Genomic DNA, 71,179 nt, shown 5'->3' with positions numbered 1-71,179 from the left:
GCATGTGCCACCACCACCTGGCTAACCAAGGCAACTCATAAAAGAAAGCATTTAACTGGGGGCTTGCTTTCAGTTAATCCATGATCATCATGTCAGGAAGCAGACAGGCATGGTGCTGGGGCAATAGTTTAAAGCTTTATATCCTGATCTGGAGAGAGAGAGAGAGAGAGAGAGAGAGAGAGAGAGAGAGAGAGAGAGAGACTGGGCCTGATGTGGGCTTTTGAAACCTCCAACAAGGCCACACCTCTTAATCCTTCACAAACAGTTTCATTAACTGGGGACCAAGCATTCAAACATATGAACCTATGGAGGCTATTCTCTTTCAAACTACCACACTGTACTCATCCCCAAATAATACATCAAATATGCCATTCTGTGAGACAATGCTCAGCTATTACCTCACAGGAACCTGGCAGTGAGCATTAAAGAAGTCTGTAAACTCGGTGGCGCATGCCTTTAATCCCAGCACTTGCAAGGCAGAGGCAGGTGGATCTCTTGAGTTTGAGGCCACCCTAGTCTACAGAGTGAGTTCCAGGACAGTCAGGCCTACAAAGAAAGACCCTCTCTGGAAAAACCAAAGTAAATAAACAAAAATTCATAAGCCAGGGCTGGTGATATGACTCAGCAGTAAAGGTGCTTTCTGCCAAACCTCATGACATAAATTTGAACCCCAGAACCCATATAAAGATGGGAGAGGAGGACTGAATCCACCAGCTGTCCTCCAATTTTTACACATACGTGCCCCCACCACAAATGATAATAATAAGTAAAGTTAAAAAAGAGAGAACCATAAGGCACTTTACATAAAACCTGTGTATAGCCGGGTGGTGGTGGCACACGCCTTTAATCCCAGCACTCGGGAGGCAGAGCTAGGCGGATCTCTGTGAGTTTGAAGCCAGCCTGGACTACCAAGTGAGTTCCAGGAAAGGCGCAAAGCTACACAGAGAAACCCTGTCTCGAACCCCCCCCCCCCCCCCCCCCCCCCCCGAAAAAAAAAAAAAACCCTGTGTATAATATAATATGGGTTGTATGTTAGCAAACTTTGTTAAAGATCAGTTAATTGAACAATTCCTTTTTAAAAACGATGTTGCTAACATTGTAGAGATTGATACAATGTGTTCTTGCTCCTCAATGTTTGGAAGTCGAAAACATGCCAAATCTGTGGGTAGCACAAGGCTTACAGGGAAATTGCTAGATAATGACCAAACCCATCTCCTGAATTTAATAGCCTGAAACTGTGGGTTCAGGCCCATTTCTAACCTCCATACTCTTGTGGTGTGTGTGTATGCATATATATATATATATATATATATATATATATATATATATATATATATATATATACATATCACACACACATACATATACACATACATGTAAAATAAAATGTCTGCCAAAGTAATTTCCAGGTTTGCATTAAGGTTCTTTATTTATTTTCACAGGGTCTGCTGTAGCCCAAGCTATCTGTAAGTTCCTATATAGCCAAGGATGATCTGATCCTCCTGCCTCTGCTTCCAAGGTGCTAGGGTCGCAGGCTGTGCCATCAGGCCAGGTTTATGAGGTGCTGGTGGTGAGATCAAATCAGATTGTGTATGTTAGGCAAGCACTCTACCAATTGAGCCAGATCCTCAGTCCTGCACTGAGATTTGGCAATGGAGGGACATTGTGGTGGTTTGAAAGAAAATAACCCTAAAGGGAGTGGCACTAATAGGAGGTGAGGCTTTGCTGGAGGAAGTAGGTCATTGTGGGGGCAGGCTTCGAGGTCTTTTTCTCTAGCTTCCCTCAGTGTGACAGTCAGTGGATTTCCTGTTGCCTCTGAGTCAAGATGTAGCACTCTCAGCTCCAGCACCACATCTGCCTGCATGCTGACATGCTTCCCTTCATGATCATAATGGACTGAACCTCTGAAAATGTAAGCCACCTCTGGGCTGGACAGAAGGCTCAGTGGTTAAGAGCATTGGCTGCTCTTCCAGAGGTCCTGAGTTCAATTCCCAGCAACCACATGGTGGCTCACAACTATCTATTATGGGATCTGATTCCCTCTTCTGGTGTGCATGAAGACAGGTCACTCATATACATAAAATAAATAGATATTTTGCCAGGCAGTGGTGGAGCATGCCTTTAATCCCAGCACTTGGGAGGCAGAGGCAGGTGGATCTCTGTGAGTTCGAGGCCAGCCTGGTCTACAGAGAGAGTTCCAGGACAGGCTCCAAAGATACACAGAGAAACCCTGTCTCGAAAAAAAAAAATGTAAGCCACCTCAAATGTTTTTATTTATAGGAGATGCAGTGGTCATGGTGTCTCTTCACAGCGATAGAAACCCTAATTAAGACAGACATCTTGGTAATTTCTGTGAAAGAGCATTGGAGAGCCAAAGAGACCACAGTGTGTCGAGTTGGTTAAAGTTGCCTCCAGCCCTGTCCTGTTTTCCTGGGACACCAAGTAGATCACCATCCATCACAGTTCAAGAAAGTTAGTTTCCTCTCTGCTCTCCCTGAGCCAATTGTATCTGAAGATCCAGGAACAGTGCCCAGCCCAAGGACACTGTGGGCCAGAAGAACAGGGAGGGACCCCGAAGTACCTCACTCTAAGCATGCTAAATTTCAATGTTTAATGCATAGGGATGCTTTTAGTGTTTTTTTTTATTTAAAAAACAACAAATACTGATGTCACATCCCTTTATTCTCAGCACTCTAGAGGGAGAGATGGACAGAAAATCTCTGTGAATTCCAAGGTATGCTGGTCTAGTTCCAAGTCAGCAAGGGCTATATAGTAAGACCTTGTCTGAAACAACAACAAACAGAACAAAACAAAAAACAACAACAAATGCACAGAATATAAGGAAATATCCTGACACCCTGTGGGGGGGTAGTTTCTGCTGTGGAGAGGGTAAGACTGAGCTTAGGGCTGGTTTGGCTCTGAAACGGTTCCCTTTTCACCAGAGAGAGGGACTTCATTTAATGGTCCCGTAGCCTACCTCTGACGTTCAAAGAAAATGGCTTGCTAATAGATACATCTGTCTCCAGCCAGAGGACAGCAAAAGGCTTCACCGTCCTGAAGAGTGCAGGGTGTTTGGCGCTGCTCCAGAATGAGAAAGACAGGATGGGCTCACCAGGTGAGTGACAGCTGGCAAACCAAGTAACCGCTGCTCCACCTCCGCTCCGGGTCAGGTACCAAGCACTCTGCTGTGGCGGCGTCACTTGTCCGTGCCGGTCAGCATGACCCACGAGAGAGATAGATCATCACAGCCCACCATAGCCCCAGCCTTTCTAATCTGTCAGAAAGCTCTCTATTCTGAGGCAAATGCTGCCTCTCCTCCCCTCCCCGCGTCTGAACCTCTTTTATGGATGTGTGCTTCCATTTTAAGATGACAAATGAGCTCCACAGATAGAGGAAAGATCTAATGGATTGTCTCCTACAAAGCTTCCGAAGCAGATCCAGGGCGCAGCACACAGCAATGAGTGTTTATTAGCCTAGTATAGTGACTCATGCTTGTAACTCAGAACCTGGGAGGCAGTGGAAGGGGCAGGAGGATTACCAGAAGTTTCAGACTAGACTGGACGACACAGTGAGATCTTGTCTCGTGAAGAAGAAGAAGAAGGAGAAGAAGAAGAAGAAGAAGAAGAAGAAGAAGAAGAAGAAGAAGAAGAAGAAGAAGAAGAAGAAGAAGAAGAAGAAGAAGAAGAAGAAGAAGGGGAGGCAGGGGAGGAGCTAGGGAGATGTCTCAGAAATTAAGAGTGAATACTGCTTTTGCAAAGGATTGGAGTACAGTTCCCAGTGCTCACATCAGGCTAATCACAACTGATTGTTAACTCCAGGGAATTCAACACCCTTTTCCATGGGCAACTGCACTTACATGTGTATGCCCTCACAACACACACACACACACACACACACACACACACACACACACACACACATTTAAATATACATTTTTAAAAAAATTTTAAATATGTTTTTTGTTGTTGTTTTTCGAGACAGGGTTTCTCTTTGTTGTTTTGGTGTCTGTCCTGGATCTCGCTCTATAGACCAGGCTGGCCTCGAACTCACAGAGATCCGCCTGGCTCTGCCTCCCGAGTGTTAGCAATTATTCTTTAGGAGTGGTTGTAAAGATAGATCTCCCCTTGGGCAAGGTTAAAATCCTTATCTAAAATCTAAAACATTTTTAGATTTTATTTGAATATACATATACATATATGTGTATATATACATATAAATACAGATGTAGCAGGGCCCCAGACTTTAGGACTGACTCCATGATGGACGTACCATTCAGGCTGTGAAACTTAGCACGTAGACAGCAGTAACACCTGCCAAAACTAAAACAAAGGCCTAATCCATCAAAGTCCATAGTTCTGGGAAAGTCTCAAAACATACTAACCTTGCCTTTTGGCTTCTGTAGTTCTGCTTCTGGATAACTGTTCTTGTTAACTGAAGTATGTCAACCCAGAACATGTTTTTTTGTACTTTAAAGCTCAGCCTAAGACTCGGTGCTGCACTGGGATCCCGGACACCTGGTACAGTTGCCAGCCAACTAGTAAAGACTTTCTATTGGCTTAAACCCATGTCCCAGCAGTCTTCTCTGATGAATACCGACAACATAATCACACATGTACAGACACACATATATGGAGAGGAGAGGTGAGGATATATAGATATAGACAGACAGACAGACAGATAATCTGTCTTAGGAAGCCTCAAACTGGATATGTGAGGATGACCCTGAATTTCCTATTCTTTCTGCCTCTTCTTCCCAAGAGAGAAGTATGTCACCATACCGGGGTTTATGTGGTGCTGGGGATCAACCAGGGCTTTGTGCATGCAAGCAATCTATCAACGAGAACTACGTTCCCAGCCCCAAGGTAGACTTTTTCTTTTCTTTCTTCTCCCTCTTTCTTTTTTCTTTTTCTTTTTCTTTTTTGAGACAGGGTTTCTCTGTAGCCATGGCTATCTTGGAACTCGCTCTGTAGCCCAGGCTAGCCTCAAACTCAGAGATCTGCCTGTCTCTGCCTCCCAAGTGCTGGGATTAAAGGCATGCACCACCACTGCCTGGAAGCATCCATTTTTTAAATTAATTTATTTATTTTTATTTTATGGATGTTTTGCCTGTATATATGTCTGTGTGCCACATGCATGCCTGATGCCCCCAGAAGCCAGAAGAGACATTCAGTCCTTTGGAACTAACAGAAAGCTGTTAGCTGACATGCAGGTACTGGGTCCTTTGGAAGAGGATTCAGCCAGTGCTCTTAGCCACTGAGTCACCTCAGCAGCCCCTATTTTTATTTTTACTGGTGGAAGGTGATGGGATGGCTCCTAAGCTCTTGGGCATGCTAGGCAAGTGCTCTGTCACTGAGCTACACTCCCAGCCACTTCTTTCTCTGATAAATATTTTTGTTTGACCCAATAAAACCCCAGTTTTCTGTTAGACTATTCATTTGTTAAAAATAAATATAGGTCAAAGATTTATTTAACTCATGAGTGCATGGGCCAGCATTTGGAAAGAGATGTACTCTTAGATTCTTGCGGAAATTTTGTACTGGTGAAATCTTCAGTTGAAAAACCATGATGAGGGCTTGGAGACATGGCTCAGCAGTTAAGAACATTTGGCTTTCTTCCAGAGGTCCTGAGTTCAATTCCCAGCAGACAGAGAGCAGCAGCTCAATGCCCTCTTCTGGTTTGTAGGCAGACATGCAGGCAAAGCACTTGCATACATCAAACAAACAAACAAACAAACAAACAAATAGAAAGAAGGAAAAAAAGAAAAAGAAACACCACGATGAAGTTCAATGTCATCTTTAGCTACACAGTGAGTGTGGTGATATTTTATTTGTGCTTTAATAAATAAAGCTTACCTGGAGATCAGAGGAAAAAGCAAGCCATTTTAAGTAAATAAAGAAGTCGGGCAATGTAGCACCTGCCCTTAACCCTATCACTTGGCAGGCAGGATCTCTGTGAGTTCGAGGCCACACTGGAAACAGAGCCAGGTGTGGTGGCACATGCCTTAAATACCAAAACTAGTTAACTCTGGAGGTCTGGAGGTCTGTACAGACAGACAGGAAGTGACAGAGCTGGGTAGGAAGAGGAAGTTATGTAGCTGAATGGAGACAGCAAATCAGATGGCAGAACAGCAAAGCATATAGACATGGGTAGACAGGAAGTAACTGGCATTTGGAAGCTGCAGAGTTGGTGAGGTAAGGTTGGCCGGTGGCTCTCCCTATTTCCCTGATCTCTCTTAGGCTTTCATCCCTATATTTGGCTCCATGTTTTTTATTTAATAAGACCATTTAGAAATTCATCTACAAGTAAGTTTGAGGACCTGTCTTTGAAAAAAAAAAAAAAAAAAGAGCCCGCACGCACGGGCGGGCACACGCGCACGCGCGCACGCACACACACACACACTCACTCACGAAACAAAAACAGTTGTGATTGATTCTTGGGGTGGAAGTGGGAGGGGCACATTGATCTTGAGTGTCCCAGTATTCAAAGCAGAGTTTGCTTCCTCTGAGAGGTAGAAAGGAAGTCAGTTTACTAATCAAGGATGAAGATAAATGTCTTCTAAGATCTTCACAAAGGGAACCATGGGCCAAGAGTGATGGTTGCTTGTGGACTACTTTTGGGGAGCCCAGGCTCCAAACCAAGTACAATTCAGCAGAGCAGCGCCATGAAGGGCTGGAACATTTGGAAAACCCACAGCACCACAGCAGTGTTTATTAGCAATCTTTGAAAATTATTCTCTGGCTCCAGGTAGATCTAGAGGCTCAACCTTCCAGGGGGCAGAGGAGCTGGGGTGAAGATACACTGAGCTGTGGGCAGTGGGATGGTCAGTCTCTCGTGGAAAAAGATGAGAAATCAGATCCGCACAATAACGGGTAGATGGAGTAACTTCCTCAGACATGCAAGGAAGCAATCCATTTTCTCCAATGGACTGTCACAGGGTATGTCAACCACATTTTAGGGTGGGCCCTGTGCCCAGGAGTAGTTGCCAACAAAAAACTAACTCAGTGGCATTTTTTGTGGACTTTTTGTTTCATTTGCTTTGACTTTTTTGTCTTATTATTCTTATATTCATATCTTCAATATGTTGCATAAAAACAGTTTTAAAAAATATAATTTAAAAGATATGAAAGGAAGCAGGAGCCCCAAGCTAAGCATCACCACCAGCATCATTAGCATCAATACTAGTACCAGTGATATCAGCTAATTTAACATTAGCATCAGTACCAGTATCTTCAGCATCAGTACCAGCATCATCACTTTCATTATCATATCATCATCATCATCATCATCATCATCATCATCATCATCGTCAGCAGCAGCAGCAGCCTACATTATAGAAGAAAGCAGGGAAATTCGATCTGGGCACATTCTCAAAGCAGGTGTTTCCAATGCAGCCAAATGAGGCTGCACATAGAATTTTGTGTTCTGACAAATTGCCATGGTAATCACACTGTTCTTCTTCATTTGACAGCTTATTATCCAGCAGTCAAAGTAATTGGGGAAATTCTTGTTTCTGTGTTACATGGCTCTAACAGTGGGAATATCAGGGAAAGGGATGGAGGGAGACAGAGGCATCATGCTTCAAGGCTTGGAAGAGGAAGAGGCAAAGAGAGAGTTAGAGACAGAGAGGAAGAGGGAAAGAGGGAGGGAGGGGCTGAGTGAAGGGAGGGCAGGCACAAGGGAGGGAGGAGGCAGAGCAGAAGAGAAAAAGTGGAAGACAGAGTCCAGCTGATGCTAACAGGAAAAGATTGGAGGATGCAGAAAGGCGGAGGCTTTGGGTCCCCGAGGGCATCAGCCCCAATTGAGAGGCAGCTGGGCAGAGTCTAATCAGGGCCTGTGGTTGGCAGGTTCCCCAGAGAACATCTGTGTCTTTCCTCAATAAGATAAGGTTGCAGGCAGTTTCCCTTTGAGCCTCAGAAGCCCCTACAGGGAGCAGCTGAGTGTCGAGACAGCACACAGACACTGTCCTCTGATCTGTGGCTGTTGCACATCCAGGGTACCCAGGTCATCTACTGGAGATTCCTAGTCTGACTCAAGCTACCTGCTTCCATTTCAAAGCACATCGTTGACTTTTCCTAGAGAAATAAGGATATGGCCATCAGGACAACCAAGAGCAGCGGACACTTTTATGAACTTCACTTTCTGTATGATGATCCCACTGTGCCTGCGGTAGATGGTCAAGACGGGGCCAGTAAATCGTTACTGATTTGTCACTGAGGACTTGATTCACTTATTTTATGTGTATGAGTGTTTTGTCTGCATGTATGTATGTGCACTTCATGCATGCCTGATGCTTGAGGTCAGGAGAGGGTATTGGATCCCTGGGGACTGGAGTTACAGACAGCTGTGGGCTGCTGGGTGCTGGGAATCTAACCATGGGGCCTCTGCAAGAGCAACAAGTAAGCGTTTTTAATTGCTGAGCTAACTGCAGCTCCATGGACTTGTAAGGATCTTTGCTCCCATTCAGCTGCCTAGGTCCATCTGAGAACTCTGCCAGCTCCTCCAAAGGACCTCAGGTATGGGGACTAAGACACCGAGAGTGTAATAGCTCAGTTAGGCTCAACCTGGTTGCAAAGCTTTTCTAAGATCTGCAGGACCAAGAAGGCTTGAGGTTTGTGGACTATGCCCCAACTTGGCTCATCAGCCCCAGCCAAGGTGATAATGGAGGGAAGGGGGGTTGATGATGGGACATTGTCTTTAGATAGGATTGCCCTGCCAGTGTGTGAAGCGAGTCCATTTACACAGAGTGGAGAGCAGAGCCCTTGACAAAGAAACAGAGAGCCCAAAGCAGGAGGAAACGAGTCCCAGTGACATTGACTAAAATCCTGGGTTGACCTCTGTCTGAACCAGAAAGCATTTGTTTGGATTTGAGGTCCCCCAAAGGCCCGTGTGCTGAAGGCTTGGGCTGCCATATGGCAGTGCAGTGTTGAGAGGTGGAGTTCTGGGAGGCGAGTGAATCCCATGCACTCTGGGTTTATTCACAGATGGATTCATATATAGTTTTAGGAGTTAATGAGAGGTGATGGAAACAGGGAGATGGAGTGTGGTTGGAGGAGGCTGGTCACTGGAGCTGTGACCTTAAAGAGGGTCCTTGCTAGTGGTCTACCATGAGGTGAACATCTTTGTCATGGTCTGTCTTGCCACACACCCAGAAACAATGGAGCCAATCATCCATGGACTGAAACTTCTGAACCTGTGGGCCCAAAGAAATGCTTCTTCCTTTGTGTTGGTTCTCCCTCTCCCTCTCTCTCTTTCAGTGATAGGGTGGCTAAGTGGTTAAGAGTACTGGCTGCTCCAGGTTCTCGCTCTCTCTTGTTGCTCCAGTTTCAGGAGATCCACTGTCCACTTCTGGACTCTGCAGGCACCAGACAGGCATGTGTGCATACATACAGGCAATACCTATGCACATTAAACTTTTTAATATTTTTTTGTTAGACAGAGTCTCTCTACATACCCCTGGCTGTCTTGAAACTCACTATGTAGAACAAGTTAGCCTCAAATTCACAGAGATCTATGTGCTGGGATTTAAAGATATGTGACACCACACCAGGCTTTAATTTTTTTTAATTAAAAATATTTGAATGAGAACTAGGGATGCAGCTTGGGTACTAAGGTGCTTGCCTAGCATGTATGAGGCCATAGGATTGATTCTTAGCAACACACAAACCAGATGTGTATTGTATGCATGCCTATAATTCTATCACTGAGGAAACAGGATTGCCTACCAGTCTGAGGCCAGCCTTGTCTATACAAGTGAGTCCCCAGCCAGACCAGGAACTGTTTCAAAAAACCAAACCAATCAGAGAAATAATGAAAACCATACTTTTTGTTGCTAATGCTTTGAGATAGGGTATTACTGGGTAGCTCAAGCTGGGTTCAAATGCATGGCCCCCCGGCCCCCCCCGCCCCCCCAGGGCTGACAGCAACACATTTTTTTTTTTTTTTTTTTTTTTTTGGTTTTTCGAGACAGGGTTTCTCTGTGTAGCTTTGCGCCTTTCCTGGAACTCACTTGGTAGCCCAGGCTGGCCTCGAACTCACAGAGATCCGCCTGGCTCTGCCTCCCGAGTGCTGGGATTAAAGGCGTGCGCCACCACCGCCCGGCAGCAACACATCTTAAGGATGGAAAACAGACACAAGATTAGGAACCATTATTCTGATTTTTATTTACATAAAATTTGATACTAAAACTTAAGAGTCCTCTTGTGGGAGTGCATACATGTTTAGTGCAGACTATAACACTCACCAGCAGGGTACGGTCCTTTCCAGTGTGTCAGTCTGCTAGAGGTGGGCTTTTTCTCCCTTGAGACTTCACATGGGGGTTTGTTTGGACATTAGAATGTAGGAGAACATGTGTCTGACTTTTAGAGCCCAGTCTAGCCCACTAGACATGACAAAGGCAGCCAAATTTCTCTGGACCAGCCCAGCCTCCTCCACAGGACGCTGGGCTTCAGGGACTGCCCAGCTCACCTCTGTGTGGCCATCCAAAGAAGTCATACCGGTTGCTTTAAATCACTTTGTTGCCATTATTTCACTTTCCTTTTCGGTGATGGAACTCAGGCCTTGTACACGCTAGGCAAGTGCTCTCTCATGATACTGCATCTCCAGTCTTTCATTTTTATTTTTTTTTTTTTTTAAGACAGGGCCTCAGGTCTCAGTATCTAACTCAGACTGGCTTGAAGCTCACTCTCTTCCTGCCTCTGCCTTCCCAGAGAGCTGGGTTATAGGCAGGCATCACAGGTGACCCCATCCACTAAATTTTACAATCAGGAAGCAAAAGCTGAGACACCCTAACCCTGATTTCTCATGGCACAGCACATCATTTCTTCCACATTCTTAAAAAATCATTTAGCTGGTTTTTGAGCCAAGGTCTCACGCAGCCTCAGATCAAGTGCTAGGGTAACCGATGTGCCACCATGCCTAGTGATGAAATATTTATAAGCTTCCTTTGGTTGCTGACCCCGGAGATCAACCCAGTCAGCTTAAATAAAAAGGGAATACAGTGAGAAGGTTCCTGGGGCTTGGTGAGGGGTAGGGAGAGAAGTCTGGCCTCTTGCTCTTAGTGGCAGCTTCCTTAATTCCTGTTTCCTACCGGAAAATGGCTCTGGACAGTTCCACGATACTAATAATCAGTTCAGGTTCTCAGGACAGCCCCCTAGGCTGTCCTTTGAACCATCCTGCAGGCTTAGTGTCTTAGAGTCAGGACTTTAAACTAAGAAAGTATCCAGGCAGGACTAGACACATGGGAATAGTTCATCTGAATTGCAGAAATCTCAAGAGTTAATCTTCTAACTAGAAATGGTTACACATCCTGGCTCGGGCCTGTATTTTGAACTATATTATCTTTCCTGAATGCCTTTCCTTTCAAACCCTCCCTGCGGCTACTGACCGCCATCAAGGCTTCTTACAAAAGCAATCTGTAGATCAGGATTGCAACAGTAACAATCCTGTAACACTGTACATTTTGACAGAGCCCAAGCCAATGACCGCCATCAAGGCTTCTTACAAAAGCAATCTGTAGATCAGGATTGCAACAGTAACAATCCTGTAACACTGTACATTTTGACAGAGCCCAAGCCAATCATTTGCACCAGGTCCCTGGCTTGGGGTGTTATTTGTTTTTTTTTTTTTTTTTTTTTTTAACAAAAGTTGGCCTGTAGATGAATAAGGACAAGGGCAGGTGAGGTGGCTTACACCTGTGATTCCAGCACTCGTGAGGTTGAAGCAGAAGAATCAAGAGTTCAAGACCAGCTTGGACTACAAAATGAGTTCTAGGCCAACCTTCGATACTTGAGATTTGTCTCAAAAAGGGGGCGGGGAGAGGAATGTATTAAAATAAAAAACAAAACCAAAAAAACCCCTAAAGGCCTGAGTATCCTAGCGTTGTGAACAAAAAGGAAGAGTGACACATGATTTGGGTCTGGCCCAGGTGCCGGCTGCTCACAAGCGCAGGTTGCACCTTCAGCTGAAGCCTGTTCCCAAGGGCGCCAGTAGCGAGTGGGCGAGCGAGCTGGGGGTTCACAGCAGCGCCCCAGGAGCGGGCGGGGGCCCAGCGGGCGCGCGGGGAGGTGCAGGCTTTAGGCTGGGGCGGCGCCTTCGCCTCCGGCTGCCGTAGGACCGCCGGGCCGCCGCTCCATCGGCGACATCTTGGTGGAGGACGCGCTGGGGGAAACGCTGGTCACCTAGTAGCAGCTGCGCCACGATCTCTGCTGACCTCCGGAGCGCGCAGGATCGAACGCGCAGGCGGTAAGGCTGCTGCTCCTGGAGTCCCCACTCCCCGCTCGGGAGGGTGCCTGGGGACCCAGATACCCGGCCTTGCCACCCTGAGTCCGGTAGTCTCCACCTCTAGCCGGTGGAGCGGACCCCAGCCCTACCACCTAAGAGTACCTCTCATCGTAGCTAGATCGAGTCTCCTGGAAGCCCTCCTGGAACCCCGCCCCCGCTGCTACCTGAACCACAGGGCCCTCCTGGCCCGAGACTCCGCCCCCCAAGGACTCCGCCCCTCTCCCGGAATCACTCCGTCACAGACCCGCCTCCTCCCCGCCCCTCTTTGCCCCAGCCTCCGCCCTCCGGTCCGGGCGGGGCTCCGAGTTTGAACCGCGCGGCGGGCCGGGCTTCTGAGCCGGGTCGGGCCCATAGGCGGCGGCGCCGAACAGGCAGTCTGCGGCGTGCGGCACCATGTCCCCGGGCAGTGGGGTGAAGAGCGAGTACATGAAGCGCTACCGGGAGCCGCGCTGGGACGAGTATGCGCCATGCTACCGCGAGCTGCTGCGTTACCGCCTGGGCCGCCGGCTGCTGGAGCAGGCCCACGCGCCCTGGCTCTGGGACGCTTGGGGCCCGGACAGCCCCTCAGACAGCTCGGCTTCCCCCAGTCCGGCGCCCAGGGGCGCGTTAGGGGAGCCCTCGGCACCTTCCGCGCGGGAGGAGGAGCAGACGGTGGGGGAGCGCGGATCGGAGCTGCGGGGCGCGGAGGTTGGGGACGCGGAGGAGCACGACACAGTGCTACCAGGTACGGGCACGGCGGGTCGCTCGGACGACTGAGCTGCGCGTTTCTCCCCTCTCCCGGCATGGCTTCCTGTTTTGTTTTGGTTGAGGTTGACAGAATCCGCTTGCTGAACTAAGAGGGGAAGGTGCTGCCCTCGTCTCCGCTCTCCCTCCCCGGATTTCCCTAATTTGGTGACTCTTGGCGGAGCCCTTTATGACCTTAAGTGCCCACCCTCCTCACCCCATCCCCGGGTCAGGGGTCCTTGGTCGCAAGGCAGTGGCCGGCTCAGTGAGCCCTCGATCCACCGGGATGGCGGATCTGCTTGTTTCTGCGCATCCCTCTTTGCTATAGAGGAGCTTTTCATCCCCAAGATGACCCGCGAAGTTAAGAACCCCTGAGCTGTCATAATGGGGTCATGGTTGTTTGTGTGAACTCCTTGGCCTGGCCGCGTTGTTTCTGAAGAATGGTGTGCGTGTGTTTGTGGATGAACCCTCTTTGTTTACGCGGGTGCCAGCCGCGCACCCTGGTTAGGCTGTGAGCCACTTTTCCCGCTGTTGCGGAGTGGGTCTGTCCGCAGAGAGGCCTGGAGGGTGCTTGGGCTCAGGGCGGTGCTAAACTGGAGATCACTATGGTTGCCAGCCACCTCCTCGAGATCTTATGAGAATCGCGTGATAAAAAAGTTATTAGTCAGCCACTGGTCTAGAAATACGTATTTTCTCATCAGACCTTCAGATAGTTTATAAGATGGGGCCTTTGTTTTTAATCTCAGTTTTGTAAACAAAGACCTGGGAGCTTGGGATCCATGGTCAGAGTCTGAAAGGATCTGGTTGCTTTTGCTCTTGGTTACCCTGTTTGCCTATTCTCGGTTCCTGCATGGCCGGGCTGCGTCCTGTCATCCGGTCGCTTGTGACGACCACTCCTGATGCTTCGGTGGTGTGTTTAGAAATTAGAGTGTCAGAAGGTGATGTGTGTGTGGGGTGCGGCTAGGAGCATGTCTCCCAGTTATCCGGTGCTAACTGAACCCCTGCGAACGATGAGGTTTATTTTATCCGGATGAATACACAGGCTTTTCTTTTTCCCTCCGAGGTTTGATGAGGTTACCCCCTAGCTGTGTGTGCTATATGAAAACTGTTGACAGTATTTTAGTGTGCCTGGTGCCCGTGTTTGACTACTTAGGAATGCCCTAGTTCATGAGTATTTGGGTTTCCATGGAGATACTCAGTCCTTCCCAAAGATTCACTAAATCCCTGCTAAAATTTTTGGTGTGTAGGCATTAGGGAATATAGATGTGTCCTGCTTTGGATTCTCCATCGCCAGCTCTTTTGCATGGCTCCTGCGGGCCAGCGTCACTATGAGAAATGTTCCTGGTGGATGCTTGCATTGCTCTAAAGTACATTTGCCTTACTTGTACTGCAAGCCACTCTCCACCCTCCCCCCAAGACAGGGTTTCTCTGTGTAGACCTGGCTGTCCTGGAACTTACTCTGTAAACCAGGCCGTCCCGGAACTCAGAGATCTGCCTGCCTCTGCCTTCTCAGTGCTGGGATTTAAAGGCTTGGGCCACCACTGCCCGGCTACAAGGCATTTTTGCATGAAGAATTTTGTAGCTCCGCAGAGCTTATTACAAAATCACGGTGCCCTCCAGCAGCTGCCTACTTCTTAGGTAACCTGCTTCTAGCTCCTCTGCTTTTTCCCTTCTGTGGTATTAAAGATTGAATTCAGGACCTTGGGCATGCTAGGCAAATGCTCCATGACTGAACTACATCCCTAGCTCTCTTTGTATCTTTTGTTTTGAGATAAGGTCTCACTAAGCCACACTGGCCTTGAATGTCCTCTGTAGCTCATGCTAGTCTCAAATTGATGATTCTTCCGTTTCAGCCTCCTGAATGAGTAGCTGGTATTATAGGCCTGGGCTACCAAGCCCAGCCTCTTTTTATTTATTTTTGGGCCAGGTCTTAACGGCGTTGCCCAGGTTGGCCTCAAACACCTGGGTTAAGCCACCCTTTTGCCCCAGTTTCCCGAGTAGCTCAGCCCACAGGTGAATGTCATCACGCGTGGCTGGTATTTACTTCTATATACCTTTATGGACACTAATGGATATCCACCCCCCCTTTTTTGTTTTTTTACCTTGGCTTTTATTTCTACTCTCCTAATACACACATGTCTGTTTCCACACACTCTTCATAGCCAGCACATCTGTGTGATATTGGGTCCATGGCAATGGAGGAGTGCTCAAAGCTGACCCACTTTGCTTCTCTGGGTCCTTTTTCTTTCTCTCACAATGTGGCCAATACAGTGGTTCACCATCACACTCACCTTAACTCGTCCCTCGGGGCCACCGACCTACTTCTGTCTGGCCTGCCTGCCGCCCTTGTGGCAGGCCTGACTGCCGCTTGTTGTCTAAAGAGGGGCCCTGACGTTACGTCAGGCACTGCCAGCTTCCCTCTCGCAGATGGGAATCACTGTCATGTTTTGACTTACCTCCTCATGGGAGGGGTCATCTACCTATCAGCTTAAGAAAGTCGAATTTCTGAGACCACTGTTTGAAAAGGACCATACTTTTCGAGTTTATGATGATGGTTCACTGTTTCTAAAACATCTGGAAGCATTGCTTCATTGCTGTGACTTCTGATTCTTTTGTTTGTTTGTTTCCCCAGACAGGGTTTCTCTGTATAGCCCTGGCTGTTCTGGATCTCACTCTGTAGATCAGGCTGGCCTGGAACTCAGAGATCCACCTGAATCTGCTTCCTGAGTGCTGGAGTAAAGGCATGCACCACCACTGCCCGGCTTGACTTCTAATTCTTGATCCATATCTATAACTGTGCTGAGGGGGGCTGTTACAATCTTTTTTTCTGTCCTGACTCTCAGGAATTGATGTGGGTTACCTGAAAGTCCCTACAACCAAACTCTTAAATTTTGTTTTCTTTATTTTTTATGTGTGTGTTTTACTTGTATATATGTCTGTGTACTGTGTACATGCAGTACCCTCAGAAGCCAGAAGAGAGCGTTGTATCCCCTGGAACTGGAGGTTGTAAGCTTTCAAGTAGGTGCTTGGAATAGAACCTGGGTCCTCAGGAAGAGAAGCCTATGCTCTTAACAGTTGGGCCACTCTCCAGTCCCCAATTTCTCTTTTTAATTCTGGGGAGTCTTCTTGAATTATTATTATTTTTTTAATTTCATTTCATTTCTCCTTTTGCGGGGGTTTATGAAGTGGAATTAAAGACTTTGTATAGCTAGGAAAGCACTGTGCAACTGAGCCTCTAGTCTATTCTTTCTTTTAGAAATTTAAAAAATGGTAAATAAAAACTATAGACATTGATGGTTCACCTTGCAGTGTTTCCACAGGTGTATACAGTGTATAATTCTGAAATCAAGTCAAGCATGTGCGTCATTTCAAACGCTTGGTGGCTCAGTTGGTAGAGTGCTTGTTTCCATGCACACAGCCTGGGTTCCATCCCCAGCACAAACACATGTGGTGTAGTGCATGCTTGTAATTCCAGCACTTAGGTTGAGGCTGGAGGCTGGGAAGTGAGTTCAAGGTCAGTCTGAGAAAGATCCATGAGACCTTGTTTCAAAGGGAAAAAAGTATCAAGTTTATTGTTTGTGTAATTTTTTTTTTCTTTCCTATTTTGGAGACAGTTTTCCTATGTAGCCCAGGCTGGCCTAAACTGACTCCTCCAGGTGCTGGGAATCACGGGAGGGCACTGCTCCCTGCTTGCGAAAAGTATTAAGTTCTTGATGAGGGTACACTGTATTTTTTCTTGTAAAGGAGATATTTTTAGAGGGTTTTGTTTCTCCTTGTGTGTTTAGCAGAGTATATCCTCCCCTTCTTTGCTTTGTTTCTTTTTGCTTGTAATTCTGTATTGCTCTCTGGAGGCCTTTTTTCCCAGTGAATGGGATCTGCTGGCTTCTTTTCCGTATTTGAGAAATGGCTGTGATAAGTTCCTTGTAAGTCCTGGGTGCCGAGTTGGAGGTGGGAGTGCTGGATTAGCAGGAATTCTGTAACTTGCTAGACATGCTGCTTTGAAAGATGGTGAAGACGGCTTCCAGATTTATTTTTGTAATACTGGGGACCCACCACAGGGCTCCTCCATGCTAGGCAAGTGTGTCACTCTGGTCCACAGCAGTGACAGTGTCCAGGAAGTGTGTCACTCTGGTCCACAGCAGTGACAGTGTCCGGAAATGTGTCACTCTGGTCCACAGCAGTGACAGTGTCAGACTGCCGGCCTGTTAGACTGTCTCCAGTTCTTATTTCATAGTCACGTTTTCAAGTACCTTTCACTTTTGGTAAGGTTTACATGTGCTTTATTTTAAACAACCTGCCCCATTTCCTACTCATGCCTACCCCTCGCTCTTTCTACTTCTGTCTCACAGCATGTTTTGGTGGGAGGCAGAAGTTTCCAGAAGATTCTTTTTCTTCCCAGATTCTCAACTTCAGTGGTGTGCCTTCTGTCTTCATTCATTGCACTGGACCTTTGGAATATGGAAGCTTCTTGCAGATCAAGATTTCCTAATACCATTCAAATTCATGTTCTCTGCTTCACATTTCGCTGTCTTTTTCTTCTCTCCCCTCCTCTTACTGAACCCCCTCCCATCCCTCTTTTCTCTCTGTCTTTGAGACAGGGTTTCACACTGTAGTCCAGACTGATTTCATGCTATAAAAAATTTCCTGCTTCAGACTTCTGAGTATCAGGATTATAGATTTGTGTCACCATACCCCGATTATTTTCTTTTGTTGTTGGCTGATAAGCCTCTTGAATCAAACCTTCTAACATTAAGAATTAATTTTAAGAACTAAAATTAAGAATTTTATTTTATTGCTGGTCATGGTGGCCCAAGCCTTTAATCCCAGCACTCAGGAGGCAGAGGCAGGTGGACCTCTGTGAGTTAGAGGTCAACCTGATCTACATAGTGAGTTCCAGGACAGCCAGAGCTATGTAGTGAGAGGTCCTCAGAGAGGTCTGAGAAAAAAAAAAATAATGGTTTTACGTGTATAAGTATTTTGCCTGCATGGATATGGTCTCCAGGGAGACCAGAAGAGGGCATCAGATCAACAGGGACTGGAGTTACAGTTGTGAGCCACCATGTAGCTGCTGGGAATTGAACTCAGGTCCTCTGGAAGAGCAGCCAGTGCTCTTAACCACTGAGTCCTCCCTCCAGCCTCTCATATTGATCTTGAACTCTCCACCCTTCCACTTGAACTTGGTTAGCTGGTATTGCAGATGTGAAGTACTGCACCCATCTCTGTGCTGTTTCGTCTAAATATGCACTCACGGGCTGGTGAGATGGCTCAGTAGACAGAGGCACTTGCTGAGAGTCCGAAGACTTGGGCTGGATCCCTGGGTCCCACATGGTGGAGGGGAAGAACCAACTTCTGCAGGTTATGTTCTAACTTCCACGTGTGTGTGTGTGTGTGTGTGTGTGTGTGTGTGTGTGTGTGTGTGTGTGTAACGGGGAGAGGGGTCACACCCAGATGTCTTCTCTCAAGCTCTCTGCTCATGTTTAATGGTGAGGCCTGAAAGTGCTCTGAGAAACCTGGATGTGGAAGTCTTGGGGTTGCTTATGGGCTGTATAAGAGGAAGACACACAGGTGTTTCTCTGGGGAGTTTAAAACTTACCCTCTGGGAGTCTCCTGTGTGCCCTTCCCAGATGGTGCCCCCAATCTTGCCCCAGGGGAACCAGCCAGGTCTGCCACACACTTGGAGCCCAGGAGGAAAGCTCTAGAGAGTGCTCTGTGCTGAGGCCTCCAGTCCTGTCAGGAAGGTATCGCCCTGGCTTCTGCTGCACTGGGGGCCCAGGCCCAGGACCCCTCTGCTTCTCCATCTTTAAATAGTACTCAGGCATTCAGGGAGGAGAGGAGTAGGCACTTTGAGTAGACTGAAAGAAAGAGGCTGGGTGGTGGCGGTGACGGCGGTGATGGCAGTGGTGGCGGTGGCACACGACTTTAATCCCAGCACTCGGGAGGCAGGTAGATCTCTGTGAGTTCAAGGTCAGCCTGGTCTTCGTTGTGAGTTCCTGGGCAACCAGAGCTAAAAAAAAAAAAAAGAAAGAAAGAAAGGAAGGAAGGAAGGAAGGAAGGAAGGAAGGAAGGAAGGAAGGAAGAAGAAAGAGGGTTATCCATTGCTGCAAAACTGTCACCTGAACTCAGCCCAGATCCACACCACTCCTGAAGCATTGTAGGCTCTGGGCTAGACACAGGGCCCTTCCGAGGCTGGAACACCTTGTCTGATAGCTTGGCCTCTGCTGAGAGACCAGCTGAGCTGTTGCTAGATCAACACTTGCAAGGCTTCCCCCTATGCTGGGCCTTCCTCATTGTGTGTGGATGGTCTTTAGGACAGCACACAATAAAACAGACTGGGTGGAGGGCCCTGCCTTTCCAGTTTCTCTGTGGATCAGACAGTATCTTTCCCTCTCAGCCTGCTTTCATTAGAAGTTACAGAAGTCTGCTCAAGCCTGGAGTTGGGGGTACCCTGATCCAGTTCTTAGTGGAAATATGTCCATTACTTTACAGATGGGTGTGGGGTAGGGGCCTGGCTAGTGCTGGGACTTTGGAAAAGAAGTCCATTGCCCTGGCCTTGTGAGACCCATGTGCCTAGTGGACTCTCTTTGGGCTCAGCTTTTGTCCTGGGCCTCCCTTCAGGCAGTCGGCCCCCTCTGCCTGATTTGGACCCGTGTTCCTCGCTTACGTGCTTCCCGGTGTTGTATTGTACCTTCCATGTGATCCCACTGCTTCCCCTGTCTGGTGTCTTTGTGCCTTTTGGCCTTTACTGAGGCTCGGGACTTGGGGGAGGAAGAGATCTAAGGACATGTTTGCAGTGCTTATTTGCACAGACCCTCCTGCTTTATTTTTATTATTTACTTATGTGTATGTGTGTGCACATGCACATGTGCATGCAGGTGCCCATGGAGGACGTAGGATTCCATGGACGTGGAATTGCAGACTGTCTCCCTGTGCTTGATGAGCTACCTGACTTGATGCTGGGAACCCAACTCAGGACCTCTGCAAGAGCAGCAAGTGCTCTTAACTGCTGAGCCGTCTCTCCAGCCTCTGCTTTATTTGTTTATTTATTTGCTTATTTATCTAGAAACAGGGTTTCACTTTGTATCCCTAGCTAGCCTAGAACTCTGTGTAGACCAGGCTAGCTTTGAGCTCACAGAGATCCACCCTGAGTGCTAGGATTAAAGATGTGCACCAGAATGCCTGGCCTATTTCTTTCTTTCTTTCTTAAGCTTGCCAGAAGTTTATGAATCTGTTTAACTTTTTTGTTTTGTTTTACCAAACTTTTGTCTACTAGTGGGGTTTTTTGTTTGTTTGTTTTTTGGTACCAAATGAACTTTTATCTATGTGGTTTCTTTTCTTGGGGGGTCTCACTATGTGCTTCTGGATAGCTTAGAACTCACTGTGGTCAGGCTGGCCTCAAAGTCACATAGATTCTCCTGCCTCTGCTTCTTGAGTGTTTGGATTAAAGGTGTACCACCAACGTGCCTGGCTCCATTTGTTTTGTTTTGCTTTGTTTGTTTGCTTTTTTAGTTTGAGTTTTTGGGACAGGGTCTGTCTGTACATAGGATACAGACCCTGTCAGATAGGTCTGTCTTGGAACTCACTATGTAGACCAGGCTGGCCTTGCACTCACAGAAATCTTCCTGCCTCTGCCTCCAAGTGCTGGTATTTAAGCTGCCATGCACTGGTTTTGTTTTTAAGAGAGGATCTTGCTACATGGCCCAAGCTGACCTTGAACTAGAAGTCCTCTATCAACCTCCCGGGGATAATGGGCCCTTGCTATCTCATAACCCAGGCTGACCTCAAATTTATTATACAGCTGAGGTGACCTTAACTTAATTGCTCTGCTTCCATCTCCCAAGTGTGATTACAATAGAAACTTTAACTTGTGGTAAAACACATAGAACACGAAGTTTACGTTTTTTTTTTTTTTTTTTTTACAATACCATTCAGTTCTACATATCAGCCACGGGTTCCCCTATTCTCCCCCCTCCCACACCCTCCCCTTGCCCCCAGCCTACCCCCCATTCCCACCTCCTCCAGGGCAAATCCTCCCCCAGGACTGCAATCAACCTGGTAGACTCAGTCCAGGCAGGTCCAGTCCCTTCCTCCCAGACTGAGCCAAGCGTCCCTGCATAAGCTCCAGGTTTCAAACAGCCAACTCATGCAATGAGCACAGGACTTGGTCCCACTGCCTAGTTGCCTCCCAAACAGATCAAGCCATTCAACTGTCTCACCTATTCAGAGGGCCTGATCCAGCTGGGGGCCCCTCAGCCTTTGGTTCATAGTTCATGTGTTTCCATTCATTTGGCTATTTTTTTTCAATAATTGAGTAGAACCGAAATTTATTATAAGCCACGTTCGTCCTAGGGACCTCCATACTATATATATAGCCTCTATGGTTCTATGGGCTGTGGTCTGATTGTTCTTTATTTTATATCTAGAATCCACTTATGAGTGAGTACATACCATGACTGTCTTTCTGGGTTTGGGTTACCTCACTCAGGATGATTTTTTCTAGTTCCATCCATTTGCCTGCAAATTTCATGCTTTCATTTTTTTTCTCTGCTGAGTAGTACTCCATTGTGTGTATGTACCACATTTTTTCCATCCATTCTTCTGTTGATGGGCATCTAGGTTGTTTCCAGGTTCTGGCTATTACAAATAGTGCTGCTATGAACATAGCTGAGCATGTATCTTTATGGTATGAATCAGCATTCCTTTGGTATAAGCCCAAGAGTGGGATGGCTGGGTCTTGAGGTAGTTCGATTCCTAATTTTCTGAGAAACCGCCATACTGATTTCCATAGTGGTTGTACAAGTTTATATTCCCACCAACAGTGGAGGAGTGTTCCCTTTGCTCCACATCCTCTCCAACATTGGCTGTCATTGGTGTTTTTGATCGTAGCCATTCTGACAGGTGTAAGGTGGTATCTCAGAGTCGTTTTGATTTGCATTTCTCTGATGATTAAGGATGTTGAGCATTTCTTTAAATGTCTTTCAGCCATTTGTAGTTCTTGTTTTGTGAATTCTCTGTTTAGCTCTTTAGCCCATTTTTTAATTGGACTGTTCAGTATTTTGATGTCTAGTTTCTTGAGTTCTTTATATATTGTGGAGATCAATCCTCTGTCAGATGTGGGGTTGGTGAAGATCTTTTCCCATTCTGTTGGCTGTCTTTTTGTCTTATTGACTGTGTCTTTTGCCCTGCAAAAGCTTCTCAATTTCGAGAGTTCCCATTTATTAATTGTTGTGCTCAGGGTCTGTGCTGTTGGTGTTTTATTTAGGAAAAGGTCTCCAGTGCCAATGCTTTCAAGAGTGCTTCCTACTTTCTTTTCTATTAAGTTTAGTGTAACTGGATTTATGTTCAGGTCTTTGATCCATTTGGACTTGAGTTTTGTGCATGGTGACAGATATGGATCTATTTGTAATCTTTTACATATTGACATCCAGTTATGCCAGCACCATTTGTTGAAGATATTTTCTTTTTTCCATTGTATAGTTTTGGCTCCTTTGTCAAAAACCAGGTGTTCATATGTTCATGGATTAATGTCAGGGTCTTCAATTCGATTCCATTGGTCCGTATGTCGGTTTTTATATCAGTACCAAGCTGTTTTTATTACTATAGCTCTATAGTAGAGTTTGAGGTCAGGGATGGTGATGCCTCCAAAGGTTGCTTTATCATATAGGATTCTTTTAGCTATCCTGGGTCTTTTGTTTTTCCATATGAAGTTGAGTATTTTTCTTTCCAAGTCTGTGAAGAATTGTGTTGGGATTTTGATGGGGATTGCATTGAATTTGTAGATTGCTTTTGGTAAGATTGCCATTTTTACTATGTTAATCCTACCTATTCATGAGCATGGTAGATCCTTCCATTTTCTGATATCTTCTTCAATTTCTTTCTTTAGAGATTTAAAGTTCTTATCAAAAAGGTCCTTCACTTGTTTAGTTAGTGTTATCCCAAGATATTTTATATTATTTGTGGCTATTGTAAAGGGTGATGTTTCTCTGACTTCTTTCTCAGCCCTTTTATCATTTGTGTATAGGAGGGCTACTGATTTTTTTGAGTTGATCTTGTATCCTGCTGCAACGGTCCTTTTTCTGCCCCACCCCCACCCCACCCCTACCCCCAGTGCTGAGTTACAGATGCACAGTGTTGCACTTGACTTTTTTCGTGTGTTCTAGGATCTGAACTCAGGTCCGGAGGCTCACACAGCAAGTACTCTTACTCACTGAGCCATTTCTTCAGCCCCTAGAGGGGCTTTTAAATTTCAAAAATGGAAATTGTTGTTTTGAGACTGGACTTCACTCTGCCAACAACATCCTTTGTTCAAACAGGATCTTAAAAGCTTGTACTTATATGTAATTATCATGTACCAAGCTGACCTGGAAGTCATTGTGTAGACCAGACTGATCTCAAATTTATAGTAATCCTCCTGTCTCGGTCTGCCTAGTACTGGGGTTACCAGTGTTAGCGGACACATTGGGCTCAAAAATGAAAGAGATTTGAAAGTTATTTTTTGATGTATTAGCTTCATTTTGCTCATGGTTGAGAGACTATGTTCTGTATATTTTCAGTTTATGGAAGTCCAGTTTTGTGTATGTGTGAAGAGATTCCCTTTTATGGGTATGAAGTGCTATATGTATTCCTCGTCCGCTTGATGGGAACGCACCATCTCCAGTTACCTGGGGTTTGTCCCCCACTGGGTCATTTGTTGTTCTGCTTTTTTTTTTTTTTTTCTTTTCAACAGAACTCTTCAGAACAGCTCTGCGGTAGTAGATGCATTTTCTATGGTCTCCACTGTGGTGTCACTGAATGGTTGACCTGTGACATGTCTGACAGGTGCACAGTCCTCTCATTTTGTTTCCTTTTAATTTACTTGAATTTATTTTTAATAGCCACATGTGGCTAAAGGCCATTGGATTGGGCAGCTCCATCCTAAAGACTGGATTTATTTGAATTTGAATGTTCTCTTGGTTGATGAGAAAAATGTTAGTCTTCCTCTGAATCTTGTGGGAAATACTGTTTTTGTTTGCCTGAAAATATCCTTATTTTGAACATCATTCTTTCAAATAGGATCGTAAAAGCATATACTTATATCTAATTACCATGTACCAGGCACTATTTTGAGAGTTTTATAAATATTAAATTACAGCAATTACAGTCTATCTCTTTTCTTCTGTTCTGTCCATCTTTGGTCTCCCGCTGGGAATAATTTTCAAGCATTATCTTTTTTTTCTGAAGCACAGAGTGTAAGCACCATTATTTCACAGTCTGTAGATGATAATTTAAGTATCTTAAGTCTATTGCTCCAGCTGGTTGTCTCAGCATCGTTATCTTTCTTTGGGTGCTGGGCTGTCTTCTGTGACACTCTGGTAATTGTGTGAAATTATTTGTAGGAGTCATTTGGACGCTGGGGTCCTGCCTGGGTCCTGTGGGCAGTGACTTTGGTACTTCTCCACTGAGCTGTTGTGGGTCCCTGCGGTACGGAGGTTGATCTAGTCTCTACTTCTCTGCCGCTTGGCTTGATCCCTGACCCTCACGTCCCTCCTGCACCCACCAGAGCCTCATTGATGAGTTGTAGGTCTCAGTCCATCATCACACTGGCTTTTGTGTGGACCGTGGCACTTCATAGGTTTCCTTCTGGTTTCTTTTTACTTTTCTAGACACCCCTCCTTTGGCCTACTCTGGTTCTTTCTCTGCCGGCTCATTAAGTAAGTGTTCCAGGGATCCGCCTGTGCCCTGTTGGCCTCCTGCTCCACATTTCTCCCGGGCAGTCCTGTGCACTCAGAGCCTGGCCCCCAGCTTCTTCTTCTCTCTCAAGGTGCCTGTGGCTGTCTACTAGCAGCCTGCCTGGTTGTTCCATCCTGTACAGTTCCTTCCTTCATGTCTGGGACACCGTGGGTCCATGGATAGGAGGACCATCTGCTTAGAGCATCTATGGAGACCAATCAGGCTCTCCTGCCCCACCCCCAGGCCAGCATGGTGCCAGGGTGTCTGTTTACCCTGGTCTGTTATCAGCTTTTCCTGGCAGGCACTTGGCCCTATTCTTTTATCCAAATCATCCTAAAATATAGACGGCACTACATCATTTCTAAGCTTAAAATCCTTCCCTGGCTCCCCATGATTTCTAAGGTGTAATCACTCCCACCTCCAATCCAAGTTTGGCACAGAGAGGCTTTATTTCTTCTGTGCCACCTGCTCCCAGCCTGTGGTTGGTGACTGCGCGTGCACATGTCCTTAGTGCTGTTGATTATTCCCTCTTCCTTTGCAATGCACATTCCTTCTTCAGGTCTCTTCCTGGCCAGCATCAGCTTTTTCCTCACAGGAGGGCATTATTGTCCTCTCTGGGCAAGCTGCTCCGGGAGATCTGGAGGAGAGGAGGAGGAGAAGGGACCCGAAACTCAGGTCACTACACAGTTCCTCATTCTCTATATTTGATCTACGTAGGTCCTGCCCTATGCTATTTTTTCTCTTTGCTTTGACTTCGAGGTTCCCTCTTTCCCACATCCTACACTCAGGTGAGGAAGGGTATGGGTACAACATGCAGAAAGGTCCTTGGGCAGTACGCGGACTTAAGTTCCTGGGATGAAGTGGAATCTGGTGTCCCTTCACCCCATGAAGCTCGCTCCACTGCCGGGGTTACAGCCTGGTGTAGGATGTAGATGTTAGACCCCGGACTTGCCTTGTGTCACCTGATACTTAGGATGCGCAGTAAAAATGAATGGGTTGTCAGAGCTAAGGCGGAAGTAAAGGTTTCCTGCCGTCAGGCATGCCCAGTCTGGATTGCCCACATCGGGTACACTCTCCCGTAGTGGAACATGAAACTGCTGCCCAGCCAAGGGCAGCAGGGCTGAGGGTCTGTCCTCTGGGGGGACCCAGCTTTGTTACAGCAGTCTGTATAGTTGTCATGAAGAGCCAAGTTCTGCAGCAGCTGATGGAGGAGGCGACGCCATGCCTGAGCAGCGGGTGACTCACACGGAGCTCATATTCTGGTGTGTGTGTAGGTGGGAAGGAAACAGGCTCAGGAAGGATTTATGCAAAAAATCAAGTCTTATAAGGGTGTGTGTATGTGTGTTAAAAATGTCAAAATCGCTAAAGGTGGGTAAGGGAAATTAGAGCCATTCTGGAGCGTTCTTTCAAACCTGATACTCGCCCCAGGTTGGGCAACCACATCCCTGCCATTTTCCTCTATTTCCCCAGGCCCCCCACACTGTACGTGTTAGTTACTTTTCTCATCACCGTGACCAAATCCCTGATCAGAAACAGCTGGAGGGTGGAGAGGTTTCTTCTGACTGTGCTTGGAGAGGGTATGTTTTATGGCAATGGGGAAGCTGGGTCAGAGTCCATGGCAGCTTGAAGGTGAGGCCGCTTGCTTACATCTCGATGGTTCAGATACGCTCATCCTGTAGTGACTCACCTCCTCCATCGAGACTCCATTTCCCGGAGAGTCTACAACCTCCTAAGACAGCACCACCAGCTGGGATTGTTCAGATTCATGAGCCTGTGAGGACACTACATATTCAATCACAGCACTGTGGGTGGCCCTGACTCAGGAAGTCACTTCTGTTCCAACATCTCTTGCTTTTTGCACTGGGGATGCTGTAAAGGGCTACACGCAGGTGAGTGGTTGTGGTGACCCCATCCTGTTGTGACAAGTGCCCTTAGACTCAGGTGGACAGCCACCTCTTTGGAGGCACAGGTGAGGAAGTTTTCTATCAATGTACATCAAAAAGGAAGCAGAATCCTGGAACTCCAGCGAGTGACTTAGAGCCTAACCTTGAGCAGCTGCCTGGTGAAGAGAGCCTGGTCTGTCCCCCAGAGGAAGCATACAGAGAGGGGAGCACACAGTCTGGGGCTTGTGGAGGGAGCTCCAGGGTGTGTCCATCACTTTGTCATTGCGATGATGAATCCTGAGGATGGCCGTCAAGGTAGCTTTGGAATTGTTTTGATTTAATATTGGTACCTTTGTTGTCATTATCTATCTATCTATCTATCTATCTATCTATCTATCTATCTATCTATCTATCTAATCTATCTATCTATTTATTATGTATACACACACCAGAAGAGGGCACCAGATCCCATTATAGATGGTTGTGAGCCACGATGTGGTTGCTGGGAATTGAACTCAGGACCTCTGGAAGAACAGCCAGTGCTCTTAACCACTGAGCCATCTCTCCAGCCCTTGTTGTCAGTTTTTTAAATGGGGTAAATGACAGTTATTCTACAAGCTTGTTTCCATATCTTGCTTTCAGTACAACCTGTTGAGTTTAGCCGTAGTAAACATGTAACTGACTTGATGAAGCTTTATTGTTTTTCAGCTTAAATTAAGCAATTATATATAAACTTGATTTAAAGGATTTCCATCTTGTCTCATCCCTTTTTTCCAAAGCACCACCGAAAGAAGACACAGAAGAAAAGCCTGAACAACAAACCAGGACAAAAGAGACTCACAGGTTGCCCGTTGGCCCCGAACCTCGACAACAGCCTAGTGCCTTATTTGCCAGAGCAAGTAAGAAAGCAACCAGGAGCCCCCAAAGATCAACGAGCAAAATAAAAGAGAACAAGCACCCATTCGCTCTCTACGGCTGGGGAGAGAAACAGATGGACACGGGGAGCCAGAAGACGCACAATGTCTGTGCATCGGCCTCTGTACATGAGGTGTGCCTCCGAAGGGCAAGTCCAGCCACGTGCTGCCTGCCACAGGGCATTGCTCCGATGGCTGTCGATGCTCTGGGCCATGGGAGGTCCTTGGGTGGTGTGGGCTCCGTGGAAGTCAAAGGAAGGGGCCTCTGGTCACTAGGAAGATGGAGTAGACTTTGGTGGACTGGGGCTCCAGCCAGGAGAAGAGGCAGATGTCATGTGGTTGAGTTCTGTGGCCCGGGCCACAGGGGGAAAGTACACTGGGAGCTGGAGCTATCTCCCTGGAGAGGTCTCAGTCAACCTCAGCTTTGCTAACCTGGGTCTGTGACCAAGGCTTTCTCCTCGGCATGTCTGATGACTTGACATCTACTGGGGACCTCTGTTTTCCCTTCTGATGAAATCCAGCTTGCTGCTCCCCTACTTGTATGCACTAGTGTTTTGTTCCCAGCAGCTCCAGTCATCCTGACTCAGCCTTGGTTTGGCATTCTTTCAAGACCTGAGATATTTTAGACAGGAGGACAGAGAGGGTATGGTTGGTCCATCAAAAAACAGTTACTGTGTTAGCACCAGCTGAGTGCCAGGGATGCCCGAAGAGCAGGCAGGGAGAGAAAGTGCACACTCAGTTTCCCTGTAATGCCAGGCAAGTTCCCAGCGTAGTCAAGGTGGCAGATGCTGTTTATCTGAAGTGAAATCTGAGACAAGGGAGCTGTGGTTAGCAGGGGATTCTGATCACTCTCTGGGACTGATTGAACAGTGTGTGTATCTGTCACAGGATAAACTCCCCTGACATTTTTGTCTGTTTGTTTTATTATTATATTTTGAGACAGGATCTCATATAGCCACAGGCCTGAAACTCACTACCTAGCTGAGGATGACCTTGAACCTCTGATCTTCATACCTCTACCAAATTCTGGGATTACAGGCTTGTTTGTACGTCTGCCCCTGGCTGTCCTCCACACTTTTTAGTGCAGTGTTTTAAAGCATTATCAAGAACTTACAGACTCTTACATGCTCACTGTGGAGGAGTTCCCACCTATAATCTCAGTCCTTGGGAGACAGAGACAGGAGGATCCCTGGAAGTTTATAGCCAGTCTGATCTATGTAGTGAGTTCCAGGCCAAACAGCTACAGAGCAAGATCCTGTCTCAAAAAAAGCAAAACACGTTTTCCCAGGCTGGTCTTGGATTGCATGAAAGTTAGCTGCTTGCCATTTATATCTAAACTTTTATTTTTTAAAAATATTTATTATTTTTAGTTATGTGTATGTGTGTGTGTGAGTGCTAGTGCTCTTGGAGGCCAGTGGCATCAGCTCCCCTTGGAACTAGAGTTACAGACAGTTGTGAGACACCCAGCTTGGGTTCTGGGAATTGAACTTAGGTCCTTTTCAAGAGCAATACCTGTTCTTGCCTCTGAGCCATCTTTCCAGCCCTAAAACTTAATTTTCTGTGCTCAGCTTTGCCATCATTGGTAATGGGGTGAATTGTGGTGACAGGATAGTCTATTCTGGGAAGCGTTGATGCCATAGATTGGGAGGGCTTGACTCCTTCCTTCAAGGAATCAGGCTAAGTAACCTAAGACAGGGTCTCATGTATCCCAGGCTGGCTTTGAGCTTTCTATGTAGCCAAGGATGGCTTTGAACTTATGATCCTCATGCTTCTATCTCCCAAGTGCTGGGGTAACAGATGTATGCCACCACCCCTGGGTATGGAACCCAGAGCTTCATCTGTATTAGGCTGCACTGAGCTATATCCCCAGACTTTTAGTTAGATATTGTTAAAAATTGGTCCTTAAGCCACTTAGGCTACTACCTTTATTTTTGAACTTTCCTTAGATCCATGAATCAGCACTTCGTGCCAAGAACAGAAGACAGGTGGAGAAAAGGAAACAGGCTGCCCAGAGGCAGCGGGCTCACTCCGTGGATGTGGAAAAGGACCGGAGGGTAAAGCCAACTTCCGCAGAGAACCCGTGGCTGACAGAGTACATGCGATGCTACTCAGCGAGGGCGTAGATGTTGGGACATCCTCTTTCAAGTGTTTGTGAAAGACAAAGAAAACAAAAACTATCAAATGGGACCACGCACAGGTGGAAGAAACGGACTGGTCCTGCAAGGCTCCTCTTAGGAATTTTCAAGAGAGGTTTTGCTTTCATGATGGTTGGTCACCTGCCTGAGTAGTTAGGGCAGACCACTGAAGCCATAGATGTTGGCTTGTTTATGAAGACAAGTCCCCAAGTCTTGATATTCTTGTAAGAGTTTTATTTTCAAGATTTTAATCTTTGGAGATACCCACACCAAATGCCTTTAACTGGCTCTAGGCGCTTCCCCTCCACACCCTCCTGTAGGACAGTTGGAGCTGTCCTTTTCCATCAACACCACATTCCACAGCTGGCAGGGGCATCCCGTCCGGCAGTGCAGGACTCCCAGGCACCACACCTGTGCAGTTTGCCTTGCAGGGAACATCAAGGAAAGTGAGGGCATCAGCGTGAGATCAGCGCTGTTCCCGACGAACGAGAACTCTGCTGCCTCACAATGACACTTGATATTTCACCCCCATCACCCCACCTCCGTGTAGACTATGGTATTTAAGAATTTTCTGGCCAGAGCTGGGGTCACCTTTCCTCCTTACATCATCACTTAGACATTTATTTAATATATAACTTAATAGTTCTAGTACATTCCAGTGAGTGACGTGCGGTGCATGTTTAGAGCAATGATGACATTGCTTTTGAGTCAGTGTCACAGTCTTTTAACTGCAGTATTCCCTTTGAGCGCACACATGGGATCATCAGCTGCTTGTGAAGTCTGTCCTGCCACCTCCCCTCTTCAGAGATAGCTGATAGTGATACTGAGAATTTGTGATCTGAAATGACGTTTAATGAACTGAGTTTGGCCTGTGGGGATGGGACCAGCACACACCATTAAGCGTCACCGCCTCCATTCTGCTTCTCTTTCTCTAGAACTTAATGAAGGCTTCATGATGCACAGTACTGATAGTATAGGTCGAAAATGTGACTAAGTGATGTCCTGCCTGGTGGTCTGTGCTGCTAACTGTGGGAGAACGGGGTGTGTGCTGGCCTGGCTGTAAATGTTCTTCTTTTAGTAGGGAACCACTGTCAGGGTTAAAAAAAAATAGTTTTAAAAAACAAAGGTTTCCATGAGATGGGTGCCTTCCCCATCGTGCCGAAGAGACACTCAGAAGATGGACACTGTGTTCTTCCTGAGAGACAGGGAGACCTTCTGCAGGCACCCACTCGGCATCTGAGTTTGTTGGTTAAAACTGAGTGCTGGGCGTGTGGCTGAGCATTTCCATGATATTTTTACTTTGTGTTTTTGAGTATGATAATTTCTAGAACACAAACTGATTTCATTCCATATAAAATTGTCACACCATGTCATCTTAAAACCATGAGGCTTTGAAAATGCATACTGAAGAATCATGAGTGTTTTAAAAAACTTTAAAAATATTTGCCTAGTTTTGTATAGTCCCTTGTGTACAGAGCCCTCCCACTGAGGTGTATATTTAATTAAAGAGTAAGTTCTACATGTTGTCTAAATACAACCTTGCTAGAGACTCTGTTAACCATATGGTCCCCAAATGTTACATAATCAGGGTGATTGGGACAGTGGCCCAGTTTGTTGAGAATTACTCTTTGTAAAGCTGTGCCTTGAAGGCCTGTGTTCTCCACTCAGCCCTACATTATTAAGTTGCACCTGACAATCTCAGAAAGACAGGTGGGGAGGACACTGGACCCCTACCCTGGCCTTCAGACTTCTGTAGGAGACACACTTGCATCCTTCTGCGCGTGTGCAGAAGTTCAGGCTGAGGTGTGCTGAAAGGCCATGTTGGTGTCTTTGCCACCTTCTTTTTACACAGAGCACAAATGATCAGGACTTTGGAGAATATTTAATGTTCATGCACCACAAATGAGTCAGTATGGACTAGCTGTGACTCCCACACCCGCGTCCCTAATGTTTAGGCTTCAATTTTCCTCATTTTCAAAAGATGGTGATTACCTTTTGAGCCTATGAAATTTTTAACAAATTGATCAGATCAGCTTTTTTCTATCATAGGAGCTAATATAGGACAAGTTACAAGACAGTGAGATAATTTAAAATTAGCTTCCATGCGGGAAATGTTTGAAAATGTTTGGGAATATAATCATATTTAAAATAAATGATACACAAGTCTTTTTAAAAAAATTTGATTTTAAGGTCTTAATTAAAAAAATTTTCCATAAGTGTTTTTGATTTTTTTTTTGTGCTACTTTACCTTAAAATTAATGATAGAATATTGAAGTAAGAATGCCCAGCTCTGCCAGAGTGACGAGAATGAGAAGAAATAGAAATGTATTCTTAAACTGTATGTTTAGCAGATATCTGCATGCTGGGCGTTGGTTATGTGTCTGCTCATCTGTTCTACCCCCATGGAACTTCTAACATATTTATACATTTTTGAGTTCATTGAAGGCATTGTGGGTGGTCTTACCTGCTCACAGGGCAGCAGCCCATGTTCCTGGCAGTTCCTATTTGCAACATCTTTGTAGCTGAGTTTCATTGAAGGTTGGCTGCTAATTCAAAGGTGTGTCTGCTCGGGTCACAATAACTGGACTAAATTGCAAGGAAGGAGAGCAAGCAAGTGGGCTGTTGTTGAAGGCTTCATTTCCAAAGGACTCTACCATGCTGGGACTGTCACTCAGTGACAGGGCACTTGCCTGGCATGTGGGAGGCACTGGGGTCCCCCACATGGCAAGAAACGAAGCAGCAACCAAAGAGGATTCGGCACAACTTTCCAGTTAAAGGTGTCTTCAGAAAACTTTGTAAACGGAATGAGACTTCCTGACACTTAGGACACCAGAAGTAGCATCGGCGAAGAGTGGGAAAGGCCCAGCACAGGTGGAAGGTGAGGCTTGCTTTCCAGGTAAGTTCACTGCTCAGGAAAAACGGGATAGCTGTGTGGTCTACTTTATGAATAAACTAATGCTATGCCATGGCCAATTCTGCAGTCGCCTGGCCCAGGTAAGATCTTTGCTGTATACTCTGTGGCTGGTATAAATGCAATCCTTTAAACATGACCTGGTCATGACCTGCATCTGAATTTGAAGCATCTCTATATAGCCCTGATTATCCTGGAACTCACTATGTATCCAACTACCTCTGCCTCCCAAGGGCATCCACTACCATGCCCGGTTATTTTTCTTCTTTTTAAAGACAGGGTCTCATGTAGCCCAGACTGGCTTTGGAAATAAATAGCCAAGGATGGCCTTGAACTTTCGGCTCTTCTTGTCTCTACCTCTCAACTGCTGGGATTACAGGTATATATCATTACACCTAGTTAATGTGGTTCTGGGGAGGTAAGAACCCAGGGCTTTATGCATGTTAGGTGGTTACTCTGCCAATTGAGTTACATTTCCAGTCTTCAAAATAGGTAGGCTTTAGATTGGCAGCAACTTACCTATTTTTTGATATTAGCTTCTATAAGGAGGTGAGTTAGTAGCATATTAAGGTATCTATATACTGGTCCACCCATCATTTGTATGTCTTTATGAACATCTTCCCTCTTTTTCTTTATTTAGACTCGTACAAGACACAGTTACATCAGATATGATCGCCATATCATGAGGTGGCTGTTCAGCTCTTGGGATACATCCTTGCAGCGCATCTCAAATATGACCACGTGAGGACCAGCTGGTCTACAGCCAGGCTTTCTAAGGCACCAAAGTCAGCACCATGGAAGGTGTCACGGGAATGCAGTCATCTATGATTGATCCTTAGTACCTCTTGTATGAAAATCTGGAGACCTGGGGGAATTCTTTTATTCACAAGAATTTTAAATAATTGAAATTACCTGAAGATTTAAAAAATCTCCACAAGAAGCAGTTGTCGGTCACCTCTGGGCATTTTTTAACTTTATGGACTTTTAGTGAGGGTCTTTAGGCAGTGGGAGCTGGGGGATGGCCCACAGGATGGCAGCTGGGGTTTGTCAGCCCTCATTCCTGCCGTATACCCAGCATTCTGGATTTCTTCAACAGGAACAAAATTGTGTTCAGGAAAGTTCCCACCATGGCTCTAATCCTGAGCACCACATTCTCTTCGGAGTGCTGAAACAACACTGGCCGGGTGGCCACTGCTTACGGGGTCCACCCTGGGCCTAACTAGCACACCAAAGGAAACTGAACCGCAGGGGGCCTCTGGGTCACAGGTGGCGCAGGTCCAGCCAGCACAACCAGGGCTTTAGGAATTGATGCTGAGTTGGGATCATACTGACCGAAGGTGGGTTCAAACACGGTCAACTCCGCAAGGCTAAACATGACAGCCACAGTGTAGCCACAGGCCATGTCCCTCAGCATCTGAACTGGGAAGGGGGAAGACAGCAGACATTGATACAAACATTGAAGGAGCTCTAATGAGCACTCCAAACCCTCTCAAAGATTAGACTCTGAACGAGGATGACAAAAGGAAGTGACTGGGCAAATGTGTTGGCGTACATCTTAATCCCAGAATTGGGGAGGCAGAGGCAGGAGACTTGTTGCAAGTTTGAAACCATCCTGAGCTGCACAGGGAGTTCCCGGTCAATCAGGGTTACAGAGCAAGACTGTATCTTAAAACACAAACTCTAAGTGAGAATATCAAAACTGAGAGAGCACAGCTGGATAGACCCAATGGCTGAATGGAGATGGAAGAATCATCAGTCTGAACAACAGAAAGACAAGGAAGAGCAGCGTTTCATGAGGACCCATAGCTCGGGAGATGAGAAAGATAAACAATGAAAATTGGAATGAACAATGGCTGGAAACTCCCAATCTGATGAAAGATATCAAACTCAAGAGTCAAGAAGTTGAGTCAACACCATATGGGATAAACCCAAAGGAACGAACTGAGCACCTTCGAGCCTAGCACTAGGGAGACAGAGGCAGGAGGATTTGAGTTTGAGGCCACATTCGTGAGACCTTGTCTCTCACAAATACCCATCTGGGCCCATCATCCTCAACTGCCCAGAACCAAGATGGTATAAAGCGCTCAGAGAAAACCCACATGTTGCACTAACAGTTTGAACGATGGTGTATTCTTCTTCATAGAGATCATGGAGGCCAGAGGAAGTGGATCATTAGAGAGAAAGAAAAATGTCACCTGGGAATTCTGTACCCAGAGCTGGCATGTTGCCATACACCATAATCCTAGCACGCACAAGAGAGGCTGAGGCAGGATTGCCATGAGTATGGGGCCAGCCTGGGCTAGAGTGATACCCTATCTTAAGGGGAGGGGAGTTCTGAAAAGACAATTTTATAATGAGATAATACTAGAAATGAACCTAAAAGAGAGCAGGTTCAGAGAAGCTGAAAAGCACTTAAGAAATGCAAAAGAAGCCGGGTGGTGGTGGTGCATGCCTTTAATCCCAGCACTCGGGAGGCAGAGCCAGGCGGATCTCAGTGAGTTCGAGGCCAGCCTGGGCTACCAAGTGAGTTCCAGGAAAGGTGCAAAACTACACAGAGAAACCCTGTCTCAAAAAACCAAAAAAAAAAAAAAGCAAAAGAATATAAATGTCTGTAAAAAGCATATCAATGTCTACAGTGCTTTCTTGGTGTTTCCATGTCAACATGCTGTGAAGATGCTGAGAATTCCTGGGACCCACATGACTGCAGAATGTATGAGCATCACACCCAGAGTGAAACAGGTAAGTGAAGACATCCGGTGGCTAGCAGCTGTATTGGGACTGAGACAAGGGCTGTGTGGACAGGCCCAGAGCTGTATGAGTCAACTACAAATAGGAAATCTGATGGGACTGATAAATTCAGAGTAAGAGCTGGAACCTTTCACTTCCCGTGAGCACTACAGATAACAGGTGAGAATGAGGCACGAGGCAGGAAAGCCTGGTGACAACCAAAGGCCAAATCCTCTCCGCCATAGTCATGCAAACTCTTCCAGGACACCAATTACCAAGACACCAATCCTCTTATATAAACAGACCTTGCCAGTCAAAAAAATTTAAGATTACGCATTGTATGTTTGTGACTGTGGTAGAATTAAACTAGAAATTAGCGACAGATGATCTGGCCAGGTAGAAATTAAACTGCACACACATAGACTGCCAAAGAGAAAGTATTAAAGTTGGAAAACATTTTAAATAGGCGAGAAATGAAGTTTGGTCGTATTAAAATTTGCACAAGAAAGGTAGTGCTCAGGAAACATTGCTTGTCAGGAAAACAGGTTTTGCTGGGTGTGGTAGTCCACGCCTTTGATCTCAGAACTCTTAAGGCAGAGGCAGGTGGATCTCTGAATTTAAGGTCATCCTGGTCTGGATATCAAGCTCCAGGTCAGCATAGTAAGATCCTTTCTCAAAAACTAGCTCAGCTTGATAACTGTATACAGTAAGGCATTTATGTCTCCAAGAAAAGCCACAAGGAAATTTTGTGCGACTCACCTCTCCCCTGGACTCATTCCAGTCTCTAGTTCAAAATGGTCTTGAGCTCATGATAGCCTCCCACTGTCTCCGTCTACTGAGCGCTGGGATCACAGATGTGTGCCACCACACCTGGCATAATGCTAATGTGTATGATGGGGAGGTGCTTGCTGGGGATCAAACCCAGGGCCTTGCACATGCGGAGTGAAGCACTGTACTACTGAGCCCAGATTTCTTAATAAGCAGCATCCTTTGCTAGAGGTAGTGAGTTTGCTGAGAGGGACTACAAAACAATGTAAGAAGTGAAAAAGAGGCCGTGATGCCCTTATAATGGGTCTTCTAGCAGGGAGACAGACAGTGGAGGTTGAGGGTGATGTGGAAGCCGAGCAGGATGGGCAGGTTGACGTGGGCCCACGACAGCTCTTGTACTGACCTCAGTTAAGAGCCTTACAGTCCACAGAGCAGGACAGTGTACTGTGCGTGAGAAACTCGGTTCCGCTTTATTTCCGGATGTTAGTGAGTCCTGTAGGTTTAGCATTTCAGGTGTGGATCACAGAAACACAGTGTAAAAAGGGTAAGAGGGATTAAATAAGAAACGCCCTGGCTGGTGGCGCCAGAGTCCTTTGATACCGAGTCATGTGTGTAACCAACACAATGAGAGGAGCCACGCTCACATTCACAAACTGCATTTCCCGTGAGTTGGAAAAGGAAAAAAAAAAAAGCTTCACTGAGTGCAGGATTCTATCATGTCACACTGGCTCTGCTGGAGGAACGGGCGGGCTGTGTGCAGCACAAGCATGATTTCACGGAACAGGAAGGGGTAGATGTGGGCAGGGATCTTTGCATACATGTGGCCTCTAAAGGTATTGTCCGCTGAGTGAGTTCGTAGTATGGCTGCTGAGTCCTGTCCGCCGGTGTGCACGGTGGTTTCCCCCACGAAGATCTACTTCCGTGCAGAGTAGAAGAGATGGTAGGAAAACCTTCAGCCCCTCCAGGCTCCAGCAGCTGTGTTCCAGAAACCACCACGGAACCTGAGAAATGTGAAGCGGGATTAGATGCTTGTGTGGTCATAAATGCAAAACAGCTCAGAGCCCCACAGGACAGTGTCACCCTTCATTAACCCCGGCTTACACTGCTAGACCGTGCCACCGAGAGCTGAGCAGGATAGCATACACTTGTAACCCCAGTATTTGGGAGGCTGAGCAGGAGGCTTGCCATAAGGTGGTAGACCCACCTGGGCTCTACGGTGAGCTCCTGCTTCAATTTCCCTGACAAAAAGTCCACTGTGGTAAATGGGGGAGAGAGCTATCAAAGGTATAATAGACAGTGGTGGCATACATCCCAACGCTCGGGAGGCAGAGGCAGGTAGATCTCTGAGTTTTAGGATAGCCTGGTCTACAGAGAAAGTACCAGGACAGCCAAGGATACACAGGGGAAAAAAAAGTTTAATGGAGAGCTTGCTGATTCTAGAGATGCTCCTGTGGAGGCCTCAGTTAGGCCAAGTCTACTCCATGGTTTAAGGAGAAGGAACTACCACTGGGTACCACTGGGCTCTGTGTGCTCTGCCTTTGCTTCTGAATGGTTGGGAGGAGTTCCTGCAGGGTCAGTGCTGTTGGGCAGATCTCTGACTATCCCTGTGGATCTCCTCCCCTGCTCTCTCCAGCCCTCCCATTGCAGTTCCATACCCTCTCTTTTCTGTCCAGCGTGCAGGGCCTCTAGATCTAACCCACCTGTGTTGCTGGCGTGCCTAGCAGCCACACTCCTGTGCACTTGGGGCCTGTGTGCGCCGTGGTGACCGTAGCTGTCTCAGGGCAGCGTCTCCATACTGGATGCCAGAGCCCATTCTCTCTGGGTCCAGCTCACCTGAGGACCAAGAATACATCTGTGAGTCTGTGTTCAGGTGAGTATGACTGGCATGCTATTTAGGGCGCCTTACTACAGCCTTGCTCATAACAGCCGGCAGGGGGCACTGTTGAGCTACAGGGCAAAACCCACAGATGAGGTCAGGGAAGAACGTTACCTGATTCAATTTTGTTAAGTATCTTCCTTGCACACTGCATGAAAGCCTCTTCGACATTCTCACCAGTCAGGGCACTCGTTTCCAGGAACATCAGCTCTAAAAATGATATCAAAGAAGACGGACACACATTTAGAAGCTAGTGATCTTTAAATGTTTTAATCATTATTCATTCATTTTGGAAGAGTGTGCGCTATGGGGCACGTGTGGTGGTCAGAGAACACTTTGTAGGAGTGAGTTCTCTCCTTCCACCACGTGGGTCACAGGGATGGGACTTAGTCCTCAGGCTTAGAGGCAAGTGCCTTTGTACACCGAGCCATCTTCCTGGCCCAGTAACAGTGACTTTCAACTGCTACAGACTGCTCAGCATTCCCATCTAGTGACAGGCCAAACTCAATCCAGTACCTAACTCCTCTATTCCTATAAACATAAATATATATTCTTATTGTCTGTTTGTTTGAGATAAGGTTTCAAGTAGCTGAGGCTGGTCTTGAACTCTTGATCTTCTTACCTCTTCTGTCTCCCAAGTGCTGGGAGCACAGGTACCATCACATCCGGGGATGTTGATACTTTAAGTGATGGGGAGTCCACTGGAGAATGAGCACTATCAGTTCCCCTGAACTGACAGGGTGAAGTAAGCATACTGGCTATTGTGACTTAGAGCCCCAATTTTCTTCTCCAAGTGATCTGCGAGTCACCATGAATGCAGACACAGAGCTGATAAATCACTGCATTGCACCACACACAAGCAGGACCCATGTCTGTCCAAGCCAGATACAGCCCTGCTGTCCAAGAAAAGCCATCCCCATCCAGGGCTTTTAATTTGCATTCAGTTTGAAAATGTATGCATTTGGATATCCTAGATATTCTTACTGATTTTGTTCTCTAATCATTGATAGTTTCAACTGGGGAGGTTGGGTGGAAGTCTCCCTTGACTATTTATCATTTGTGTGTATGAGTGTTTGTCTGCGCTCCACATGTGTACTTGGTGCCAAAGAAGGGGTTGAGCTGGGAATTGAACCTGGGTCCTTTGCAAGAACAAGGGCTCTTAACCACTGAGCCAACTCTCTATCCCTGAAGCCCCACTTGAAGCCATGTTCCTTTATCCCCGGAGCAGGGGCTGATTCCAGTGGAAAGCCTGCTCTGTGCTGTTAGCTGCACCACAGCTGTTGGCCTCTGGTCCGTACTAGTGGAGGGCTTGCCACACTAAACAGCTCCTGCTTTCTAAATAGCTCTAAAACAGCAGTTCTCGATCTGTGGGTCGTGACACCTTGAGGGTGGAACGACCCTTTCACAGGGGTCACCTAAGGCCATTACAATTATGATTCATAGCAGTAGCAAAATTACAGTTATGAAGTAGCAACGCAAACAATTTTATTTTATGGTGGGTGTCCCCACATCATGAAGAACTGTATTAAAGGGTCGCAGCATTGGGAAGGTTGAGAACCACTGCTCTAGACCATCATCGCATGTACACAGTCTGCACTGCACTAACTTTCTTTTTTCTCTCTCTCTCTTTTTTTTTTTTTTTTGGTTTTTCAAGACAGGGTTTCTCTGTGTAGCTTTGCGCCTTTCCTGGAACTCGCTTTGGAGACCAGGCTGGCCTTGAACTCACAGAGATCCGCCTGGTTCTGCCTCCCGAGTGCTGGGATTAAAGGCGTGCGCCACCACTGCCTGGCTTAACTTTCTTTTTTCTTCCCTCCATCTTTTGAAACAGAGTTTCACTGTATAGTCCTGGCTTGCCTCAAGCTTTCAGTAATCTTTCTGCCTCTCCTTCCTAAATGCAAGGACTACAGGCCAACACCATGTCTGGCTCATGCTTATTTCCTAGTAGGAACCCATTAAGCTGGAAAAACAGTTTTCTGTCCTTGAGTCCAACCAAATGTGGACATAAGGATATACTAGTCTCAGCTGGCTCTATGTGTTTATAATGCTGTTATCTCTACACACAGTGGCTGATTTTGAAATGGAGTTTTAACATTAATGAATTTGTTACCTAGCCTGGTCTACATAGCGAGCTCCAGGACAGCTAGGACTACATAAACAAACAAACACGAGTTTCTTACATTAAACAAATGACTTAATGTAAGAAAATGAAGCCAGTTAGCTGAATATTTCTTCTGCTTCCTTTCTCTGTGAGATGACTGCCAACTATGTTTCAAGATACATAAAACTCTGCCACCCTAAGACGGCTGATATCCCAGAGACCTAAAAGTCCTAACCACCTTGCTTTCCTCCGCACACAGGCCTTTGTCAGCAGAAAGACATACCGAGCTAGGCTGAACTAGTCAGTTGACAGTGGAGATTTCACAATTTCCTAAGATAATTTAATCTCAACTCCACCAGATGTTTTAAACCCAAATAAATGTCACTGTGCCCAGACCCACCCCGTAAGAAGCTATAAGAGGAAACAGTCACTTGCCATTCTCTTGTGCGAACCTGGAGGCTTCAAGGAAGGTGACTTCACGGTCAGCATCCAGGTCCTTCTTGTTCCCGCAGAGGATGATGACAATGTTCTGACTCGCCAGCATTCTGGCATCTGTTAACCAATTAGTAAGCGCATTGTAGGTTTCTCGGCTGTGTAACATAAGATTGTGGAAATAATACATGTATTTTATAAAACTAGCAACTCTTTCCAGTCATCCTGACCATGCACAACATTTCAGCAAGGGCAACCGCGCCTCAGAAGTGACTTGGGAACCTCAATGCCTGGTGATGCATCAGACCCATGGGCTATGTTTAGCTTTTGTTACAACAAAATCCATGAGTTAGACACTCTGGGTTCAAAGGGAAAGGGGACTTTTCAGTCACTTCACAAATGCACCTGAGCCCTGAGCATGTACAAGGTATGTGCCTGGCTTGCAACACTAATCACTGTTACCTGAAGATTTGCGGGCACCTTGACCCACAGGAATCCACCACAATGACTTTGCGAGAACCTCCTGCCACTAGGAGCTGGGGCTCAGGGACATGCAGGACTCCCTGGCTCTGTCCACCCAGGACCAACTCAGACCTGCAGGTTAGCTCCCACATTTAAGGACTGGCACAAGTGATATCACACCCTGGTAGGTTGATCCTCTCATGGCACTGGGGAATGAGGAGGGTGGAGTCAGGAATGCTATCCTCCTCTCAGAAGAGAAAGACAACCTCTGTGCTGTTCTCTCTTGGGTCAGGTTCCTCCCAGGAAGGGCCCCTTAGTAGAACCCTCTGGATCACGTGTTTCCAGGGCAATGCTGCAAACTCTGAGGTCAGTGCATTGATGAGATGTCCTCAAGGACAGGAATGTGCTGCAACCTGCATTGGCCAACCCTGGGGTCACCAGCCACATGTGGCATGAAGGAGTTGAAATGTGGCCAGAGCAGCTCAGGAGTGGAACTAAGCTGTTACATGCAGCGAGCAACTGCAACAAGTATTTTATTAGTTGATTTAAACCCCTCCCCCATGGCTTTCTGAGGGTCCGAGAATGTTACCCTCATCTTATAGATGAGGGAACCAAGACCAGAACAGGGAGGTCTGGGCCTGCAGAAATCACAAAGTCACTGGCTGGGGCTGGGATCTGAACCCAGGTGATCTGAGTCTGTATCTTCAGCCTCTTGGTTCACTTCTGAGAATGCACAGAGCCCTGCAGACCTTGGAACGTGTCCCACATGGTGTGAAGAAGAACAATGAGGCAGAAGGCTTGTTTCAGACCCAATAGCTCACAAACAAACACAAAAGACCCCTGTGAATCCCCAGGAGAGGGCCCAGAGGTTTGCTGGGCACAGCCATGCTCCCTCTTAGACCAAAGTGAGTCCCACATCTCACCAACACAGGGATGCAGAACACCGGGTGGCCTCTGTGGTGGGGAGTGACTTTACCTGGTGATGTCGTAGACAAGGAGCGCTCCGGCTGCACCTCTGTAGTAGCTTCTGGTCACAGACCTGAAGGGATGACAGACAGGCCATGTTTCCTCGTGAACCACAGCACAGGGCCAGGACAAGCGGGGCGCTCTCTTCAAAGAGGGGCAGCTCTGCTGAGCAGCTCCTCAGGCGGAGGAGGTTCTGGCATCTGCATGTGGCCCAAATGTCCTTAGCTCTCTGTGGGCGCCAAGCTCTGGGAAACCCTCATCTCTGTCTGCCACCTGTGGGTGTCCTGTGCCACTGGCTCCCTCCTTCCCCAGAAAAGCCCAGGATGGGAGCAGCCTAGATTCCTGCTGCCCGCCCGCATGTACTCTGCCCCATGGAACATCCTTCTTTACTGCTTGCTCTACGAGGCCTTTTGTCCACTTCACATTCTCAATGGTCTGTTTCTCTTCTGTAATGCCAATTTCTCCTTGCTAGCTTCTTTTTTAAACTTTATTATTGTGTGTACGACGTTGGGGTGGGGCATGTATGTAGAAGTCAGATGATAACTTTGTGACGTGACTTCTTCCACCTTTACATAGGTTCTGGGGATGGAATTCAGATCGTCAGGCCTGCCCAGCTTTACCTACTGAGCCATCTTGGTAGATTTTTTTTTTTTTAAATACTAGCAAAGTAACATTTGCTTTGGCACCTCCTATGGTCTCACACTATGTGGCTCAGACTGGCCTCGATCCCCTGGACTTAAGTGCTGCTCCTCCTGCCTCATCCTCCAAAGTAGGACTATAGGTACCACCATTCTATAGCCCCAATTTTAGTTAAAAAGTACAAAGTCTGCTGTGGGGGTGACTCTATGACTTGATGCACTGTGCAGAGAGCAAGACTAAAATGGTCACACACTGTCTTACATTCACTGTTACCAGATGCTAACTACACAACCTGATTAGCAGGGACCTGGGTCAGTTGTGCAAGAGTGTCCTGCAGGATTCATGGCAGCTGTACAGCAGTTAGTGTGAAGGAATAAAACCCCACCACGGGTGTTTAAAAATTCCTCACGGAAGTGTGATGTGGAAAAAGGCATTTGTCCTGTTGCAGTGCCTTGATTTTAATCTAAAAGGATACCACAGCTGAGATGGTGCTGCACACCCGTCGTCCTGACACTCAGGAGCATGACACAAGAAGTCATGGGCTTGAGGTCTACCCAGACTGCTCAGCTAGACCCTGCCTCAAAACACCAAAGGACAGACATCACGAAAGCTGAACCCAGCTACAGGGATGCTCAGCGTCACAGCCTCCTGACTGAGCCACCACCTCTGAGGTTCTAGTTATCTAGTGCTGTCTCTTGCTTGTTGGTTTTGGTATCTGGGGTCCAGTCAGTACTCTGAGCAGTGAGAGCTTCCAGGCTGAGCTGGAGCTTTTGAAATCAGTGTACACGTTGGTTTGAGACCACACACAGTGAGGGAATCTAGCTAAATAGTTTGAGTCCAAGTTCAAGTATTCTTAGTAAATTAAGAGAGCTACCTGAATCGCTCCTGTCCGGCTGTGTCCCATATCTGTAACTTTACATATTTACCACCAACATTGATTATTTTTGAGCCAAATTCCACTCCTATGGTATGATTGGAGTCATCTTTGACTAAAAAAGAAAAAACAGAACAAATAATTACATTTTAGAACATGAAGTTAACAATTCACAGATTTAAACAGTAATGTTAGGATCAATGGCTAAAATAAAAATAGTAAAAAGAAGTGGGGTAGGGGACTGTAGCCAGAAGTTTTCCTGTGTCCTGCCCATCCAGCAGCCGCTAGGACAAGTAAACACGCAGAGGCTTATATTACTTGCAAATGTATGGCCTAATGGCTCAGGCTTCATGCCAGCTAGCTCTTATATCTTAAATTAATCTATTTCTATTAATCTGTATCTTGCCACATGTTGTGTGGCTTACCAGTCTGCTGGCATGTTGTTCTTTGGGTAGCAGGCTGGCGTCTCTCTGCCTCTCCTTTCTCTTCCTGTCTATCTGCTTCGATTTCTGCCTGCCTCTAAGCTACCTTGCCATAGGCCAATGCAGCTTTATTTTTCAACCAATCAGAGCAGCACATATTCACAGCGTACAGAAAGACATCCCACAGCAGGGGACCTACCAAGGGCTCTGCAGATGGAAAGGCTGTTCGCTTCAGCCATCCATCTCTAACAGTCAGCTGACGAATGACACTAACTTTAAGTAAATCACGTGATTCCTTTTCTCAAAGAGACAGTAGAGTGTCCCCCCATCTCCTAACACATGATATAGTGACTGGAAGAGGCTGCCCTGAGCCTGTGACACCCTACTGTCCATGGAGAAGTCTGACACCAGCCACCTTCTGACACCAGCCTGCTGCGCAGTAGGGCATGTGCCTGGTAACCAGCTGGACATTAGTCAGCAGTGAGGTGGTCAAAGTGTAGTTATTCCAAAGAACTGAACACAGGGGACTCCAAGGATAACCTGATTATAGAACTCTGATTTGGGGTCTGTTTGAGGAAAAAAAAATTTTTTTTTGGTTCTTATGTGTATTACTGGTGCCAAATGTTCATTAATTCTAGCATTGCACAGCAAAACTTTGAATGAGTTTATTGTAGAGTCCCATCACTTCTAAATACAACTGGGACATGCCATCAGTACAAGGTGGCTGTGACAAAGGGATAAGTTAGGACAAATGCTACTCCTGTCACCTGCTGGCTCCCATCATGACTTGGACACAGCGTAATGCTTCAGAAATCAGGGGGGCCACTTGATGCGTCTTTTTTTTTTTTTTTTCCTAGAAGGGTGAGAGGTTAGACAGAGAATCCAGCCTATGCCAGAGACAGATTCAAGTGTGATCAGGTAGGAAGCCCCTTACCCCCACCCAGGGACACTGCAGGGAGGACCTCGGCAGCAGCCCAGGTGGAGGCATGCTGTTGTGACAAGGAGAGAGCAAGCTTGTCCTTGAGGCTCTGGGAACAGTTAGGGATGGATACACAACCTGCCTGGGTGCTCTGTTGTTGTCGGAGATGGAGCAGACACTAGATACGGAAAGGATGTCAGGTGTGTTGGTTCGTGCCTGCAATCCCAGCAATTGGGAGGCTGAGGCAAGAAGACTCGCATGGATTTGAGGCCAAGTTGGCTATACATTAAGTCCTGGACAGTTCGAGAGCTAAAGGATGAGTGAGGACCTGTTTCCAAAAATCAAAAGCAAGCGAATGTGCAGAGGAACCACTTCTGTTGGTAAATCACGCTAGAGCCTATGCTGGGCAGAGGAAGTGGCAGAATAAGTTCCAGAAACGTCTTTTCATTCTCTGTCAAGACACTCTACTCTTCCCCTCCTCTCACCTTAGGTGTTCCTACCTTAGGTGCACTTTATTACGCCAGTTCTGTGTCGAGCCTTCCTCTGATGGCCCTAAACTAGCAGATCACTCTCCACAGCTCTTTACACTGTGATCACAGTGCTGCTTATTCTAAGGGTTTTCTTTGAACCGACAGGCTTCCACACTCTCATATATTGTGGAAGAAAGATCACATCTCCCTTTCCTAAATGTTACCAGCCAACATAAGCATGTGGGGCTGTGGTCCAGAGTCCTCCGTAACAGACACTCCTCCCAGGAGCACCTCTTTGTTCTCCATTTCACTTCTTGACCTGTAGACCAGGACAGGAGACAGAAGGGCCTCAGAGGCACTAAAGGCCACCCGGAGCACCTGAAGGCTATAACCTTCCCAATTGCACTCCAACGTGTATCTCGCTACTCTGCCGGAAACAGGGTCCCTGCTGAAGAATCCTTGGCTATGCTAACCATCTTGTCATCTCTTAGGATAGGAAAAGACTATAACTGAGCCACTACTAAACTGAAACACTAACTTAATAAAAGTTCTGTCATGTAAAATTCTAAGAATATAACCTATTTGGGCGCAGACATTTAATAATAGCACTCAGAGGCAAGGAGCATTGGGTGGATCTCTTTGAATTCAAGGGTACCCTGGTTTACATAGTAAGTTTCAGTCCAGCCAAGGCTACATAACAAGACCTTATATTTCAAAACCAAACAAAACCCAAACCACAATCTTGTAATCTACTTAAAAGGCCTTTTACCCAGTGGTAGACCCTGTGGGATATAATACCCACCAGGCAAGACACGTCCATTGGCACAACAGTAGCCTGTATGTTACAGAAGGAACCGACCACCTTCAGACTGGATTTGAGGCCTGCCCCACAGGAGGAAATTCATGCCTAGCACTATAATCTTGGCCAAAAGCCCATGCTGGAGAGGTTGTAGACCTCAGTGGAGAACCTAGCATAGTTGTTTTGCTAAATGGACATGTTGTCAAACTGCCTTCTAAACGTTTATGATTCTCCCCGGGCATTCGTGCTGCTCTCAACACTGGTCAGAGAAGCCTCCTTTTGGAGCAGACAGAAGTTGATGTAGAGACCCACAACTGCTCAAAAAGCTGAAGTTAAAGGCTGGCTGTTGCTCACAGAGAAGCGGGTGGGAGCGGGGAGCAGGTGAAGTGTGAGAGCCAGAGGATGGGGAGGGCTGCTGTGAAATGCTGTCTCTGGACACGGCGCGGCCACTGCAGTCATGAACTCACTGCACTGACGCGGAGTCACCTGCACAAAGTCGGGCCCATCAACATTCCAGCGTGGATGGGTGAGGGGCCCACTAGGCACTAGCCCTAGCTGAGGAGATATTAGCAGTCAATGGCCACTAGGGGAGGGGGAGTCATTTTACTTCAGGGGGTAGCCAGTGGTAAGCTGTCTGCTCTCGATGACCCAGTACACACACATACACATGCAAGCAACCTTAATCAAACTCAGTGATATTACATGCAAGTAGGGAGAGGTTGGGGCTTGTTAGGAAGAAGGGTTCTAGAGGGAGGTGGAGAGGATAAGGGGATGAGGGTGGAGATGATTGAAATATATACATGTATGAAAAATTTCAAATAATAAAACCTTAAAATTAAAGTACTTCGAAGCTATGGTTTCCCCCTCCAGAAAGCTCAGATTTCCCATAAGCACCTCTGTGCCCAGGGTGCTCAGAGACTTTACAAAAATGTCTGGTGTCACTCACACTTTTTTTCAATGAACTGATGAAGCAAGCAAGATTTGCCAGTTCCCGCATTTCCGATGACCAAGAATTTAAACAAGAAATCTGAAAGAAAAAAAAAAAGAATAAGAAATAACTTTAAAGGGAGCTATGAACACACTCAGAATATGGTCATAAAATCTAGTGATGTGATAGAAGAGGTAACTGAATCTTCTGTGAAAATACACTAGCTTGCCTTTTCACATCTACACACTTTACATTTGCATATTTCGGATATATTCGGAGCTTTTCCAAACTGCTCCTTCAACAACTTCAGAAATCTGAAGGTTGAAAATTAACTTTGATAATGAATAAAATGGTCCCTGCTAGCCGCTACAAACGCACACACTTAGTTGCAGGCAAAATCTGTTCCTTTCTTCTCTACACAGAGGTGAGTTGCCAGGCATGTAGCTCCATGCATCACTTCTCATCCCTTGGCTGTAGTTCCTGGAAGGCAGCTGAGGCCAAGTTCAGGCTGCAGATCTAGTGTCTGATTCGGTGCAGACAGGGTCGTTTAATTTGGAACAGTCCTTTAAAAATGTATTATTTTATGTGTAGTGGTATTTTGCTTGTATGTCTGTGTACTGACCATGTGTGTGCGGTACCTGCAGAGGTCTGAAGAGGGCAACAGATGCCCTGGAGCTGGAGTTACAGATGGTTGTGAGCTGCTATGCAAAAGCTAGGAATCAAACTTGATTCCTCTGGAAGAGCAGCCAATGAATGCTCTTAACCTCTGAGGCAGTGGTTCTCAACCTTCCTAATGCTGTGATTCTTTATTATGGTTCCTTTTATTATGTTGTGGTGACCCCAACGATAGAATTATTTTTATTGATACTTCATAACTATAACTTTGCTAATGTTATGAATTGTGATATAAATATCTGATATACAGGATATGTGATCCCTGTGAAAGTCACTTGACCCCCTCCCCCAAAGGGGTTGCAACCCACAGGTTGAGAACTACTGTTCTGCGACATCTCTTCAGCTCTTGGTGTATTCCTTTTACAAGACTGAAATAAAAGACTTCCAAAATGGAATTTGTTAATTAGTATGAAGTAGCTTCAGAAAGTCAGGGTTGCAAACTTTCAGTGTAGCAGAGGCTGGTCTTGAACCCTTGATCTTCCTGCCTCTGCCTCATAAGTGCACCACTACAAGTGTACTATCATATCCAGCACTTCAATTGCTCTTTTTCTTTCTCTCTCCCCCACCCCCTTCCTCTAAGACAGGACCTCACTATGTAGATCATGCTGGCCTCAAACTCCCAGAGATCTATCTGCCTGTGTCCACCTCCCAAGTGCTGAGATTAAAGGCATGATGGCTAGCTTGCTTTCTGTTTTTGATAGGGTCTTACTATGTAGCTCTAGCTGGCCTGGACCTTGCTTGCTCTGTAGACCAGTTGGCTTCAACTCGGAGATGTGCCTGCCCACCCGAGAGCGGGGATTAAAGGCATTCACCACCTCACCCAGCCAACTGCTTTTTCTTTAGTAAGAACTCTAGTCCTGCCTAGCTGGGAGCTCCACACATTGGTTCCTTGTCCTCTGAATGGACCTGCCTAGCCTAACCTTGTCTTGACCCTGACCTGCTGCAAGTCCCACCCTGCCTGGCACCCATGCATTCCTCACTCTCTCCAGACCACATGGTCTTCCAGATGGGACCAAGTGCTGGTGATCCTAGCCACTCTGCTCTCCCCCACTAAGCTGAGGCAGCTGCTGGCTTTCGACATGGCCCTGTCACCAGTTTCCAAGAACTATAATCATCACTCAGAAATTAAGCCTATTTGGTCTCCAGTGACACCCAAATGGTGGCAGAAAATCATGGCACAGTGCCATTAGATTTGCGCCAGCATTTAAACACCAACCACTCCAGCTTCTCACCGTATGTTTTTAAAGCATGACATGGAGACACCACCCCCTCTTTGAGATACCTACACACACGTTCTTGCATGTGTCTGACTTTCTTCCTGAGTGCTTCTCTTTCTCTTAATCATTAAGTATAAAATCTATATCAAAATATCTTTTAGTAGCCAGGTGATGGTAGCTCACGCCTTTAATCCTGGTGCATGGGAGGCAGAGACAAGCGGATCTCTGTTGAGTTTGAGGTCAGCCTGAGTTCCAGGAAAGGCCCAAAGCTACACAGAGAAACCCTGTCTCGAAAAAGAAAACAAAACCTTTTAATAAACTTCAACTCTGGTTCAAAAACAAGTTATTATAAGGGCTGGAGAAATGACTTAGCAGTTAAGAGCACTGGCTGCTTTTGCAGAGGACCTGGGTTGGTTTCTCAGCACCCACATGGCAGCTCACAGCCATCCTTAACTCCAGTTCCAGGGGATTCAACATCCTCCTCTGGGCTCTGACTCATCAGGTACACCCACAGTGCACTTACATACACACAGACAAAACACATAAAATTAAAAAATAAAACTTTAACACCTGCATTATTCACAGCAGTAAAACAGGGAAGCAATTCAAGTGTCCATCAGTGGAGGAACAGATACCTAAAATGTACTATCTCCATTCAATGGAACAGGGCTTAGCCTTAAAGAGGAAAGAGCTCCTAATAACTGCTCTAGCAGGTGAACTGAAGGACGCTCGTGACATAAACCTGTCATAAAATGACAAATACGGAGTCCATTTATGTGAGGTGCTCAGAGTAGGCTGAAAGCAGAGTGAGATTGCCAGGGCCTGGGGTGGAATTAGAGACTTGCCATTTCGTGGGCACGAGCATCTGTTTGGAAATATGAGAATTCAAGAGACGGTGGTGACCACGGTGTTACACAATGTGACTGCACTGCCATCTTTGCTCCTTGGTGGAGAGCTTATTTATGTTTGCGTTACTGCATCAGTGTTTTGCCTGCGTGCATATTTATACACCATGTGCATGCAGTGCCTTTGCAGGCCAGGAGTTAGTTCCCCTGGGACTGCAGCTGCCATATGGGTGCTAGGAATCGAACCTGGGTCCTCTGGAAGAGTAGCCGGTGCTCCTAACTTCTGAGCCATCTCTCTAGCAACCCCATGAAATACGACTGTACTCTAATACCACGGAAATGCACACTCAACATTTTAGTTGGTTAAGACGGCCAGGCTAAAGAGAACTGAAGTTTCTCAACCTTACTCACCATTCTCTTTTGTTAGGAAACAAAGTTGTGTAAGTTATAAAGAGAAGATAAAGAAGAGCTAAAGTTGGGTCTGTTGTTGCCTTAGGAGAGGGAGAAGGTAAAGGCTGGCAACAGGAAGGCAAAGGGAGACTCCCAGGGCACACTAAAGACTCTGCTCGAAGAGCACAAATCCCTGCTTCTGGACCTTGGACTCACACAGCCCAGTGTGGACTCGGGCTGGGATTTGCTGAGCTGTCCTTTATAAACTAACTGCTGACTGCACCGTTGCCACACCCGGCCAAAGGGTGACAGATCAGCATACCGTGACGGAGAAGGGACGGGCGAGATGCACAATCATGACAAAACATCGACGCTCAGAAAGTGAGAGGCTACACATGGAAAACAGCTGGTTCGGAAGTACAGTGGAGCGGTTAGGAAAACAGAATGATGCTGCTTTTCTGGAACAGTAGCAGAGTGCAGCCTTGGGAGGGTGGGGTCTGGGGTGCCCCGACAAGTAGTAAAGCCCACTCATTCCTCCCAAGAGGATGAAACATTCCCTTTTGACAATGAATTGTGAGCTGATACTGTAACTATTTCAGACAATACACTCTGAATCAGGAAATCAACAATAATATGCCACAGAAAGCGATGCAGATCACTTCAGAAGGGCACACCCTGACTAGACACAAAGGTTCCCCACACATGGCCCTCTGAAGATGTTTACAACCTAAAGCTATAAAACACACAAAGAAACAACCCCTTATGAGGACATTATAAGTGACATAAGCCAAATGTTGATGATCCCATTTGTGTGAGGTTCCTGGAGTTCACACACAGAGAACAGGGGCTAGTGGGCATGGAATCACCTCAGTGCCCCAGTGTGTGCGGACCCTGCCTTCAGGACCTGCCAAAGGGCAGCTTGGTAAGAGGTCATCAGGATGACAACATGAAAATGTATCTAAAAATGAAGGAACAGGAGGCTTGAGAGAATCGTTAGAATAGAGTCTAGATTGCCTAGGGAGAAAAAAGACAACCATTAATGTAAGTTCTCCCAGGGCCTGGGGCTACAGGCTTGCCATCCAGCTACTTGAGAGGATGAAGCAAGAAGATTTCGAGTTTAAGGCCAGCCTGGACAACTTAGTTTGTTTCACAAGGAAAAGCAGAAAAAGAGGGCTGGGCATGTGTTAATGACTAGGTGGAGAGCATATGCCCGGTGTGTACAGGGGCCTGGGTTCAGTCTCCAGTGCTGAGAAAACAAAACAAAAATAGGTTAAAGAGGAGACGGACAAAATGAAGGCAGAAGGAGCGGAGCAGAAGCTAGAGGAAAATTACTAGCAGACAACAGAGCATCACCAAGAAAACAGGGGAACCCCAAAGACACAGAGAACAGAGGGAAATCTAACTTCTGTAAAAGAGGGATCAACAACAAAAGAAATAGTAAGATATATATATATGTATGTATGTATATATGTGTGTGTATATATATATACATTTATATTAATTGACATTAAAGCAATCAGTTGGGTGTGGTAGTTCATGCCTGAGGTCCCAGGACTTGGGGGGCAGAGGCAAGAGCATCACTAAGAGTTCAAGCCCAGCCTGGGCTACAGTGTGAGACCCTGCTTCAAAACAAGGGCCCGCAAGGTGGCTCAGCAGGTAAAGGTGCTTTCTGGGCAAGCCTGATGACCCGAGTCTAATCCCCGGAGCCCACGGAAAGGTGGGAGCATGGTGGCACATTATGTGCCCCTCCCATCATACACATACACACAATAATAATTAAAAAAAACCCCAAAAATTATCAGAATAAAAATAACACTGAGCTGCTAAGAGGAGTAAGTGTACGCACAGACAAGGACAAAGTGGACAGAGTGTGGAGCAATCAGCAGGAAGGAAGACTCCCTCAAGGAGATGGGGTGCCCCAACTGTAAGGTCAGAGCGATGGGCGCAACAGCTACTCGCCTAGGTGTTCCTCTTACTTTGAGAGTCAGGAGGTCTAAGAATCTGGTAACACAGTTATGAGCAAGTGCAACTGGCCTTCCTTCTCTTTGGTTCTAAACTATGTATGGCTGCTTTAAAACAAAGTGACGACTTTGTCTGACATGATTGTAGAAATACGTACTAGAATTACCTAAGTAAGTGAGAAATGGCGAAGTTAAGAAAATACAAAGAGGGGCTGGAGGGATGGCTCAGAGGTTAAGAGCATTTGCTGTTTTTGCAGAGGACCAGGGTTCAGTTCCCAGAACCCATGCGGCAGGCAATAACCTTTTGTAACTCCAGTTCCAGGGAATCGGATGCCCTCTCCTGGCCTCCAAGGGCACTGCACACATGTGCTGCACAGACAGACACGCAGGCGAGACCCTCATACATGTAACATCTCATCATCAAGGGAAGGTAGGAACAAAGGAAGGCAAGGGTTCTCCCCTTGATCTGGTAAAATGGCATCAGCCAATGATGACATATTGCACATGTATAATGCTGTATCCCTAGCAACCACTAAAACGCGGTAATGAGAACTGTGTGGGACCGGTGTGGTGTAATCAACACTTTGGGAGATGAATGCAACAGAATCAGGAATCTAAGTCACTTCAGCTGTTTAAGGATGTAGGCGCCAACCAGGGCTCTGTGAGACCCTATCTCAACAACAATAATAGATAAAACAACCCCTCACCACACACCACCCATCCACCAACCAAACAACAAAAAGGAGAGAGCAGAGGGGGTGGGCTAACATGAAAGGGCGCTGGTCACGTGACAGTCCAGTAGGCACTGAGCTGTGGGTTCTTCTGCATTGTTTTGTTTTGTGACCTTTGTTTCCTCCCAAATCATAGGGGAACAGATTTCTCTTCTTAGGGTATTTCTGCCCTGGATCCTCTTGAAAACCCCATGGTTATTATACTCACAAGGTAATGGTTTCTTCAGGGAGGAATTAGCTTGAAGGCAGGGAAAAGGCTGTATCCCAAAATAGAAATGCTAAAATGGGACATTATACCAGTGTACTTTTAACTTTCCATATGATAAATGTCAAAAGGGATTATGGGAAAGCTATCAAGCAATCAGCAATCAGTGGGGAGACATCAGCCACCCTTCCACGGAGGCATTACAGAGTAAAAACAGTCACAGCTGCCAGAGGACATGACATTCAGTGCCCTTACCTCCTCCCCAGACCCCAGCAGACCCACAGCTGGACCATGAGCTAAGGCACAGAAGCAGGGTATGCAGTAGGGGACGGGTCAAGATGGCCGAACAGCCCGTGCCAGTGACCTCAGGCTGGGTGAGTAACGGCGCCTCTGCTTGTGGAACTGCTGCTGTCTGTGACCTCCATCTTGCTTTAACCCTGGGCCTGTTCCCAGTCTCAGACCACAGCCCCAGTCTGTATCATGGGGTCCTGCTGCTTTCTTCTGAGCTCATAATGGAACTGATTGTTAGCATAAAACTGATCTGGAACTGGGATGTGCAACCCTCAAGATGAGAGGATGCCATGCGGGGAGGGAGACTTGCCACCTGCAGTCTGTGTCAACACCGGATTTCAGGGGACAGCACCCTGGTCCTCCCAAGAATGCTGCCCACTTCTCTAAGGAAGGGGAAAGAGGTGCGTGAGACACAAACATAGTGGCCTCCTGCCAGGACACCCACCCCCATGCATGCTGCCAACCTCACAGGGGAGAGCTTTTGAACACAAGTTCTATGACACCATCCTGGTTTCCCCTTTATGTAGCCATGTTGATGCTAAGATTTCCGCATGCCATGGTAGGTTGGAGGCCCTTGAACTGCAGGACCCTCTCCAGGGGTCCCTCTTCCTGACAGAAAGGGTTCAGGCTGGATAGCACTTAGCTTTGGATAGGTAGGATAGAGGCATTGGGGTGGGGGTTGGGGTTCTTACTTTCCTGCTTAGTTTGGAATTCGAAGACCCATATAAAGGATGCCAAAGGTTGCAAGAAGAATCTATTTTTGAAATACTGAGTGGCAGATTCAGCTGATAACACCTGCAAGCCAACAAGGTGAGCCCACAGGAAGCATCCCTCACAGGGGTTGACCGTGAAAAGGTGAAGTCCATGCCCTTGAGGCAGGGCAGAATCCTGACTACAGTGGGCTGAAGAATACTGTGTGGATGGAAATACCGGCAGCTCGTCCAAGAAGCTGGGGGGGAAGAGGTAGAGAGTTAGAAGGGGATGCAGAGTAGTGGACCCACCAGGAAAGAAGGAGGGGAGGGGATGAGATGCAGCAACTGAGACCTGGGGACAGCTTGTGAAGAAGGCCGGTTCATCTTGGACGGCGAGACTTCCTTCCGAGACAATAGGGAAGGCACAGATGAATGTGCTGACTGGAACAGGTGGGCACATCCTCTGCCGGTATCTTCATCTACTGGTGGGCTCCACCGGGGCGGATAAGGGCTTGAGATGTGGAAGACAGCTGACAGACAGGAGAGTGCTGGGGTGAACATGCTGTACACCTGCCTCCATCTCCCCCTACAAAGCTCTCTATCCTGTCGCAGCAGGTCTGATAGAGGACTGGGCCAGGACTTTGCAAAGCACATGTCCTAGAAGCACAGAGAAGCAGTGGCAGCAGATAAAGACGCTGGAGCCAGGCATGGAGGGCAGGGTATCTGGAAGGGAGGCAGACCATGGCCTCTCAAAGACCCAGGAATTTCCATGTCAGGATGGATGTGGTCAGTGATGGGAACTGGACAGAGGATGCCCAGGGTGAAGTCAGGGAATTGAATACCTGAAGCAGAAGAAGAGATGACCAGAATGACCCTGCAGAGCCGTGAGGCTGAGGAGCTGGCCTGTCCTCTGTGCAGGCACTTCAGGCACCATGTCAGGAGCTGAGGACACAGCAGGATGCTCAGCAGATGACCCTGATGATGGCTAGCCTGAATGTCCACGGATGACGGCAACTCTAAAGAGCTGGCGGGACTCAGTGTGAAGGGGGTGTGTATGTCAGAAAATGCAAAGTCTGGTGCCCTCCTGAGGGATCAGCAGCCCAGAATGGGAAGTCAGCTGCCAGTGCAGGACACAGTGAACTAAAGATAAAGAGGTCTGATTGGAACAGCTGCCCTTAATGAGGAACAAATTTGGGGTGTATTAAGAAGTAGACTGTCGAATTTGATTAGGTTAACAGGAGGATGAAGCCTGCCAAACTCTATAAAGAAATAAGGGCAAATAATCTGTCAAGATGACTTAAAAAATATTTCAATCAGAGGAGAGACAGAGAGGACAGAAAGAAAAGCTGGATAGCTTTTCCATTTTAGACAGGGTCTTAATATTCAGTCTAGACTTCTGCCTCCGCCTCCCAAGTCCTGGGATTACAGGTGTGTGTGACCCCACCCAGTATGAACAGCTAACCTGACTTGTGGCTGACCCAAAGGACCTTCCTGACATGCCATGGCGTACTGGAAGAGCAGGTGAGCATGCTAGACAGAGAACAGTCAGCTCGCTCTCAGCTCCTCCTTTATGGGGAGCTGGTTCGTGAGGTGTCAGCTTTGACCCACTGAGGACAGAGACTTGAGGTCTCATCATCTTTGAGAGTCTGACCTCCTGCTGTTGTGACCTGGCCACCACAGGCACACACAGAAAACATGGGTCCTAACGGGACATTGTTCAGATGGCCAGTGTCTGTGCTCTAGAGGCCTCCGAAGTCTGTGGTACCACTATGCTCTCCCACCTTTTAGCTCTAGTTAGCCCTGGATCCACAGACAGATTTTGCTCTGTATGGAACATAGTGAGTCAACAAGATCTGGTCATATCAGTAGAACTGCTGAAGGCTAGCCTCTTGGTCATCTCCACCTGTACATGGGACCTAGGCCCACCTCACAGTGGGTCTGAGTCCTGGGCTACCTGACTCCGCCCCCATCTGCAGGCAAGATTAACTGCCGGCTCAGGCACACACCTGCTGCTTGGGGGGGGGGGGAGTCCCCAGTGTAGCACTGGGCACAGGATATCATTGGTGTCAGAAGAGCTTCAGACAGCAGTCAAGCTGAGGCCTGATAACGGCTAGAGACGGTCCATTCATGGGCATGTGCAACTAAAGAGCGTGAACTGCAGTCCTAAAACAGACCAGAGCGTCTGTAATGTGTTTATGGCTGTAGAGAGCCAGCCTGGCCCGCACAAAGCCCTGGGGTTGATACCTAGTGTCCTTAAACTGGGCGTGGTGGTGCACAGCTATAATCTCAGCACTCAGAAGTGGAAGGTCATCCTCGTCTACACAGGGAGTTGGAGAGGAAAGTAAATGAGGGGCTACCATGTCGTCAGGACTTGGGACAAACAGGAGTCCCCTCAGCAAACAGTGACAAGGAAGCCAGCCACCTGAATGCACAGGGGCTCTCCACTGAGAGCACCCCATTGGGGTTCCAAGCTGACTGCGGGGCACAGATGTGCCCAGCAGTACCTGGGCAGGTCCCCTACGGCCCTGCTTGTCACCATGTCACTTCTTTGGCTGCCCAGCTTTCATCTGACCGTCACTTGAATCTGGCAGCTGCAGAACCAGGTCCTCCCACACTTGGCTCAGAGGCCTGGCAGGGCCTTGGCTTCAGATCTGGGTCCTCAGCAGGGACGCTTGTTTTCCCTATTTTCAGGCGCTGTGAAGTACCCACGTGACCTTGTCAGTCCAGGAAATTTGATCTCCAGAACGGGTTTTATTAGAGTTCTGTTTCCACTAACATAATGTCTGACTTCTACCACAAAGAAAATAGTCAAACTAGGCCTCCAAGTCAAAGTTTCTATTTATTTTGTCTTTTTGTTTTATCTTCTCTGACTGAGAGCAAAATTGTTTCTCAAATGGGTTCACATCAAAGCTTGTTTTGGCTGGCTGTGCCCTGGATTGTACAGAGGACCAAGGCAGAAGCTCACTTGGACCCTCTGTTCCCAAAGACCAGAGTTTACCTTCTAGTATTGAAAGGAAGTTTTTGCTTTGATCATAAGCAAGAGCTGATCTGCAAAAGGAGCCATGGGCTGTGCTCAGCCCTGTGTTTACGTTGTGAGCACTCTCCTAATAACTGCTGTGGAAGGCGCACCAGGAGACAGTGGGGTCGCTAAACGCACCCTCTACTTGTACGGACGGCAGTGACGAAGGAGGGGTGCTTTGTTCTTAAGTCTCCAGTTGCTTTTCTGTGCGATTAAAAATTTATGTTTGAAAAGAAAATGATAAATGTCTCTCTAAAATAGACCTTACATTCATAATTTATTAGCACTTTATGAATAGTGTCCTTTCTTCTCCCATCTAAATACCACTGACTCCTTAAGGCTTAAATGCCAAAGCATGCCGCACCTGTGAGGAGATGGGGCCAGGTATGGGTGGTTCAATCTGGTAATCTGTTTCAGGAGGTGGAGGCAGAAGGATCAGGATCAAGTCTAACCTTGGCTACAAAGCAAGTTTGAGGCCTGCCTGGGTTATATGAAACCCTGTCTCTTTTATTATTTTTATTTTTAAAGATTTAAAGATTTGCCAGGCGATGGTGGCGCACGCCTTTAATCCCAGCACTTGGGAGGCAGAGGCAGGCGCATCTCTGTGAGTTCGAGGCCAGCCTGGACTACAGAGTGAGTTCCAGGAAAGGCGCAAAGCTACACAGTGAAACCCTGTCTCAAAAAACCAAAAAAAAAAAAAAAAAAATTGAAAGATTTATTTATTATGTAACAGAGTTCTGCCTCCATGTATGCCTGCAGGCCAGAAGAGGGGACCAGATTTCATTGCACATGGTTGTGAGCCACCATGTGGTTGCTGGGAATTGAACTCACGACCCTATTATTTTTTATTTTTAAAACATCATATGTGTGTCTGTGTGGGTATATGCACATGAATGCAGGTGCCTGCAGAGGCAAGAGGTGATTAGACCCCCTGGAGCTGGAGCGGGGGTGGGGGTGGGGTGGGGGTAACAGGAGTAACAGGGGAGTTACAGGTTGTGAACAACCTGATATGCATGCTGGGAATTGAACTCGGGTCATCTGGAAGAGAGCAAGTGTTCTTAACCACTAAGCCATTTCTGCAGCCTGAAACCCTGTCTTAAAACAACAACACAAAGCCAGAGGAGAGAAGCAGAGACACCCACAGGACGCAGCCACTGAGTGCCCTGGGCCGCGGCTGGAGGCGGCACCGGAGCACACGTTCTACCAGACGTCAGATCCACTGCCATCACACACTTATTCATATTGACCAAGTCTTTCACAACAGAAACTACCCTTGGAACTCTTATTTCTGAAACAAGGTCTCACTTTGCAGCCCTTGCTGGCCCGTGGCTCTCTGTGTAGACCAGGCTGGATCTGCTTGTTTCTGCCTCTGAGAGCTAGGATTAAAGGCTGTGCTACTGAGTTCCTTGGAACTCTTAGACAAGAATATAAATAAACAAAAAATAAAATAAAATGTATAAGTACACAGTGCTTACTTGCCTTATGTTCTCTGCTATAATGTGGTTCCTTTTTTAAAAATCTTTTTTAAAGACTGGGTTTCATATAGCCCAGGCTACCCTCCTACCTCTACTTCACAAATGTTGGGACTCTAGGCATGACACCCAGTTCTACCCTTTGAACAACAGTGCCCTGCGTCATCTTAAGTTTCATGCCACAGTTATAGTCACTGACTAGCAAATGTCACACAGCCTTCAAATGCACAGAAAACAACCTGGCGGTGAAACGGGACAATGACACCAGGTGAGGGCTTGATCCACATTACAATCACCCTAACTCCAGCCCCAGAACATCCAATTGTCTTCTGAGCTCTGCAGGCACCAGGCACACACGGTATATTTGCATACATCCGGGCAAACACTCATACACATAAAAGTTAAGTAAGTCTTTAACAAACAAACAGATAAACACAACTGCAGAAATTCTCAGAAATTCCACCACAGCAACAGGGCTGAGGCATAGGCCAGGATGCAGGCTAGCAGAGGCTTCCAAATCTTTACCTGGGCAACGTTCTGCTAGAATTACTAAGAATGATAAAAACATACCAGCTCATGGGGCGGTGGCGGTGGCGCACGCCTTTAATCTCAGCACTCAGGAGGCAGAGCCAGGCGGATCTCTGTGAGTTCAAAGTCAGCCTGGTCTACAGAGTGAGTTCCAGGACAGGCACCAAGACTACACAAAGAAACCCTGTCTCAAAACAAACCAAAAACAACAATACAAAAAACCAGCTCAGTTTGACGACACCCCCTAGGAGGGTTTGAGAGAAGAAATTCCAGAAACAACATGAACCTTTTCTCATTTCAAAGAAATGTTCAGGGTTGGAGCCATGACTCAATAGTTAAGAACATTTCCTGCCCTTCCAGAGAATCAGAGTTCAATCCCAGCACACAGTACACAATCACCTATAACACTAGATCCAGGAGCTCAGATGTCCTCTTTTGGTCTCTGTGGGCACCCATACATGTGGCATATTCATACACACACACACACACACACACACACACACACACACACACACACAAACAAACAAACAAACAAAAAACCCTGGGTTAATCCCAGCATTCAGGAGGCAGAGGCAGGTGGATCTCTAAATTTGAGGTCAGTCTGATCTATACAGTGAGTCAAGGCTGCATTGTTAAAAAAAAAAAAAAAAAAAAAAAAGTCTGTTAAGAATAATTGAAAAAAAAAGAATAATTGATACAGTTTTTTTTTTTTTTTTTGAGACAGGTTTTCACAACAGCTCAGGCTGTCCTAGAGCTCACTTTGTAAACCAGGCTGGCCTCAAACTCCCAGAGATCCACCTGCCTCTGCCTCCCGAATGCTGGGATTAAAGGTGTGCACCACTACCACCCAGCCAACATGTGAATTCTTAAAAAACCCACCGACATGGTCTTTAAAAGAAGGACTGCTATTACAACAAGAAGAAAATTCCAAACTTATATTTACACGAAATTGCTTTTTGGAGAATTTGGAAAGTTTGGGGAATTTAATTTACTCAGTCATCATGGTTTTCCAATGATACTGCATTCCTATAAGTTTCTCAAGGCCCCTGCTCTCATGCACACCCAGGGAGCTGTGGGTCCCATGAGAAGCCTGCAGAAGCTGCAGATCCAGGGGTAGATGTGCAAGCAGCAAGCCCCAGGATGTTCCATACCTGCCAAGTCACTGAGATGGGAACCAAGAGAACCTCCCTTTATTCAGGATCTGGCCCAGCAGCCCTGACTCAACTTCCTTTTGCCCCTTCCAGGGAGAACAGTAACTCTGTGGGAAGGCATCTTAGAGACTTAGCAGAGAGCCGGACTCAGGAGCTGAGGGTGGGGGACAGTCTAAATGGCGCTTTCTCCAAGGCAGGTGGGGACTCAGAGAACAGCAGCCCGGGGAGGCAGAGGGTTATGTGCCTGGGCATGGGACACACTGTATTCTGATTCTCTGGGGGCACCCAGGTGGAATAGCTAGGGAGGGTATGGAGAAATAAGATTCTTAGGAATTAGTGGTGAACTGATACTATATAATCGGAGGCATCCCAGAATCAGAAGTAAAGTCACAGGCTTTAGCACCCAGATGACCATGAAAGGAATACTGATCTTGTTCTGCCAAAGAATCATGTTTCCAATGTTCTCAGATAAGCTGTGATACAATACAGTCATATCAACTACATTAATATATGTCTGACCTCTACCCATGGTCACAAGCATCCCAGGATAGCTTAGAATGCTGCTCAACACATTTGTAGACTACAAAATCATGTAATAGCAAAAGGTTGGACACCCCTGATAAAGACTTCAAACACGGGGGGGGGGGGGGGGGGGGACGAGGACGGACGGGACGGACCGGGCAGTGCACGCCTTTAATCCCAGCACTCACGCCTTTAATCCCAGCACTCAAGCCTTTAATCCCAGCACTCAAGCCTTTAATCCCAGCACTCGGGAGGCAGAGACGGGAGGATCTTTGTGAGTTCAAGGACAGCCTGGGCTACAGCGTGAGTTCCAGGAAAGGCGCAAAGCTACACAGAGAAACCCTGTCTCGAAAAAACCAAAAAAAAAAAAGTCTTCAAAAACACAGTTCCTGAGCCAACAGCACCTCTACATCTGGAGCTTTAGGGGAGACTCTCCAGACCCCTGGAACTGACCCTTTTATAGGTGAAACCACATAAATTATTATTATTATTACTGTGAGTATGTATGTGTAATTTGTACGAGGGCACAAGTGTGCAATGGGTGTGTGTATGTGGAGGTCAGAGAACAACTTTGTGGAATCAGCTCTCTCACTTTCACGCGGGTTCTGAGGACTGAGCTCAGGCCGATGGCAAAGCGACTGCTTTACCCTCCGAGGCATCTTCCTAGCTTGCTCTCTCTCTCTCCTCCCCTCCCTCCCCTCCTCCTTTCTCTCTCTTCTTTCTTTTCTTTTGATACAGGATCACATGTAGCACAGGCTGGTCTCCAACTCCCCATACAGTATAGCAAGGAATGACCTTCAACTTTTTTATTTTTTATTTTTTGTTTTTTCGAGACAGGGTTTCTCTATGTAGCTTTGCGCCTTTCCTGGAACTCACTTGGTAGCCCAGGCTGGCCTCGAACTCAAAGAGATCCGCCTGCCTCTGCCTCCCAAGTGCTGGGATTAAAGGCATCCGCTGCCGCTGCCGCCGCCGCCACCTGGCTGACCTTCAACTTCTGATCCTCCTGCCTCCACATCCTAAGTGCCGGGATCATGGACATGCCCCACCCCAGGCCTAGACCTTGCTTCTTGAAATGCCTACCAGTAAGTTTTCAGTGAATAAGAAAAAGAAAACTACGACTTTGTCGATCAAAAATGTACTGAATCAAACAAATGTTCTTTTTTCTGATGTCTGCTTGAACTGTTTAAATTTTTTGTCAACTGTGAGTTAAGGCAATGGGGATTCAGGGGATTCTCCTAACAGGAAGAATTAATTTTACTTTATGAATGAAAGGGCTTTAAAAATGTTGCTTTTTTATTTGAGATATCCTTGTCAATCCTAATTGCCTTATCAAGCCTACATTTCTTCACGACTCATTGTATAACAACTAAGACCTGTGAGATAGCTTCTGAGGCTTTGCACCTCAAAGTTCCTCACGTCCAATGGCTTAATGTGACAGGTATCTGCTGTCAGAGCCAGAGGCTGCAGTGAGGTGTGGCAGTGTTGAGCTCCTGCAGGCTCAGGAACGGGTGCTTCCTGCCTCTTCCTAGTTTCTGGTGGTTGCCAGCTCCGCTGGGGGTACCTTGGCTGGGTACTGGACCTCTCTAACCTGAGGCTCACTGCCACGGCCCACTCTCCTTGTGTATGTTTGTGTCCTTGTTTCCGTGGTCTCTTTAGGACACAATCACTAAGTTTGGGGCATACGACTCCAGCATGACTCCACCTTCAATAATCATTGGCAAAGATCCTATTCCAAATAAGGTCACATGCACAGGTCCAGAACTAGGACTTAAGTGTGACTTTGAGGACACAATTCCAACCTCACATACACAAATGAGGATGTATAGTTAGCAGAAAATACTCTGATGATCTCAACCTTATCTTTTAGACACTGGAATGCTGTGCATTATTTTCTAAGTGGAATATACTATACTGAATATACTATGATAGAAACAACCACGAGGCCAGCAACATGAGCAGAATTTTTCTGTCTCAGCAGATTTTCAAATAGTACATGGCATAAATTCTTCCTCCATGCCATTCTTCTCTAGCAATTGAAGTTTTAGAAGCTCCCTGGCATTTTCCCACCATATACACTGCTTAGCAATTTCTGTGGCTGACCATTTGGTGTGAGGAATTACTTAAGGAGAGTTTTCAAACTCTCAGGTCTCAGGCTGCTGACCTGAGTCCTTGGCCCAGCTAGCGCTCACTGAACACAGTCATAGGATGCTGTGTCTCTAACAATCACTAGGACAAGCTCCCTTCTGGTTAGGGACACTCAGGTTGAGGGTCAGTGTTACTTTTGTTAGCTGGGACCAAAATGCCTGAGAGAAGGGAAGGGAGGAAAGATTTGTTTGGCTCAGTTTCCCAGGAGTCAGCCCATCGTAGCTGGGAATATGTGTTGGGACAGTTCACATCAGCAAAGGCCAGGAAGCAGAGAGAAGGGACTACAAGAAGAGGCAGGGGGAAGACAGAGTTCCAAGGACATTCCCCCAGTTTCCTCCAGTCATGTCCTACCTCCAACCTTGGATCACGGGCCATCATAACATCAGACCAGGAATATATCAAAGGATTAATTCATTGATTAGTTTGGAGTCCTCAGGATCTAATCATGCCTAGAAAGCCACCACAGACTCACCCACAGGTGTGTTTACTAATATCCTAGTGCCTCAGTTTAATCAAGTGGACCAGGTCAACCGCATTTCAATGAGAAGCCTACCTGTTTAACATTCCAATTTACATTATGATCTTATGTGATCTAAAGCACAGGTTCACAGAGTTAGGGACTTCAGATCAAGAAAATGCTGGCCACCACTCAGCCAGTGCAAGGTGCAGGGACTGTTCTACAGGCCATTAGCTCATTAGTAGCCGTAAAACATGGGCTCCTATTTTTCATCGAATTTCCACCAAGCTGCAGAGAACCTCCTTTCGCAGAAGAGAGAAAACCAGCCCGGAACACACGGAACTTAAAGGTTAGGCAAACATTCCTATGCCAGCCAACAGGCAAACGTCCGGAAGGAGAGGTCTTGTTGTTTTAATTTGGGGAACAAAACTGTATAAACACAGTCAAGGATGAGTGAAGGTGATAGCCTCTGCCTCGGTTTGGGTGACTATTCTTCTACGCCAGCAGCTCTAGAGACCTCGCTTGCCTCTTTCTAAAGCTAGACTTCTACTTTTTAGTTTCTATTCATTGTTTGTTTGTTTTCTCCCTTGAAAGGAAAGATTACATTCAGACTTAGCTAAAAAGTAGAAACCTGGACATGGGGACACATGTCTATAATCCTAGCACTCAGGAGGCAGAGGCAGGGATATTGCCACAAGTGTGAGGCCAGCCTGGTCTACACTGAATCCCCCCCCCCCCCAGACAGGGTTTCTTTGTGTAACTTTGTGCCTTTCCTGAACTCACTTGGTAGCCCAGGCTGGCCTCGAACTCACAGAGATCCACCTGCCTCTTCCTCCTGAGTGCTGGGATTAAAGGCGTGTGCCACCACCGCCCGGCTCAAGGCTACACTGATTTCTAAGTCATCCAGATCTAGAGAGAGAGAATCTGTGTCAAAACAAACAAAAACTAAAAAATAAAGGCATATTTGGAAAATACCTTGAAATGAAGGGAAAGACAAACACACCTGTGGCCCGGACAAAGCCAGCCACCCATGGATGGTGCCTGAAGTTTATGGGGTCAGACATTATGCCTCAGTGCCCCAGGAGTGCTGGTGCCAGGAGACAGTGAACCAGGCGGCTGTGAGCCTATATTACCCTTCCCAGGGTCCCGCCCTCTCAAAGTCCAAACCTTAAGGTTCTTCAACTGCCTCCTCGCTCTCCTCAAGTTAAGGGGCTCACACCATGCTCCAGACCTGAACCCCAGATCTGCCTGTCCACTTGCTCCTCTCTGACCTATCCGGGTCAGCTCTTTCTCACACAGTTGGCCAGACCATACTCCTCAGAACTGCTGCCTGGATTTTAATTGTTTATCCATTAAGGTCACAACCAAATTAACCATCTGTTCCTCACTGGACTGAAAACTCTTGGGGAAGTTTCCACGGCACTTTTTCACAATGATTAGAACCTTCCTGACTGGCCCCTGGCCCCACCCTGTGGCAGGAAGGAATCAGGGGGCACATCGGGATAACCCGGACTGATCACCATGCTTTTCCATGGGAGTCCCTCCCTGGAACCAGCACATACCAAATCAAAGTCTCAAGCCTCAGGTAGGGACTGGTAACCATGCATTGTAACCAGTTTATTCTTACCTCGATTGGGGATTTGGTGTGGGGGGGGGAGCACCCAGCACATGCATTGGAAACGACTGGGACAAAGATGAAAAAGACACAGCTCCGTCTCCAAGGCTTATGGTCATAAAGAGGATGTGTGTTTATAAAGAGCTATAAAGCGACCTATAACAGGGTGGAGGGAGGGAGGGAAAGATACGGGAGGCCAGGGGCTTCTGAAAAGAGATGCAGTCATCCATTTAAAACTCATTATAATCTCAATGCAAAGAAAGGAATTCCAAGCCTTGAGAGGCCCACAGCCATGCCCCCAAAGACACTGAATGCAGGCGTGGCCCTGAGCCCCCACCCCTGCGCTCCGTGCTGCAGCGGGGAGGGGGAGAATCAATGATAAACTGGCTCCCCCAACCTTGAGCTATTTAAATAATCCAAGGAGGAGAATGTAGGGTGAAACCAGGGTCAAGGCAGGAGGGAACTTGGAGGAGAGGATCACAATGCTCTGCACAGCTGGGGGCACCTGCTGGCCGGAGAGTCCAACCCAGCTCCTGATACCCCTAGATCCTCAAGATTCCAGCCCAGCCTTAAACATCCAGGCGCTCTCAAGTTCTAGCCCGACCTTGACACCCCAAGAATCTCAGGATCCCAGCAGTTGACACCCCGGGATTTTCAGTATCTCCACCTAGCCCTGAAACCTAGATTCTCAGAATCCCAGCTACGATTACTAGGATCCCAGTCCAGCCCTAAACACCCCAAGATTCTCAATATCTCCAGCCAGCCTCTGACACCACGAGGTTCTCAGGATCCCAGTCCAGCCCCAACATCTCGATATTCTAAACACCGGCTCTGGAGACCTTAACCCCAGCCACAAACATTTCGGGACCCCAAGGCCTGCCCCCCCCCCCCCACACACACATAAGCGCGAACCCGCGGGATTTACCGTAAGTCTCGGACATGGCGGTCTGCGCCATCCTGCCGCCACAGTTCCGTGGGATCTGGTACGTGCTCCAGTCTCCACAGAGCGAGGGGGAACCGAGCGTGAAGGGCCGGGTACAGGCCCACTGCGAGCCGGCCACCGGCTGCGGCCCAGCGGGACTCGGCTCCGCGCCTGCGCACCGCCGCCCCGCCGACCGCGAAGGAGCCCGGCAGAGGGGGGAGGGGGCGGGGTCGCAGGAGGAAGGAGGAGCGGGGCTGGGGAAGAGGAGGGAGGGAGGGAGAGCGAGAGAACTGGTGAGAGGCTCCTACTAGCAGAAGGAGGTGGAGGCGAGAGAGGATGAAGAAGGGGGACCAGGAAGGAAGGAGGAGCGGAGCTCAGGAGGGGTGCCTGCACCCGGTAGATCCTTCCAGATGGCATTGCAACACAAACTCAGTCATCCTTAAGTGTGACCTACCAGGTTAGGGTGGACAGGAGCCATCAAAGGGCTTGCTTTGAAGGGAAGAGGGTTCACCAGCAGAAAGCCAAGCTCTTACCCTCAGCAGGTGTGTTTGGTCACCTGAACTCCCGACTCACCTCTTTCAGGAGACTGCGCATTGGAGATTGGGGAACAGTGTTGCCTGGCTCTCACTGCCTCTAATTTCAAAGGTGTGTTCGGCGTAGGAAGCCATGCAGGTCAGAACCTACTCCTACTCCCAAGAAAAAGGGGCCGGGGGACATTTATTGAAAGGCAAACTGGGGTCAGGAATTTGGCCCCCTTGAGCAAACCAGGGCCTGAGAGCCTACCTTCTTCACAGGAGCAACAGAGGCCTGGGCGGTGGAAAAGGCCACTGTGTACCTTTTTGCCCTAGGCCGTCTGGCTGTGCCACGGATCTATCACCAGGCATTCCCGCCTGTCCGGTGCTGCCTGGCCCAGCATTTCACTCTTTTGTCTTGTGACACAGATAATTAAGGAGATGTGGGAAGTCCTGTTGAAGTGTCTTGCTCGCACAGCTTGCACAAGTGGCAGTTGAGATTGTCTGGCTCGGTGTCTCTTGTCTGGAATCTCAGCATTCGGGAGGCAGAGGCAGGAGGATTGTTTTGAGTGGGAGGCCAGCCTGGGCTATACAGCAAGGAGGGGAAACAAGGATAAAAGAGACACAGCTCAAAAAGAAATAAGTTTTAAAATAACAAAAACGATTGCTTACACAATTTTTAAATACAGAGATATTTTATATAAGAATGTTAAAATAGCCGGGCAGTGGTGGCGCACGCCTTTAATCCCAGCACTCGGGAGGCAGAGCAGGTGAATCTCTGTGAGTTCGAGACCAGCCTGGGCTACAGAGTGAGTTCCCGGAAAGGTGCAAAGCTACACAGAGAAACCCTGTCTTGAAAAACAAAAACAAAGCAAAACAAAAGATGTTAAAATAGCAATGAACTGTGCTTAAGGCCCCAGCATGGGACATTTCCAAGCTGTAAAATTTGTATTTTTTTCTGAGGAACTCACAAACAAGATTACATTCAAAACACACGTCTTAGTTGGGCATGGTGGCACAGGCCTTTAATTCCAGAACTCGGGAGGCAGAATCAAGCAGATCTCTGAGTTTGAGTCCAGACTGGTCTACATAGTGAGTTGTAGGTAAGACCAATCAATCAAACAAACAAAAATATGTCTTAGCCTTTGTGACTTAATTTAGTAGAGAATCTTTTGGCCCCGTGACCTATGTTTTGGTCTTGGCTTCTAATTCTATGAAGTGTACTTCAGAAACAACTCTATGATCTCATTTTTAAAAAGGGGGGGGGGGCTGGAGAGATGGCTCAGAGGTTAAGAGCACTGACTGCTCTTCCAGAGGTCCTGAGTTCAATTCCCAGCAACCACATGGTGGTAATGAGATCTGGTGCCCTCTTCTGGCCTGCAGTCATACATGCTGTATACATAATAAATACATAAATCTTAAAAAAAAAAAAAAAAAAAAAAAAAAGAGGGGCATCAAGATTGCCAAGTGCGGTGGCATGTTTGTAGCCCCATCCCTCGAGAAATGGAGGAAGGAGGACTGAGAACTCAAGCCGGCTAATCTTAGCTATATAGTAAGTTTGAGGCCAGCTTGAGCTACATGAGACCCTGTCCTGGTTGGTGTTTTTGTCTACTTGACACAAGTTAGTATCATAAAACTGGCCTGTAGGCAAGCTGAGGGGGCATTTTCTTAATTAGTGGCCCATCCCACTATGGTGCCACCACTGAGCAGGTGGCCCAAGTTACACAAGAAAGCAGGCTGAGCTAGCCATGAGAAAGAAGCCAGTAAGTAAGCAGCACTCCTTCATGGCTTCTGCTGCAGTTCCTGCTTCCAGGGTTTGCCTTAACCTTCTTTGACGATGGACTTTGATGCGGAGGTATAATCCGAAATAAACATTTTCCTCCTCATGTTGCTTTTGGCTTCGGTGTTTTTACACAGTGATAGAAAACCCCAACTAAGACAGATCCTGCCTCAAAACACAAAAGCGAGGGCCGGGGAGATGACTCATTTGGTAAAGTGCTTGCCATACAAAGCGTGAGGACCGGAGTTGAGATTCTCAGCATCAGTGTGAAAAGCTGGGCACTGTAGTGTGCACCTGTAATCCTAACAGTGGGAAGAAGTGAAAGTGACCCACGGGGTCTGCTGGGCAGCTATTCCTGCTGAATCAGTAACCTCCAGATTTAAAAAGAAACTGTCTCAGAAAAGGAGGTAGTGATAAAGATACCCAGTATCAGCATCTAGCCTCTACATACATGTGCACAGTCATACTCGTGCACCTGTACACACACACACACAGGGCTGGCAAGATGGTCCAGTGAGCAAAGGTACTTGTCACCAAGCCTGATGACCTAGAACCCACATGATAGAAGGTTCATCCTCTGACCCCAATGCTCACTCATGCACACACAAACTAAATAGTAAGCATATGTGTATGCAGGCACATACACAATAAATAAACAAAAGAATTAAAATAAAAACCAAAATTATACATATGCTGTTGTTAAGATACTTGAAGCTCCCCCCCCCTCTTTCTCTCTTTATTTTTAGTTTTGAGATAGGATCTCATGTGACTAAGGCTGGTCTCCAACTTGCTATATGTAGGCTGAGGATAACCTTGAACTACTGATTTTCCTGCCTCTGCCTCCTGAGTGCTGAGATCAGAGCTTTGCACCACCAGGCCTGGTTTATGCAGCTCTGGGGATTGAGTCTGAGCTTCACGAATGCTTAGTAAGCACTTCAGCAGCTGAGCCCTGTGTTTAGACAGCACTCCTCTCTTTGGAGAACGCCTTCTCACCCTTGTCTTTTTCTTCTTCTTTCTCTATCTTTTTTTTTTTAGAATTCATCTAAATATATACATTTCACTGTTTTATTTATTTGTTTGTTTGTTTGTTTATTTTTGGTTTTTCAAGACAGGGTTTCTCTGTGTAGCTTTGTGCCTTTCCTGGAACTCACTCTGTAGCCCAGGCTGGTCTTGAACTCACAGAGATCTGCCTGGCTCTGCCTCCCAAGTGCTGGGATTAAAGGCGTGCGCCACCACTGCTTGGCCTTTCTCTACCTTTTAATTTATGTGATTAAATCTTTATTACCTTAAGGGGGCTGGAGAGATAGCTCAGCTATTAAGAACACTGGCTGTAGCCAGAGGTGGTGGCACATGCTTTTAATCCCAGTGCTTGGGAGGCAGAGGCAGGCACATCTCTGAGCTAGAGGCCAGCCTGGTCTATAGAGTGAGTTCAGGACAGCTAGGGCTACACAGAGAAACTCTGTCTCAGAAATTTAAAAAAAAAAAAAAGAAAAAGAAAAAGAAAAAAAGAACACTGGCTGCTCTTCCAGGAGACCCAGATTCAATTCCCAGCACCCACTTGACAGCTAGCGACCTTGGGTAACTCCAGTCCCAGGGGAATCGATGTCCTCTTCTGGTCTCCATGGGCACAGTATACACATGGTTCACAGACATATATGCAGTCAAATACCTATACATGTAAGAGAAAATTAAACAAGGCTTTAAAAAAAAGATTTATTATTTTAAAATTTTATGTGTACATGTGTGGGTCTGAATACATACGTGTGCATCACATGCATGCAAGTGCCCTTGAAGGCTGGAAAAGAGTATCAGATTCCCTGGAACTGGAGTTACAGAGGGTTTGTGATCCACCTGATGTGGGTGCTGGGAACCAAACCCAGGTCCTCTGCAAGAGCAGCAAGTGTTCTTAACCACTGAGCCATCTCTCCAGCCCCCTCCCCCATCTTCTTAATAAACTCCAACTTTGCTTCATACTAGCTTGTTCTGAAATTATTTTCTGCTGTGCAGTCAAGAATCCTAGCTTCAACTGGGCATCGTGGTGCACACCTTTGATCCCAGTGCATGAGAGGCAGAGGCAGATGGATCTCTGTGAGTTCAAGGCCAGCTCAGTCTATATAGTGAGTGCCAGGGCAGCCAAGGCTCTAGGTAGATAGGTTCTGTCTTAAAAACAAAACAAAACAAAATAAACAAACAAAAAACAAGAAACAAGAAAACCCAGCTTCCCCTGATAAGAGGTCTTTGAAAAGAACTCGGGCTGCTCCAGGTAGCTGCTTAGAGCTGACTCTTGTTCCTTGCTGCTGATACTGATAGCAAATGAATATCCTTCCATCTCCGCCATGCAGGGGGCCTCACTGCTGAAATACTGAGAGCTGTATCTTCCTAGAATTATTTTGTATCTAGTCCTTCCAGTACTCAGGTACTTCCTTTCCGACTTTCCTTTTGTTGTTATTGCTTTTATTTTTGATACAAAGTCTCACTTTGTAGCGGAGGTTGGCAAACTTACTATGTAGTCCAGACCGGCATTGAATCTTTGCTTCTAGGTCTTCAAGAGCTGGGATTGAGGCACGTACCCTACGGCTTGGCCTTCTGCTGCTCTGCAGGCTTAGGCTCTGAGCAAACCCAACTGCTTCTGATTAAAGCATTCAGCAGAACTGGGCTTCCCAGACCAGGAAGAGGTCAGTGTTACCTGAGATCAACCTCCTCCTTCCTGTCATACACCGCTGTTGGCCAGGAGGAAGTCACTGGGTATGGTGCTAATTTGTGTGTTGACAGAAACTGGAAACTTGCTCAGGGTGGCAGGGGAAAGAAAAGCATGCTTTTGGTTGGTCAGAAGGCTGTGAGTTACCTCAATTGTTCAGTCAGTTACAGGTTGAACTCCTGTTCTACGTGCTTGCCTCTTCTCACTGCTGGACTTGACTAGTCTTTAAAAAATAAATAGGGGTTGGGGATTTAGCTCAGTGGTAGAGCACTTGCCTAGCAAGTGCAAGGCCCTGGGTTCGTTCCTCAGCTCTGAAAAAAAATAAAAAATAAAAATAAAAAAGCATGCTTTCCTCTAAAGTTTTGTGAAAACTGAAGGCCGAAAGACCTTTGGAAAGGATACTGTTTAGTGAGCAAATAA

The 71,179-nt window shown here is 46.9% G+C and overlaps 2 protein-coding genes across 2 annotated transcripts; one reads left to right on the top strand and one right to left on the bottom strand.

Annotated features, from left to right (window-relative positions):
* Positions 1-12,061: 12,061 nt before the first annotated feature.
* On the top strand, positions 12,062-31,172 carry LOC114682466 (centriole, cilia and spindle associated protein). The gene is made up of 3 exons (XM_028856345.2): positions 12,062-13,003; positions 27,371-27,639; positions 29,452-31,172. Exons 1-3 carry the CDS (start codon positions 12,673-12,675, stop codon positions 29,626-29,628), a joined length of 777 nt encoding a protein of 258 aa, XP_028712178.1. The 5' UTR covers positions 12,062-12,672; the 3' UTR covers positions 29,629-31,172.
* Positions 31,173-36,488: 5,316 nt separating this feature from the next.
* Rab4a (RAB4A, member RAS oncogene family) lies at positions 36,489-66,003 on the bottom strand. Its single transcript, XM_028856347.2, has 8 exons — positions 65,773-66,003; positions 46,950-47,030; positions 43,394-43,508; positions 41,891-41,953; positions 40,456-40,610; positions 38,037-38,132; positions 37,747-37,879; positions 36,489-37,047 (listed from the first exon to the last, which is right to left on the bottom strand). The coding sequence occupies exons 1-7, from the start codon at positions 65,801-65,803 to the stop codon at positions 37,764-37,766; spliced, it is 657 nt and encodes a 218-aa protein (XP_028712180.1). The 5' UTR covers positions 65,804-66,003; the 3' UTR covers positions 36,489-37,047; positions 37,747-37,763.
* Positions 66,004-71,179: the final 5,176 nt, after the last annotated feature.

The sequence above is a fragment of the Peromyscus leucopus genome, chromosome 5 (genome assembly GCF_004664715.2).
Source record: "Peromyscus leucopus breed LL Stock chromosome 5, UCI_PerLeu_2.1, whole genome shotgun sequence".
In the NCBI taxonomy this organism is placed as follows: domain Eukaryota; kingdom Metazoa; phylum Chordata; class Mammalia; order Rodentia; family Cricetidae; genus Peromyscus; species Peromyscus leucopus.
This window is presented reverse-complemented; position numbering and strand designations above follow the sequence as displayed.

Coding starts and splice junctions, on each gene's coding strand:
- Rab4a (XM_028856347.2), bottom strand. CDS start 65,803: ATGGCGCAGACCGCCATGTCCGAGACTTACG. Junction 47,031..65,772: donor CGCCATGTCCGAGACTTACG/GTAAATCCCGCG, acceptor TTTTTCTTTCAG/ATTTCTTGTTTAAATTCTTG. Junction 41,954..43,393: donor GCCGGACAGGAGCGATTCAG/GTAGCTCTCTTA, acceptor TCATCCCTTCAG/GTCTGTGACCAGAAGCTACT.
- LOC114682466 (XM_028856345.2), top strand. CDS start 12,673: ATGTCCCCGGGCAGTGGGGTGAAGAGCGAGTACATGAAGCGCTACCGG. Junction 13,004..27,370: donor GCACGACACAGTGCTACCAG/GTACGGGCACGG, acceptor TTTTTTCCAAAG/CACCACCGAAAGAAGACACA. Junction 27,640..29,451: donor CATCGGCCTCTGTACATGAG/GTGTGCCTCCGA, acceptor AACTTTCCTTAG/ATCCATGAATCAGCACTTCG.